Source organism: Lissotriton vulgaris, chromosome 2_2 (genome assembly GCF_964263255.1).
Source record: "Lissotriton vulgaris chromosome 2_2, aLisVul1.2, whole genome shotgun sequence".
NCBI classification, from domain to species: Eukaryota; Metazoa; Chordata; class Amphibia; order Caudata; family Salamandridae; genus Lissotriton; species Lissotriton vulgaris.
The window spans coordinates 236,156,870-236,228,958 of record NC_141688.1 but is presented as its reverse complement, the minus strand read 5'-3'; positions in this window follow the sequence as shown (position 1 = coordinate 236,228,958).

Sequence of the window (72,089 nt, the reverse complement as noted above, 5' to 3'; positions counted from 1 at the left end):
CACAGCCAAAGGGTTTAGTAGGGTTGACCCTGGGTACTGAGGTGGAATCTGGCCTAGTCAGAATCCCCACACAGGCAGTTCTCCTATATGATGTGGACTTATCTTTGCCCACTGCAGTAAGCCCCAGTAACCTGGGCAAATATAGGCAGACTCCCTTAATCAATGAGAAACTGGCTCAGGCCTACAGGGACACTTGTGCCAGTGTCACAATGGTGGCACCTGGCTTTGTGGACCCTGGACAGATTGTACTAGGTGAAAGTTACCTAGTGACCAATGCAAGCAACTCCACTACTTCCCATAGTGTGGCTGTTGTGAACTTCTCCTGGGGAGGGGTAGATGGCCTAAAGAAAGTTGTTGTGAGTTCAGACCTCCCAGTAGACTGTCTGTTAGGCAATGATCTTGAAAGCTCAGTTTGGTCAGAAGTGGAGTACAGGACTCATGCAGAAATGCTAGGGATTTCAGCTCATGTCCTTGCAGTGACAAGGTCTCAGGCTAAGAAGTGCCTTCCTGAACCAGTGGTGGATCTTGAAACAATAGACCAACCACAACCCAAGAGAAGGAGCAAGAGGGTTAAGGCTGTGCCTTCCCACTTGCCCCAGGTTGAGGATCAAGTTTCACAGGAAACTGATTCTGCAGTCCAAGAGGAGACTGTCTCAGAGGAGCTTGAACCTGATCAGGTTGAGTTTCTGGGGACAGGGGGACCCTCAAGGGCAGACCTGGGGCAGGCCCAATTAGATTGCCCTTCACTTGAACCCCTCAGACAGCAAGCTGCTGCTGAGGCTGCAGGGAATGCTCAAGGTACCCATAAAGTGTATTGGGATGAAGGACTCCTTTATTCAGAGGCTAGAGACCCCAAGCCTGGCACAACCAGGAGGTTGGTTATACCTTTGAAGTTTAGGGGCTTTCTTCTTACCTTGGCCCATGATATTCCCCTTGCAGGACACCTAGGCCAGAATAAGACTTGGGACAGGCTTGTTCCACACTTTCACTGGCCTCACATGTCAGAAAATGTCAAGGAGTTTTGTCGCTCCTGTGTCACTTGCCAAGCCAGTGGTAAGTCAGGTGGCACAACAAAGGCCCCCCTGATACCACTACCTGTGGTGGGGGTACCCTTTGAAAGAGTTGGAATAGACATTGTGGGTCCCATGGATCCTCCAACAGCATCTGGGCACAGATTTATACTGGTGGTAGTGGATCATGCCACCAGGTATCCAGAGGCAATTCCCCTGAGGACCACCACAGCTCCTGTGGTGGCAAAAGCCCTCATTGCAGTTTTCTCAAGAGTGGGCTTTCCAAAGGAGGTTCTTTCAGACAGAGGTACTAACTTTATGTCTGGATACTTAAAAGCAATGTGGAAAGAGTGTGGAGTAAACTATAAGTTTACCACACCCTACCATCCACAATGCAATGGGCTTGTGGAAAGATTCAACAAGACCCTAAAGGGAATGATAAAAGGTTTACCAGAGAAGCTTAGGCGGAAATGGGACATCCTTTTACCCTGCTTGCTCTTTGCTTACAGAGAGGTCCCACAGAAGGGGGTTGGCTACAGCCCTTTTGAACTTTTGTTTGGCCACCCTGTAAGAGGTCCATTGAGTTTGGTGAAGGAAGGATGGGAGTTACCTCTCAAAAAGCCTAAACTAGACATTGTGGACTATGTACTTGGTCTCCGCTCCAGGATGGCTGAATACATGGAGAGAGCATCCAAAAACCTTGAGGCAAGTCAGGAATTACAGAAAGCCTGGCATGACCAAAAGGCTGTTCTGGTTGAGTACCAGCCAGGGCAGAAGGTGTGGGTGTTGGACCCAGTGGGGCCAGCAGCTCTCCAGGACCAATGAACTGGACCCTACCCTATCATTGAAAAGAAGGGAGAAGTCACCTACTTGGTTGACTTTGGCACCCCTAGGAGCCCCCACAGGGTGCTCCATGTAAATCGTTTGAAAGCATTTGTTGACAGGGAGGACATGAGTCTCCTCATGGCCACAGATGGGGAACAGGAGGAAGAGAGTGACCCTCTCCCAGACCTGCTTTCCCAGAACCCTGATGATGGTTCAGTTGATGGAGTAGCCTTGGCAGGCAGCCTCACTGAGCAGCAACAGGTGGACTGCAGACAGGTGTTGCAGGCCCACAGACAATTGTTTTCACTCACACCCAGTCAGACTAACTGGTGCACCCATGAGGTGGACACTGGTGACAATCTGCCTGTGAAGAATAAGATCTACAGGCAACCTGACCATGTCAGGGATTGTATAAAGGCTGAGGTGCAAAAGATGTTGGAGCTTGGAGTGATTGAGCCATCAGAGAGCCCATGGGCTAGCCCAGTGGTCCTTGTGCCAAAACCTCATACCAAAGATGGGAAGAGAGAAATGAGGTTTTGTGTGTGTGAGAAGTTGGCCCGATATGCAACGTTCGCTATTCTAGCGACCGCTATGTATCGTTCCAACGACCCTTATGGTGTTTGGTTGTAAGTCAACCTATAGACCAGCTATCCTAGTAGCGTGGATACGAGCAGTCTAAGGCTAAAGACTCGAGAGGGCGCGTTAAGCCAGCTGTTTACCACACATGTACCCCTTGAACACCCAGTGAAAGGACACCACACAAGTGTTATGAAAATAAACAGTATATTTATTAAGAATCACAACAGCCCTGTACTCTTTATGAGGACAGGGTACTAAGCACAAACCAAATCTCTTTAGCAAATACTTCAAGTGCACAGTTTAAAGACAAGTGTCCGAGGACACGGAAAGGTTAAGGCAAGTCGGAAGCGAGGGACTCGGGACCCTAGAGTAAGGAGGCTATGCAGGCACTGAAATGCCGAGTTACCTAGCCACGAGGGCTGCGGCTGCAAGTCTTACAGGCGTCGGGGTCTTCGCTGACGAGCCAGGAGCCGGAAGAAAAGGAGTTGCTGGCCGGCGACCAGTGGTGTATAGTTCGTAGAGATTGATGAAACCTGAAAGCAGAGGGGACCAAGTTCGTACTACTAGCCAGTAGTCAGAGGGTACCAGGAAGGCACCAGTTGGCCGTCACCTCGACCAGGTGAGTGGGCGACGCTAGGCTCTGCAGTCTCACGGACCAGGAGGCGTTGTCGGCGACCACGGTGGAGGTGCGAGCTGTCCCACGACGGATGTCGCTGTCGGCGTCTTGGGTGGACCAGGAGGGTCCGGGGTGCTTCTCAAAAGATGGAAGCAAGGGCCAGTCTGGCGCAACCAGACCGGCAGTGTTGATTTTCGGGTGTCGTCACAGAAGGACACAAGCCAGCGGCTAGTGACCAGACAACGTGCTGAGCAGCGAGCAGAAGGGCCCCACGCAGATCGTGGAGATGCTGGGAGACTGCACTTCGGTGCTGGAGCGGCTCAGGGTCAGGGCTTCTCGGACCCCAGAGCACTCACCAGAGAGTTACCTCGATGGTCGTGCTGGTTTTTAAGAGCCTGCAGGTTCTGATGATGGCCGGTCCCTCGAGGTCTCGTCGCACCCACAGATCACAGCTGAGCTGATGACGTGGGTAGAGGTCAGAGGTGCCAGGGAAGCCGGTTTCTCGTCGAGCTGGGCCGTCGGATTCCTTGAGGAAGGACTTTACAGCAAACCGCAGAGTTCTTAGATGGTGCCCGCTGATGCAGGGTGACTACTCCTTAGTCACAAGGGAGAAATCTTAAGAAGAGTCTTGAAGTCCTTTCGTAGAAAGTATTCTTGATTCAAAGATGATCTAATTTGGAAGGGTCCCCGCTCCGGCCTTTATCCTAAAGAAAGGGGTGGGTACATGACTAGGTCCTGCCCTAAGGGTGGGACCAGGAAGGGGGGTAGTTACACCCCTCTCCCCTGCCGGACTTTCCCCAGGCCAGGGCTGTCGCCCCTGGAACTGGTTCTAACCGGCAGATGCGTAGTGAGCACCGGGGTGCCACTCCGCAGTCACCTTCTCGCAAAAGCCCTACCTACCCAGAATACACAAACCCTGTCTGGGACGGTGCGAACACCGCCCTCGACAGGAAACCCTTTGTCCAAGTGCTCCTCGCTGGAAGGACTCCCAGCAGCAGGAGGTCAGACTTGTGTCTGTGGTGGCAGCATCCATTTTGTGGAGCTGAGGCTTTCGTTAACTTTAACCGGGGTTCACAGTTACGGACATGTCGTGTCCCTCTAGAAGGGCGGGATGCTAACCTCGTCGCCAGGGTTGGTGAGAGGGCAGCACCCCGATTCGTATGACACCTTACTCGACATGTCTTGATAACGCGGCACCGAAGTTACCGATGTGGTACGCGTTATCATGGAACAGCCATTGGGTCTTTTCCCCGCAAGCTGCAACCGGCTCGGCTCGGGCCAGAACACAGTTCACGCGAGCCCATGCACTCTGCCTTCAGGATTGTCAAGGCCTGCCATAGGAGTGACTGATAGGGACTCGGGTGTCCATTGGAGGGTTAGATATAGAGCTACTATATCTAAAGCAAAGGGTGATTACACGACTTCGCCCCAGCTGTCATGCAGCCAGTTGTGTCAAATTTAGGAGGCCAGCCAGGGGTGGCATAATACATGCTGCAGCCCCTGGCGGCCCTGGGTACACCTATGCCCTGGGTTACAGGGTCTGATAAGGTGGCCCAGTACCAATTGGTAAATGCACCTAGGGTACATCTCGTAATTTAGAAAGAGAACAGCCAGGCTGTGGGTCTGATTGGCAGGCCCACAGCCAGAGAAAGTCGTAAACCAGTGAAACAAAAGCAAAAAATCTGGGTGATCATAGGATTGCAGACCCTACTCTCCTACATGACCCCCCCCCCAAACGTCGGAACAACTAACTAACCTTGACCAGGTAAGTCTTCTTGTTCTAAGTGGAAATATCTGGAGAGCCCATCGGCATTGCCATGATCAGTACCAGGTCTATGTTCCACTGTGAAGTCCATCCCCTGTAGGGAAATGGACCACCTAAGCAGTTTGGGGTTTTCACCCTTCATCTGATTTAGCCACAAGAGGGGCTTATGGTCGGTCTGAATCTTGAAGTGAGTGCCAAACAAGTATGGCCTCAGCTTCTTCAGGGCCCAAACCACAGCAAAGGCCTCCCTCTCAATAGCTGACCAATTCTTCTCTCTAGGGGTCAGCCGTCTGCCTATAAAAGCAATGGGCTGGTCTTGACCATCAAAATTCAGTTGAGAAAGAACAGCTCCCACACCCAACTCAGAAGCATCTGTTTGGACAATGAATGGTTTGGAGTAGTCCGGACTCTTGAGGATAGGTGCCGTGCACATGGCCTGCTTTAGGTCATCGAATGCTTTTTGACAGCTCGCTGTCCACTGAACCTTTTTTGGCATTTTCTTACTTGTCAGTTCGTTTAATGGTGTCACGATGGAACCATAGTTCCTGACAAACTTCCTGTAGTAACCAGTCAGGCCCAAGAAAGCTCGAACCTGAGTCTGGGTGGTTGGAGGAGCCCAGTCCCTGATTGACTGTATCTTGCTCTCCAGTGGCTGAACCTGACCTCCACCGACAAGGTGGCCCAGGTATACAACCTGTGTCTGCCCTATCTGGCACTTGGTGGCCTTGATAGTGAGACCTGCTGCTTGCAGCGCCTCTAACGTCTTCCGCAGGTGGACCAGGTGATCCTCCCAGGTGGAACTAAAGACAGCAATATCGTCAAGATACGCCGCACAGAAGTCATCCAGCCCAGTAAGGACATGATTCACCAACCGTTGGAAGGTGGCAGGTGCATTTTTCAGACCAAAGGGCATCACCACGAACTGATAATGCCCACCAGGGGTTGAAAATGCTGTTTTAGGCTTGGCGTCCTCAGCTAACCTGATTTGCCAATACCCAGCTGTCAGGTCAAACGTACTTAAGTAGTTGGCCGAAGCCAATCTATCGATAAGCTCGTCTGCCCTTGGTATTGGGTGGGCGTCAGTCTTAGTGACTGCATTGAGACCCCTGTAGTATACGCAAAACCTCATCTCTCTCTTACTACCCTGGGTGTGAGGTTTCGGCACTAGAACTACGGGACTAGCCCAAGGGCTATCCGAGGGTTCAATGACTCCCAGCTCCAACATTTTCTGCACTTCATTTTTGATGCAGTCTCTGACGTGATCAGGCTGCCGGTAGATTTTACTCTTTACGGGCAAGCTGTCACCAGTGTCGACCTCATGGGTGCACCAATCGGTCTGACTGGGTGTCAGAGAAAACAGATGTCGGAACGACTGAAGAACCTGTTTACAGTCGCTCTGTTGATGTTCGGAGAGGCTGCCACAAAAGACAACACCATCTACCGAGCCATCGTCAGGATTCTGAGAGAGCAGGTCGGGGAGAGGGTCACTCTCCTCCTCCTGTCCCTCATCTAGGGCCATGAGCAAACTCATGTCCTTCCTGTCGACATATGCTTTTAGCCTGTTGACATGAAGCACCCTGTGGGGGCTCCGGGGAGTTCCCAGGTCGACCAGGTAGGTGACCTCTCCCTTTTTCTCCAGGATGGTGTGGGGCCCGGACCATTTGTCCTTGAGTGCTGCTGGGGCCACTGGCTCCAACACCCACACCTTCTGTCCGGGCTGGTAACCAGTCAAGACAGCCTTTTGGTCATGCCAAGCTTTTTGGAGTTCTTGGCTGGCCTTAAGGTTTTCGGATGCCTTTTCCATGTATTCAGCCATCCGCGAGCGGAGACCGAGCACATAGTCCACTATGTTGGTTGCAGGCTTTTTGAGAGGTCTCTCCCATCCTTCCTTCACCAAACACAGGGGTCCTCTTACAGGATGCCCGTACAAAAGTTCAAAAGGGCTGTAGCCAACCCCCTTTTGTGGGACTTCTCTGTAGGCGAACAAGAGGCAGGGGATCAGGACGTCCCATCTACGCCGAAGCTTTTCCGGTAGTCCATGAATCATCCCTTTTAGGGTCCTGTTGAATCTCTCAACAAGCCCATTGCATTGTGGATGATAGGGTGTAGTGAATTTGTAGTTGACACCACATTCCTTCCACATAGCAGTTAAGTAGCTCGACATAAAGTTTGCACCTCTGTCGGAGACGACCTCCTTAGGAAAGCCCACTCTGGAGAATACTCCAACTAGGGCTCTTGCCACAACAGGTGCTGTAGTGGTCCTAAGGGGAATAGCTTCAGGATACCTGGTGGCATGATCCACTACCACCAGTATAAACTTGTGCCCTGAGGCTGTCGGTGGTTCCATGGGTCCGACGATGTCGATCCCCACCCGTTCAAAGGGCACCCCCACCACAGGCATTGGTATAAGGGGGGCCTTTGTCGTGCCACCTGACTTACCACTGGCTTGGCAAGTGACACAGGAGCGGCAAAACTCCTTGGTATCTTCGTTCATGCGAGGCCAGTGAAAGTGCGAGACAAGCCTGTCCCACGTTTTCGTCTGGCCTAAGTGACCTGCTAAGGGAATCTCGTGGGCCAAGGTAAGTAGGAAACCACGCTGAGACAAGGGGACGACCAGCCTCCTGGTCATGCCAGGCTTGGGGTCTCTTGACTCAGTGTACAGGAGTCCATCTTCCCAGTATACCTTGTGGGTACCTGTGGCGTTCCCAGCAGCCTCAGCAGCAGCCTGCTGTCTGAGGGGTTCAAGAGAAGGGCAGTCTAACTGGTCCTTCCCCAGGTCTTCCCTTGAGGGTCCCCCTGAGCCCAAGAATTCAACTTGATCAAGTTCGAACTCTCTCGGCTCAGTTTCCCTCAATTCCTGTAGGTCAGCCTCCTCTGAGACTTGATCCTCGACCTGGGGCAAGGGGGAAGGCGCAGCCTTAACCCTACTGCTCTTTTTCTTGGGAGGTGTCTGGTCCGTTGTTCCAGGATCCAGCACCTGTTCAGTGGGGCATTTCCTGACCTGTGACCTAGTCACAGCGAACACATGTGCTGGCAAACCTAACATTTCCATGTGAGTCCGGTGCTCCACTTCTGACCATTGTGACGACTCCAAATCATTGCCCAACAAACAATCCACTGGGAGGTCTGGACTAACTACAACCTTCTTTTGGCCAGTTACCCCTCCCCAGGAGAAAGCTACAATTGCCATACTGTGATTGGTAGTGACATTGCTTGCATTGGTCACCAGGAATTCTGTACCTGGCATGATCTGTCCAGGGTCCACAAAGTTAGGCGTCACCATGGTGACGCTGGCACAAGTGTCCCTATAGGCCTGAGCCATCTTTCCATTTATGAAAGGCGTCTGTCGGTATTTGCCCAAAGTATTGGGGCTTACGTCAGGGGACACGTCCACGTCCCCTGTACTGACAAGGACAGCCTGAGTGAGTGTGCCAACTAAGTTGTCACGCCCCTCAGAACCCAGGGTTAACCCTACTAAACCCTTGGGAGGCGCACTACCACTGCTGACTGTACTAGGGGGCACAGGTGCCTTAGGGGCTGCAGTGGCAGGAGTCTGCCCTCCTCCTTTCTTGGTGCACTCACTAAACCAGTGAGATTTACTCTTACAGTACTGGCACCATCGTTTGGATTGGCCTTCTTTCTTCTTTTGGGGAGCCTGACCCCCACCCTCTTTGGGTTGTTGGGGACCTGTCGAAGACTTCTGGTCATTTTGTTCCCCCTTAGAATCTTTACCCTTCTGGTCTGCTTTCTTCTGACCACCTTGATTCTGGCCCTGGTTCTGTTTAACTCTCGTACGAACCCATTTGTCTGCCTTCTGCCCCAATTCTTGGGGAGAGGTCAGATCCGAGTCGACAAGATGCTGATGCAACAACTGGTTCTGACAATTGTTTAAAATTTGTTCTCTCATCATCAAATTGTACAATCCTTTGTAATCAGTAACCTTACTGCCCAGCAACCAGCCCTCAAAAGCCTTAGTGGCACAATCGACAAAATCAGACCAGTCTTGAGACTGCGTTTTCTGGGTATCCCTGAACAGCACCCTGTACTGCTCAGTGGTTAGGCCGAACCCTTCAACGAGTGTATTCTTCAAGACTTGGTAATTGTTAGCGTCCTCTACCCTTGTGGTGAGGAGCTTGTCTCTTCCTTTACCTTCAAAGGAGAGCCACAAGATAGCTGCCCACTGACTCTGGGGAACACCTTGCACAGTGCAGGCCCTCTCCAAAGCAGTAATCCATTTGTGGATGTCGTCCCCTTGTTTAAAGGGGGGCACTATCTTCCCAAGGTGTTTCGTATCGAAACTCTTTTCCCTATTACTAGGTACATTGCTGCCACCAGTGGGGACTGCCCCACTTAACTGTTGCTCTCTCGCAAAAGCAAGCTTTTCCTTGGCCAGGGCAAGTTCTTCCCTTTCGATCCTCAGATTAGCTGCTTTTTCCTTAGCTTCGTACACTCTCCTCTGAGGGGACGTCATCCCTCTTTGAGAAGAGTTGTGAGAGCCATTGGTTCGAAGGGATCTGTTAGAGCCTCTTGATAGAGACCTAACTCGTCCATTCCCAATGTTAAGCGCACCTGACAGTAGCGCCGGGGGTCCCCCAGTACCACTATCATGTCTGCTTAAGTTGGACCGTGTCAGTCTGCCGACTTCTACCTGTCCCTTATCTGCCTCGTCCCCTGAGAGATCCTCATCCTCATCCTCCTCCACATCCTCGTTCTCGGTTGCGAGGTGAATGAGGTCAGGATCGCCCCGGGTTCCCTCGAGGGGAGGCATGCCTCCTTCTGGATTAGAAGGGCTAAGAAGCTTCTCAGCCTTTCTGGCATCATAAGTCTCTAGGAGACCAATCAGAAAGGAGGTGGTGGGGTTAGCCCCTTGCTTAATTTTCCTAGAGGTACATACTTGTCGTAACTCATGGAAGTTAAGCGCAGTATATCTTGACGGGATGACCTGTGGAGGGTCAACTGACACCAGGGGAGACTCAATGTTTCCTCCTGTGACCGACATACTGCTTCTAGTGTGGTGTAAGTGATGCACCTACCTACACTATGTGTTTACCTACTTTTCCCTTGCTAAGAGCTGTAGCCAAGGTGTGCTAAGCCTTGAGGAGCTACAACAGCTGGTTCAGTAGAACTCAGAGTATTCTAAGCTTTAGTTATATGTACTAACAGTACTTGTGCGATCTTTCAACAAGATATTCTTAGGATACGTGTGGTAAAACAACAGCAAGCTCAAATCCCAACCGCTGCTCACCAATGTGAGAAGTTGGCCCGATATGCAACGTTCGCTATTCTAGCGACCGCTATGTATCGTTCCAACGACCCTTATGGTGTTTGGTTGTAAGTCAACCTATAGACCAGCTATCCTAGTAGCGTGGATACGAGCAGTCTAAGGCTAAAGACTCGAGAGGGCGCGTTAAGCCAGCTGTTTACCACACATGTACCCCTTGAACACCCAGTGAAAGGACACCACACAAGTGTTATGAAAATAAACAGTATATTTATTAAGAATCACAACAGCCCTGTACTCTTTATGAGGACAGGGTACTAAGCACAAACCAAATCTCTTTAGCAAATACTTCAAGTGCACAGTTTAAAGACAAGTGTCCGAGGACACGGAAAGGTTAAGGCAAGTCGGAAGCGAGGGACTCGGGACCCTAGAGTAAGGAGGCTATGCAGGCACTGAAATGCCGAGTTACCTAGCCACGAGGGCTGCGGCTGCAAGTCTTACAGGCGTCGGGGTCTTCGCTGACGAGCCAGGAGCCGGAAGAAAAGGAGTTGCTGGCCGGCGACCAGTGGTGTATAGTTCGTAGAGATTGATGAAACCTGAAAGCAGAGGGGACCAAGTTCGTACTACTAGCCAGTAGTCAGAGGGTACCAGGAAGGCACCAGTTGGCCGTCACCTCGACCAGGTGAGTGGGCGACGCTAGGCTCTGCAGTCTCACGGACCAGGAGGCGTTGTCGGCGACCACGGTGGAGGTGCGAGCTGTCCCACGACGGATGTCGCTGTCGGCGTCTTGGGTGGACCAGGAGGGTCCGGGGTGCTTCTCAAAAGATGGAAGCAAGGGCCAGTCTGGCGCAACCAGACCGGCAGTGTTGATTTTCGGGTGTCGTCACAGAAGGACACAAGCCAGCGGCTAGTGACCAGACAACGTGCTGAGCAGCGAGCAGAAGGGCCCCACGCAGATCGTGGAGATGCTGGGAGACTGCACTTCGGTGCTGGAGCGGCTCAGGGTCGGGGCTTCTCGGACCCCAGAGCACTCACCAGAGAGTTACCTCGATGGTCGTGCTGGTTTTTAAGAGCGTGCAGGTTCTGATGATGGCCGGTCCCTCGAGGTCTCGTCGCACCCACAGATCACAGCTGAGCTGATGACGTGGGTAGAGGTCAGAGGTGCCAGGGAAGCCGGTTTCTCGTCAAGCTGGGCCGTCGGATTCCTTGAGGAAGGACTTTACAGCAAACCGCAGAGTTCTTAGATGGTGCCCGCTGATGCAGGGTGACTACTCCTTAGTCACAAGGGAGAAATCTTAAGAAGAGTCTTGAAGTCCTTTCGTAGAAAGTATTCTTGATTCAAAGATGATCTAATTTGGAAGGGTCCCCGCTCCGGCCTTTATCCTAAAGAAAGGGGTGGGTACATGACTAGGTCCTGCCCTAAGGGTGGGACCAGGAAGGGGGGTAGTTACACCCCTCTCCCCTGCCGGACTTTCCCCAGGCCAGGGCTGTCGCCCCTGGAACTGGTTCTAACCGGCAGATGCGTAGTGAGCACCGGGGTGCCACTCCGCAGTCACCTTCTCGCAAAAGCCCTACCTACCCAGAATACACAAACCCTGTCTGGGACGGTGCGAACACCGCCCTCGACAGGAAACCCTTTGTCCAAGTGCTCCTCGCTGGAAGGACTCCCAGCAGCAGGAGGTCAGACTTGTGTCTGTGGTGGCAGCATCCATTTTGTGGAGCTGAGGCTTTCGTTAACTTTAACCGGGGTTCACAGTTACGGACATGTCGTGTCCCTCTAGAAGGGCGGGATGCTAACCTCGTCGCCAGGGTTGGTGAGAGGGCAGCACCCCGATTCGTATGACACCTTACTCGACATGTCTTGATAACGCGGCACCGAAGTTACCGATGTGGTACGCGTTATCATGGAACAGCCATTGGGTCTTTTCCCCGCAAGCTGCAACCGGCTCGGCTCGGGCCAGAACACAGTTCACGCGAGCCCATGCACTCTGCCTTCAGGATTGTCAAGGCCTGCCATAGGAGTGACTGATAGGGACTCGGGTGTCCATTGGAGGGTTAGATATAGAGCTACTATATCTAAAGCAAAGGGTGATTACACGACTTCGCCCCAGCTGTCATGCAGCCAGTTGTGTCAAATTTAGGAGGCCAGCCAGGGGTGGCATAATACATGCTGCAGCCCCTGGCGGCCCTGGGTACACCTATGCCCTGGGTTACAGGGTCTGATAAGGTGGCCCAGTACCAATTGGTAAATGCACCTAGGGTACATCTCGTAATTTAGAAAGAGAACAGCCAGGCTGTGGGTCTGATTGGCAGGCCCACAGCCAGAGAAAGTCGTAAACCAGTGAAACAAAAGCAAAAAATCTGGGTGATCATAGGATTGCAGACCCTACTCTCCTACAGTGTGGACTACAGAGGTCTCAATGCTGTCACTAGGACAGATGCTCATCCCATTCCAAGAGCAGATGAGCTCATTGATAAGTTGGCTTCTGCCAAGTTTCTGAGCACATTTGATTTGACAGCTGGCTACTGGCAAATCAGACTAGCTGAGGAGTCAAAAGCCAAAACAGCATTCTCTACCCCTAGTGGACATTATCAGTTTGTGGTAATGCCCTTTGGCTTGAAGAATGCACCTGCCACTTTCCAAAGGTTGGTGAACCAAGTCCTTGCTGGGTTGGATGACTTTTGCGCAGCATATCTAGATGATATTGCTGTCTTTAGCTCCACCTGGGAGGATCACCTGATCCACCTGAAGAAGGTTCTGGAGGCCCTGCAAAAGGCAGGCCTGACTATCAAGGCTACTAAGTGCCAGATAGGGCAGAGCAAGGTTGTGTACTTGGGCCACCTAGTAGGTGGGGGTCAAGTTCAACCACTGGAGAGCAAGATCCAGACCATACAGGACTGGGCTCCTCCAACTACCCAGACACAAGTCAGAGCCTTCTTGGGCCTGACTGGGTATTACAGAAAATTTGTAAAGAACTATGGGTCCATTGTGACACCATTGAATGACTTGACATCCAAGAAGATGCCCAAAAAGGTTCAGTGGACAGTTAGCTGTCAAAAGGCATTTGATGACCTGAAGAAGGCCATGTGCTCTGCACCTATCCTGAAGAGTCCTGACTACTCCAAACAGTTCATTGTACAGACAGATGCTTCTGAGTTGGGGGTGGGAGCTGTGCTTTCACAACTTAATCAAGATGGTCAAGACCAGCCCATTACTTTTATTAGCAGAAGGCTGACCCCCAGGGAGAAACGTTGGTCAGCTATTGAGAGGGAGGCCTTTGCTGTGGTTTGGGCCCTGAAGAAGTTGAGGCCATACTTGTTTGGTACTCACTTCCTAATTCAGACAGACCATAAGCCCCTCTTGTGGCTAAATCAGATGAAGGGTGAAAATCCCAAACTGCTCAGGTGGTCCATTTCCCTACAGGGGATGGACTTTACAGTGGAGCACCGCCCAGGGACTGACCATGGTAATGCAGATGGTCTCTCCAGGTACTTCCACTTAGAACATGAAGACTTATCTGGTCAAGGTTAAGTTTAATGTCCCTGCGTTTGGGGGGGGGGGGGTTATGTAGGAGAGTAGGGTCTGCTATCCTATGGTCACCCCAATTTTTGCTTTTTGCTTCACTGGTTTTCGACTTACTGAGGCTGTGGGCCTGCTAATCAGACCCCCAGCCTGCTGTTCTCTCTCTAAATTTATGATACATGTGCTATAGGTACATACCACAATTGGAAATGGACTCCTTGTCAGCCCCTGTACCATGCACTATAGGTGCTCAGGGCATAGGTGCCACCAAGGCCTACCAGGGGCTGAAGCATAGCTTTTGCCACCCCTGGCTGGTTCTTAAATTGACACAACTGGCTGATCACTCAGCTGGGGCAAGTGGGTGTAATCACCCCTTGCTTAGATATAGTATACCTATATCTAAACCTATATCTGGACACATATATAGCCTGTAAGCCACTCCTATGGAAGGCCTCATCAATCCTGGAGGCAGAGTGCGTGGTTTTATGTGAGATGGTGCTCTGGCATGAGCTGAGCCTGTCTGCAGCTGTCGGGAACAACTCCCTAAGCTGATCCGGGATAATGCCATACCATATACTCTTAAGCGCCTTATAATCCTCGCGGTTATATAGCAACTTTGGTTTGGCTTTATCAAAACATGTCGTGTAAGGTGTCATACGAATTGGAATACTACCCCCTCGCCAGTTCTGGCGACGGGGGTAGCATTCCACCCTTCTAGAGGGAGAAGACATGTTACTTTACTGAAACGCGGTTGATTTAAAATGAGCCTCAGATCCACAAAATGGATGCCCCTGCCACAGACACGGGTCTGGCCTCCTGCTGCTGACCGAAACCCGGCAGAGGAGGCCTGGACAAAGAGTTTCCTGTCACAGGGCGGTGTCAAACCACCCCAGACAGGAGATAGTGGATTGGAGTAGGGAGGTTTCAAAGAAACCAGACACTGCCTGGGGAGCACAAGGCTGCCCCTTGCAGGATCCGGCCAAACCGGTTCTGGGGCCTCCCAGCCCCTGTCCCAGCGCGGCCAGGATCAAAGGAGAGGGGTGTAACCACCCCCTTCCTGGGTCCCACCCATAGGAGGGGACCTAGCAGGATGTCCAACCCCCCAGATTCGAATAAGAGGGGGAGCAGTCCCAACGGACCTCAGATCATCCTGAAGAAACATAAGAAACGAAATCTGGACCCTTCGACTTTCTACACGACGTGAGAAGACTGAAGAATCTCCCTTGTGGTCAAGGAGTGACCACCCTGTGCAAACAGGTACCATCCAGCCCTCGACCCTTGCTTTGTTGCAGTTCCCGCCGGAACTCGAGCGACAGAGATCGACGAGATCAAGCTTGCCTGCCTTCTACCTGCCCGATCCACAGTCCCTGCAGAGCTGAGACCCGTGGAGGCGACCGGAAGCGTGGGGCACGCCATCTTGAAAAGGCCACGAGACGCTAACCGTGCAGCCCACGAGTGACCCTCGAAGCTGTGCACCGGGGTTTGAGAAGCCCCAGCCCCGAGCTCCACTTGCACCAAAGCTCACCCCTCCACACTCGACGAGTGCTGCGTGGGGCCCTTCTGCCTGTGTGTGCTCGACGCGTTGGCCCGGTCACTTGCCAGCTGGCTTGTGGCCCCTGTGCCGACGAAACTTGAAATACGACTCGCTTTTCTGGTTGCTCCAGATCTGCACCAGCTCTTGTGAAAAGGAGCCCCCACTCTGACCCTCCTGGTTCGAGTGATAAGCAATCTCCCGGTTCCGCGTGGATTGCTTTTGCCAAGTGCTGTTTGCTGCAATCTTGAAGCCGACGGTGCTGACGGCGAGAGCCTACGTGGGACAGATCGTGACCTGCTCCTGGACATCGCAGATGCCCCAGAGCCCACGTGACAGCGGAGAGAAGCCTATCGACAACCGCCTGATTGCGCCCGACATTGCCTGGTTCCGTCCTGGTTCCACCCTGGTCACTGCTGAGTGACCCAGACTCTGTCCCCTCTGCTTTCAGGTACTTTTCTACTTCGATCCACCCTTGGATCGCACCGGACACTTCTGCTTCACAGCGCCTGCAGCTGCAACAGCTTCAAGCACCAAGAACCTGCGTGCCAGAACCCGACGTCACTTCGACCCTGTGCACCCACGGCCTGTGGGTGAGGTAACTTTGCAACGCCGGTGTCCTTACACTGGTACACACCTCTAGGGTCTGTGTCTAAAGTTTTGTGTTCCTAGGTTCAGCGGAAGTATCTTTTAATTCACTTTAACTGACTTTTACGCACCATTGACAGTGCATTGGTGCGCGCCGCACTTTCCGTGCTGCACCCGTCTCCTGTGGGCTACTCCCGACTTCATCATTGCTAGTCCTGACTGCTCCCAGCGAATCTCTAGGCCCTAGGCCTAACCATTGTTCGATAAGTGTTACTTATACCACTTTTTTAGTATATGGTTTGAGTGGCCACCCGCCCTCATCCATAATTGTGCAACTTTATATGTTTTACTGTGCTTTTGATTTAACGCTTGTGCCCCTTTCCTCATAAAGAGTACTGGGGAGTAATTTAGAAATAAATACATATATTTTTATAATATATACTTGTGTGGTGTCCTTTCATTTGATTACAGGATTGTATGTGGTAAAACAGCTCGCTTAACACGACCTCTTAAGTTAAGCCTTTAAGGCTGCTTAGTCCATGCTACCACTAGGATAGCTTGTCTAACAAGGTTGACTTACAACCTGACATCTTTGGGGTTTGTTTGGACTGATACCCAGTGGTTCCAGAATTGGAAACACTACATATCAGGCCAACTTCTCACACGCTGGCCTTGTAGAAAGGCATAACCAGACACTAAAGACCCGTCTTGCCAAAGTTTGTAAAGAGAAAGGGGTCGACTGGATAGTCGCCCTCCCAGTTGCATTATTCTACATGAGAATGGTTGCCCATTCGAGATCAGGACTATCCCTGTACGAAGTGGTCTTTGGCAGACCACCGAATATGTGGGGGACGCCCATGCCTAAGAAAATTACTGATGTCGATTGTAATATGCTGACAGATTACCTTGCCTCCTTGATGTCTGCACTCCAATCATGTCATTCACAGGTTGCTGCAGCCTTCCCTGACAACACTGATGTAAAGCCGCACGATGTCCGACCAGGAGACACCGTCCTAATTAGGAACTTTGACAGGAAAAGTCCGCTGGAGCCCCGCTGGAAAGAGCCGAAGACCGTCCTTCTTACTACGAGGACCGCGATCAAGGTGGAAGGCAGAAAGGGGTGGATCCATACGAGTCATATTAAAAAGTGCAACGAACTGAAACCAGACACAGACTCGTCCACCCCCTCCAAAAACTGTATTGAACCTATTGACTTTAAAGTTCCCGAACGACAGAAAACTCCCCAAGAGGAGTACAGACTGAAGCTTCGATCTAGCAAGTCAGACAGTTTAATTGTTTAAGTCCTCTCCTAGGTGAATCGGTTAAATAGTTTCTGACATGTATCCCCTAGATCGAGATAGAGAGAGAGAGAGACAATTTAAGAAACGTGCATATTGCAAATCACTCCGCAGCCACTGTATAGTGACATTATTGATTATGTTTTTTCTAAGTCTTCTGATTATTGTGGTGAGTATATTGCTTCCCATATATTACCCTATCTTCAAGCGTGAACAGTCTGCTTACAATGTTTCTGCTGAACATTCTTTTAGTACACTACCGCCTCATGAACTGTCTTATAGACTTGCGCTGCGCAACAACACATTCATTAGCATGTTACATCACTCCCATCAGACCAGCAACGCTACAAACTGTTGGATATGTGGCCGACTCCCTCCCCATCAGAAATACAAGGGAGTTCTGCCCCTCTTTCCGTACCCGTTCACTCACAATGGCTCCTGTAGTGCATGGAGTAGATTGATTAATTCTTTAGATTCTGATATTGCTGTTACCAGCGAGGGGGGCTGGATTTGGGGAAACCTGAATTCAGTTCTGTTCGATGTCTGTTACCCTGATGGAAGTGGACAATCCGTTAGAATAGGAACTGACCTAGAAAACGAAGTATATGGATTAGGTAATTACACAGTTAACCTTATGATTCTTACTATTGAGTCTGAAACTGCACCCATTCTCCCCGCTATGTCAGTATTACCAGTCACTGGTCATCTTTGTGTTAGAAAAAAGGGTTCAGTACACTTAGGTCATAGTAAATGTACTACTGTGGTCGAATTCACTGATGAGGGTAGGTCCTCATTTCGAGCTACACGTCATTCCTACTTTGTTTGTGGCCATACCGCATACATACGTTTACCTCCAGATTGGGATGGTACCTGTTACATTGCCTTCCTTCTGCCCCCTGTTTTCCTGGCTCCTCCTGATTATCATAGAAATACAAATCTAGTAAACAGTAGATTCCGAAGAGATCTCCCGATTGTCGACTATACTGAAACGGCATGGGAGCAATACACAGATTTCAATAAAGGATTCTTTTTCTTCACCGGTCCCGTCCAAAACAGTAAATTAATACGTAGATTAACTAGACCACTTGAAGCAGTAGTACATGAAACTGCCTCCGCCCTAGGTAACTTAACAGAGGAGCAGTCTGCTATGCGGATTGTTGTCCTTCAAAATCGTCTTGTTATTGACGTCATCTTGGCAGATAGAGGTGGAGCTTGTAAGGTCATCGGGTCAAGTTGCTGTGTTTTCATTCCAGAAAACGCGCCATCTGTATACAAAGCTATTACACGTCTTCATAAGATTGCAAGTTTGATACATCAGAATCCAGGCACCTGGACTTGGTCCGGTTGGTTCTGGACAACGTTGACCGCTTGGGGATGGAAGATCCTATCCTTCCTAGGCATTGCCCTTGTCATAGTATTCAGTTGCTGCCTGTGCCTACAGTGTGGGCCAGCGATTTGTGGACTGTGTGCCACATCATGCATTGAACATTCCAGTTTTCTCTCAAACAATCAAAGGAAGAAAGACGAGCAAATGATGTTACAAGAACAGACTGATCGATTCATGAGGATCGATATATCATGAAGGGTCCGTAGGGAACAAGGAGGGAATGAGGAAAATTAAATTTTATGGTCAAGTTATGTTCCCTAACGTGTACCCCACCGTCTCCATATACCAGCTTAAAGTGCATGTAACTTCCCTCCTGTGCCAGCTATGAAGACGCAAATACATTTGCGTCCAACGTTAACATGTCCTCTTTCAGACCCGCCATGAACGGGTTGAATATTCAGTTTCTAAGTATGCCATGCCAACGTCTTTTTGTGGTGTACTTTACACGTTTTTCAGCTCTGGCGAAGTAGGCCCTGAATTCTGCCATCGAGCCTTTTTTCCTGCCTTCTGACTCTGAAAGCCTCAGCCCAGGCTGCCTCTGTACCCGTGACCTCTGCCTTACTTCCAGCGCGGCCCACCGCGCTCAGCTCAGCCTGCTGCCTGCCGAGACTGAATTCAACCTTCGAATTATCTGTTCCGCTCCTCGAAAATGCATTCCTGCCTACTAGTTTAAGTAAACATTCCCCCAGCTGCAGAGCAAAGGGCCCGGCCTCACTGTCTCCGTGCAAGTAATTCATAGCCTCTGTTACCATGCCCCCATGGAAGGCCCATGCCCCACGCTTCTCATGCAGACACTTAGGCGCTTATACACGCACTCACAGTCAGTATAGAATAGCTTCTGGCCCAGAGACCTTTTCCGCCCAGATAGCTCAGTTCCTAAACATCAGATATCAGATATGATAGAAGCACAAGTTGATCTGACATGTCAGACTTCTGTCTCTTTCCGTTTAGCGTAAATGTCAAGTCCCCTGCACCCTCCAGCTTCACGTCAATCACACGTCATGCAGCTGCGCGCGCATCCAGGCCTCAGATTTCTGCTGACATTGCAAGATTCTGCTTTTTGTTGCCACCCACTTATGACACCTACCTGTGATGTTTCTAGCACACACCTCTATGTTCACGCCTAGTTCACGCCTTCTAATTACGTATCAGTACCACGTGTGTGTTTTATCTTGTTTCTCTCAGCTGTTACGCCTACTGTATTGGTTTCTATAATCCGTTTTAAGTATATAAGCTATGTATTGTCAATAAAATATTGCTCTATCCCTTCCTACACCCTAGTGGTGGTAGGAACCCGATAACCGGTCTTGACCATTCCTTTTTAAGGAATAAAACCCCTAAGAACTCTAACACCACGGACTCTGCGTCTTTCTTTCCGATTGAGTTATTATTGATTAAGTACTTACCTGCATAGAAATTAAGACGGTAAATCAAATATTTACCACAACATGATACTTGATATCACATGACACATGACACATGACACACAAAGATACCACATGACACATGACACCACATGACACTTGACACCACATGACACATGACACAGATGACACATGACACCACATGACACCACATGATACATGACACCATATGACACCACATGACACCACATGACACATGATGACACATGACACCACATGACACATGATGACACATGACAACACATGACACCACATAACTCCACATGATACATGACAACTGTGAGAAGTTGGCCTGATATGTAGTGTTTCCAATTCTGGAACCACTGGGTATCAGTCCAAACAAACCCCAAAGATGTCAGGTTGTAAGTCAACCTTGTTAGACAAGCTATCCTAGTGGTAGCATGGACTAAGCAGCCTTAAAGGCTTAACTTAAGAGGTCGTGTTAAGCGAGCTGTTTTACCACATACAATCCTGTAATCAAATGAAAGGACACCACACAAGTATATATTATAAAAATATATGTATTTATTTCTAAATTACTCCCCAGTACTCTTTATGAGGAAAGGGGCACAAGCGTTAAATCAAAAGCACTGTTAAACATATAAAGTTGCACAATTATGGATGAGGGCGGGTGGCCACTCAGACCATATACTAAAAAAGTGGTATAAGTAACACTTATCGAACAATGGTTAGGCCTAGGGCCTAGAGATTCGCTGGGAGCAGTCAGGACTAGCAATGATGAAGTCGGGAGTAGCCCACAGGAGACGGGTGCAGCACGGAAAGTGCGGCGCGCACCAATGCACTGTCAATGGTGCGTAAAAGTCAGTTAAAGTGAATTAAAAGATACTTCCGCTGAACCTAGGAACACAAAACTTTAGACACAAACCCTAGAGGTGTGTACCAGTGTGGGAACACCGGCGTTGCAAAGTTACCTCACCCACAGGCCGTGGGTGCACAGGGTCGAAGTGGCGTCGGGTTCTGTCACGCAGGTTCTTGGTGCTTGAAGCTGTTGCAGCTGCAGGCGCTGTGAAGCAGAAGTGTCCGGTGGATCCAAGGGTGGATCTGAAGTGGTGAAGACCTGAAAGCAGAGGGGACAATGTTCAAAGTCACTGACCAGTGACCACCGTGGAACCAGATTGGAACCAGGCAAAGTCGGGTGCAAACAGGTGATCACGGGTTGCTTCTCTCTGCAGCTGCGTGGACATAAAGAGGTCAAGGACGTCCAGGAGTCGATCACGAGCTGTCATTTGAAGGCTCTAGCGGATGGCGGTGTTGGCAACTCGATTGAAACAAACAAGCCTTGGCTAATGCAAGCCACGGGGAAAGTGAAAAAGGCTTATTACTCGGACCAGCAAGGTCAGAGCGCGTACTCCTTTCTACAGGAGCGAGGGCAGGTCTGGCGCAACCAGACCCACAGTGTAAATTGTAGGATTCGTCGCCAAGATGGCCGCTGACCACGTGACAAGCGGCCGGGATGGCGAGTCGAGTGGCACAAAACAAAAGGGCCCCACGCAGATCGTGGAGATGCTGGAGGGTTGATCTTTGTTGCAAAGGCTGCTCGGTTGTGGGGCTTCTCAAACCCCAAAGCACAGAGTCGAGGGTGCCTCGGGTGCTGCGCAGTCAGTGTCTTGGGGGTCTTTCAAGATGGCCGCTCCCACGTCTCTCGGTGCCTCCACGGGTCCCTTCTTTGCAGGGACTGTGGATCGGGCTGAGAGAAGTCTGGGAAGCTGGGTCTTGTCAGGCTCTGAACTCGGGCTCCGGCGGGAGGCGGCGGCAAAGCAGACGTCGAGGTGCTGGGTGATGCCTGTGTTCACAGGGTGGCCCCTCCTAGGCCACAAGGGAGATGCTCTTCAGTCTTCTGTCATCAGAATGTCGAAGTCCAGTCGTCTTCTTAGTTTAAAGTTGATTTCAGGATGATCTGAGTTGCATTGGCACTGCTCCCCCTCTTATTCCAATCTGAGGGGTGGATCTCCTGCTAGGTCCCTCCCCTATGGGTGGGACCAGGAAGGGGGGTGGTTACACCCCCTTTCCTTTGTCCAGGTCTCACTGGAGCTGGGGCTGGGCTGCCCCAGAACCGGTTTGACCGGATTATGCAAGGGGAAGCCTTGTGCTCCCCAGGCACTGTCTGGTTTCTTTCAAACCTCCCTGCTACAATCCACTATCTCCTGTCTGGGGTGGTGTCACACCTCCCTGTGACAGGAAATCCTTTGTCCAGGCCTCCTCTGCTGAGTTTCGGTCAGCAGCAGGAGGTCAGACATGTGTCTGTGGCAGAAGCATCCATTTTGTGGATCTGAGGCTCTTTTAAAAATCAACCGCATTTTAGCAAAAGTAACATGTCGTCCCCTCTAGAGGGGTGGAATGCTACCCCCGTCGCCAGGACTGGCGAGGGGGTAGTATTCCAATTCGTATGACACCTTACACGACATGTTTTGATAAAGCCAAACCAAAGTTAACATATAACCGCGAGGATTATAATGCACTTAACAGTATATGGTTTGGCATTATCCCGGAACAGCTAAGGGAATTGGTCCCGACCGCTGCAGACAGGCTCAGCTCATGCTAGAGCACCATCTCACATTAAACCACGCACTCTGCCTCCAGGATTGATGAGGCCTTCCATAGGAGTGGTTTACAGGCTATATATGTGTCCAGATATAGGTTTAGATATAGGTATACTATATCTAAGCAAGGGGTGATTACACCCACTTGCCCCAGCTGAGTGATCAGCCAGTTGTGTCAATTTAGATAGCCAGCCAGGGGTGGCAAAAGATATGCTGCAGCCCCTGGTAGGCCTTGGATGCACCTATGCCCTGGGCACCTATAGTGCTCTGTACAGGGGCTGATAAGGTGACCCAAGCCAATCTAGTTATGCGCCTAGGGTACATGGAATCCATTTTACAGAGAGAGCAGATAGCCTGGGGCCCTGATTAGCAGGGAACCAGGCCAACTAAGTCGAAAACCAGCTAAACACAAGGCAAAAAATCTGGGGTAACCATTGTCAGGTAGCCACCTTCCTACATAACCCCCCCCCCCCAAACGAAAGGAGATAAGGCTATCCTTGGCCAGGTAAGCCTATATTGCCTGAGTGGCCATATAAGGAAGTACCTGCACTAGCATGGGTACCCCCTGTCTCATGGTCCACTAAGCAGTCCCTCACCCTAGGGGTATCAGAGGGTCTCCACCATAGGGAATCACTACCTTGGGTGTGTCTTTGCAAGTTAGAAGGCTGGTTTGGATATGGAGTTTTGAAGTGAGGCTCCACTAATTTAGGACTCAGCTTCCTCCAATTATCTTCCACCATGTGTGCCCTTCTTTCTTCAACTGAGTTGCACTGAGCTCTCAGGGTCAACCTCTGGCTACCTAAAGCTGGAGGCTGGGTCCCTCGGTTTGGCTTGCTGGAGGGACAGTTCAGGTTTGGGCCCTTTGGGTCCCAGGTTTGGCTGTGCCCAACAGAATCCATCTGTGGGAGGTCCCTAACTGTTTTTAAGGGGGCTCCCTCAGGAGTTTTTAAAGTTTTCACCTTACTAGGCCTACTAGTTTTGGTGCCCCTAATCTGTTGATGGGGGTGCTTTTTTTGACAGGGGGCCCTCTGGGTCTCACTGTCCTTCTTGTCCTCTGCAGCCCTGGGCTGACTAAGGCAAGGTAGAGAGGGGCAGGTTACCTGCTCCAGACTGGATCCCACCTGAGAAGGGTCCACTGCCATCAGAGGCTCTGTCAGGCCAGGCCTAACAACCTCTGGGGCAGTTCCTTCATCAGGGGTAAGATCAGTTCCCTGAGGAGGCTGATCCTGTCCTAATGTCTGGTGAGGGGGAGATTTATCTTCCTCCTCCATGCTCTCAGTTTGGGTGGAGTGATCCATCATTTCAGGCTTCACAACAACCGTATCTGTTTGAGTTTGGGCTGTGGCCATCACAGCCCCACCAACCTTTTCAGGAGGAGACTCAGTTTGGGTTTCTGCTGTTATCATAACAGCTTTGCTATTCTGGTTTGGAAGAGCTTCTGGTAAAGATGGGGCAGAGAGTTGCTCAGCCCTACCAACCTTTTCAGGAAGGACATCTTGAATTGGGGCTATAGCCAGTACAGCCCCACTAACCTTTCCATTGGAATTTACCATTCTAGAATGGATTTCCTGTTCAACCTCAGCCCAGGCTGAGATTTCCAAATCATTACCCAGTAGACAGTCTACAGCAGGGGTCTCCAACAGGTCGATCGCGTGCAACCAGTAGCTTGCCGACCCTCTGGGAGTAGCTCGCGCTGCTCTGTAATTATAAAGACGTATTTTAAGCATTTTATTTTTTAGCCCTTCATTGTCTTTTTCGAGTTATAAGCCATTGCCCGCCCTCACACTAACCAGCTGCTCTGATTAGCTGAAATGAGTTTAGCTGGGGCGGGGCGGGTCAATAAACGTGACATTCTTCCTGCTTTCACACGCCGCCTGCAATTTCCAGGCAGGCTCCGCACTTCATATTTGCAGTCTCATTCTCCTGGGAAGCTGCGCATGACTGGTAAGTGTGCCCCTGGCCTGGATTTATAGCAGAGTTGTTAAATCCGGCTAAGTGCATTGTAAGTCCTTTGATTTTAACATCGGTTGCCACTGGGCTTTATATCGGACTTCCGTAACAAAGCGCAGTGGCAGCCGATGTTAAAATCAAAGCTCCTTGCAGGCACAGAGCTGCTACCGCGGTCGCAGCAGATGTAAAAATTCAAAGTCCTTGCCAGCACGAACTGCTTTCACTGACTACAGCACGCTTTAAATTTGCTTTGCGTGGTAGTCAGTGAAAGCTGCTCAGTGAATGTAAGGAACTTTGATTTTAACGTCTGCTGCCTCCGTGCTTTTCTTCTGCCTTCGATAATAAAGTGTGGTGACTGGCAGCCGACCTTAAAATCCAAGTTCTGCGCAGGCACTGAGCTGCTACCACGGTGGAGGCCAATGTTAAAATCAAAAGACCTTGCTGCCCTGAAGTGCTTTCACCGACTTCAACACGCTTTATATTTGCCTTCGTGTTGAAGTCAGTGAAAGTGGCTTAGTGCATGCAAGGCCCTTTGATTTTAACATCGAGTGCCGCCGTGCTTTATATCTGCCTTTGGTAATAAAGTACAGTGGCAGACTCGTCTAGGGCATTAAAAGTACTCTAAGTAAAAGTATTTTCTAAAAACAAATGGAAAGACGGAGAAGTGTATTATGAACAGGTAGTACGCTATGTTGTGGGATAATGTCTGTAAAAAGATTATTGTTGTAGCAGTGCTGCTATATTGAACATGGCTGCTTGTGCAGTAATAAGTGGCATGGGTGTGGCCCGCTCAAAGAATGTAGGGGGAATTTACTCTGCAATGTAAAAAATGAAAGTACAAAAAACTATTCAAATATGGTAGTACGCTACAATATTTGGCAATACTGCGGAAAAAGGGGATTATAGCAGGACTGCAGCTTGGGGTATGGTGGCTGCTTGTGCAGTAACAGAACATGTAGTATGTTTATTCATTGTATTGTTTGGCAAGGTTAAAGCATGTACAGCGATTGTGTATAGCCACGCTGTACTTTGGACAGCACCTGCACAGAATATCGGCTTGCTTGAACCGGTTATTGATCTGACTATGAAGCTTTCCGTTTATTGTGGTATGGCTGAAGGACATTTCCATATGTTTCATGCTACTATAATTACTGGAAGTAGAAGAGGACTGTGCAGTGAGTGCAAGGCTTAGCAGACAGCCTGTTGTTGAGCATTGCAGAGCTATGCATTTTCTGAAAATGTACTTTGCAGAGTTAAAGCATGTGTTACTGACCTGAGTGAAGTGCTTTATAATGAAAGTAAAGTTGCAGCCTTTCCAAATATCGGCCTTTTATTGTTCCAATAGTCTGCAAGCTTAACATATTAATATAACGTGTATTTGTAAAGCGCACGTTCATCCAGAGGTCTCAGATGTTCATTGTTACCCAACTCAATGGTACTCATGCAAAGGCCCGGACATGAATGAAAATCATATGTATTCATTTGTAACATAACTTTTCTCTCTTTGTTTTAGTTTTTTTCATAATGAAGAAAGGGGAAGCCTTCTGTTGCAGCATGTTTATAGTGCTTACTTATGTGTGGCACTGGAGCACTCATTTACAGGGTTAGCAAGCTATGGCATGTGTCGTGTGGGTGGTTCAAAGTGTTTTCTTTGGTTTTTGACCCTATGTGGTAAGTGTTTCCTTGTCTTGCCTGATGAACACCAAGGTGCAGTTATCGTTATCATGTTATGGGAAGCAGTGTGTAGCATTGTGGTGAATGAGGTGTGAGACAGATATACAGTTTTGTTATGAATTTCAGTTTGCTGACAGCTTTTAACGGCTCTATAGGTCTATTTTGTTCAAACCACAGTATGGGCCACAAATAAATTAGCCTTAAATACAATGAAACAGGGCGTGGGAGGTGTCTCCGAAAAATGCGCGAGTTGCTTGGCCTTAAGTAGCTCACGGCTATTTTCACTGATCAGAAGTAGCTCTCACTACAGAAAAGGTTGGAGACCCCTGGTCTACAGGCAAGTTTGGTGACACTGCCACTCTCTTTGGGCCAATGACACCTCCCCAGCTGAGACTTACTACTGCCATGGGATGATTTGTTTGGATGCCATCAATGTTTGTTACCTGGTATGTGGCACCTGGTAAAAGTTGCTTAGAGGGGACTATACAGTCAGCCACCATGGTGATGCTAGCCCCTGTGTCTCTAAAAGCTTCAACTTTCAAACCATTGATGATAGGTTCTTGTCTATATTTGCTCAAGGTATTTGGGCAAACAGAGAAGTTGGCAAACCCCATGCCAGTCTCATAGACAAGATCATTTGGGGATGGGGACCTGGATAGGCCAGGGTCCCCTTGGGCTCCAAAAGTAAACCCACCCAGATTCCTGGGTGTGCTCCCACTTCCTGGGGGATTACTGCTGACAGTAACAGGAGGTGTTGGAGCTGGCTTTGGAGGTATGTTTTCTTTATTGCCATTCTTGGGACAACAGCTGTCTGTTTTGTAATGCTCAACCTGTTTACAGGCATGACAATAGGGCTTTTTCTCAGTTGATGAAGTGTCTTGGGACCCACCCCCCTTCTTGGAGTTTTGGGGCCCTGGGGAAGTGTTTTCTTTACTTTTATCCCCACCCTTATCTTGAGGCTTGGTAGACTCCTTCTTCTGGTTATTGTCCTGATTCTTAGGCCTAATCCTGGTTCTGACCCACTTATCTGCCCTCTTTCCCAATTCTTGGGGAGAGGTCAAATCTGAGTCCACCAGGTGCTGGTGTAAGAGCTGGTTCTGACAATTACTTAGGATCTGCTCCCTCATAATCAAATTATACAATCCTGTGAAGTCATGTACTTTGCTGCCATTTAGCCAACCCTCCAGAGCCTTAGTTGCACAATCAACAAAATCAGTCCAGTCCTGAGTCTGTGTCTTCTGGGTGTCTCTGAACTTTAACCTGTACTGTTCAGTGGTTAAGCCAAACCCATCTATTAGGACACTCTTCAGGACTTTGTAATTGCTGGCATCCTCATGTCTGACAGTGAGGAGCCTATCTCTCCCTTTCTCTGAAAAGGAGTACCATAAGATTGCTGCCCACTGTTCCTCAGGAACCTGCTGTACCATGCAGGCTCTCTCCAGAGCAGTCATCCATTTGTGGATGTCATCCCCTTCCTGATAGGGGGGCACAATCTTTGTCAGGTTTCTACTATCATAGGACCTGTCTTTAGGAACTTTGCTGCCACCAGTGGCATCTAAGCCACTTAATTTCTGTTCCCTAGCCAAGGTAAGTTTAGCTTGAGCCAAGGTAAGTTTAGCTTGAGCCAGAGCTACCTCCTCCCTCTCTATCTGGAGTTGGACAGCCCTCATTCTGGCCCTATGCTCTTTCCTCTGGGAGGGAGTCATCCCTCTCTGAGATTCTCTTGAGGCACTAGAAAGATGAGAGTCCCTTGATTGAGATCTCACCCTCCTGTTACCTGGGAGAATTTGGTTATGAGATCTGGAGTGGTGCTGGCCCTCTCCATTCTCATGTAGGTCCAAGTTGGCCTGGTTAAGCCTGGCAACCTGTACCTGGTTTCCCCTCTGATCCTGATCTTCAGGCTCTTCTAAATCAGAGCCTTCCTCTTCCTCTTCTTCATCTTCAGGAAGATCCTCATTCTCAGGGGAGTGTATCCCTTCACCTGATTCTAAGGGAGCCTGACTCACCTTATCTAGGTCATCCTTTTCTAGGAGAGCTACTAGGGAAGGAATGGTAGGGCCTCTGCCCTTTTTTAGCCCCCTGGCTGTGCACAAGGCACTCAGGTCTTTGTGGCTAAGGTTGTCATATCTGGATGTTGTCCCTATAAGATCAACTATTACAGGAGCAGAGCCTGAGGCTCTACCTGTATCAGACATGACTGCTAGTGAGGTGTAAGTGATGCACTTACCTACACTAAGTGTTTTCCTACTGTACCTTGCTAGTGAGTTGTAGTCAGGGTGTGCTAATCCCTTTAATCTACAACTACTAAGTTCAGTAGAACTTAATATGCTAAGCTTTTGATTTATATGTACCTAGAGGTACTTGATGTGATCTTTCAATTTGATAAAGATTGCAATGGTAAAACAAACAGCAAGCTCAAATCCGCACCGCTGCACACCAATGTGAGAAGTTGGCCTGATATGTAGTGTTTCCAATTCTGGAACCACTGGGTATCAGTCCAAACAAACCCCAAAGATGTCAGGTTGTAAGTCAACCTTGTTAGACAAGCTATCCTAGTGGTAGCATGGACTAAGCAGCCTTAAAGGCTTAACTTAAGAGGTCGTGTTAAGCGAGCTGTTTTACCACATACAATCCTGTAATCAAATGAAAGGACACCACACAAGTATATATTATAAAAATATATGTATTTATTTCTAAATTACTCCCCAGTACTCTTTATGAGGAAAGGGGCACAAGCGTTAAATCAAAAGCACTGTTAAACATATAAAGTTGCACAATTATGGATGAGGGCGGGTGGCCACTCAGACCATATACTAAAAAAGTGGTATAAGTAACACTTATCGAACAATGGTTAGGCCTAGGGCCTAGAGATTCGCTGGGAGCAGTCAGGACTAGCAATGATGAAGTCGGGAGTAGCCCACAGGAGACGGGTGCAGCACGGAAAGTGCGGCGCGCACCAATGCACTGTCAATGGTGCGTAAAAGTCAGTTAAAGTGAATTAAAAGATACTTCCGCTGAACCTAGGAACACAAAACTTTAGACACAAACCCTAGAGGTGTGTACCAGTGTGGGAACACCGGCGTTGCAAAGTTACCTCACCCACAGGCCGTGGGTGCACAGGGTCGAAGTGGCGTCGGGTTCTGTCACGCAGGTTCTTGGTGCTTGAAGCTGTTGCAGCTGCAGGCGCTGTGAAGCAGAAGTGTCCGGTGGATCCAAGGGTGGATCTGAAGTGGTGAAGACCTGAAAGCAGAGGGGACAATGTTCAAAGTCACTGACCAGTGACCACCGTGGAACCAGATTGGAACCAGGCAAAGTCGGGTGCAAACAGGTGATCAGGGGTTGCTTCTCTCTGCAGCTGCGTGGACATAAAGAGGTCAAGGACGTCCAGGAGTCGATCACGAGCTGTCCCTTGAAGGTTCTAGCGGATGGCGGTGTCGGCAACTCGATTGAAACAAACAAGCCTTGGCTAATGCAAGCCACGGGGAAAGTGAAAAAGGCTTATTACTCGGACCAGCGAGGTCAGAGCGGGTACTCCTTTCTACAGGAGCGAGGGCAGGTCTGGAGCAACCAGACCCACAGTGTAAATTGTAGGATTCGTCGCCAAGATGGCCGCTGACCACGTGACTAGCGGCCGGGATGGCGAGTCGAGTGGCACAAAACAAAAGGGCCCCACGCAGATCGTGGAGATGCTGGAGGGCTGATCCTTGGTGCAACGGCTGCTCGGTTGTGAGGCTTCTCAAACCCCAAAGCACAGAGTCGAGGGTGCCTCGGGTGCTGCGCAGTCAGCGTCTCGGGGGTCTTTCAAGATGGCCGCTCCCACGTCTCTCGGTGCCTCCACGGGTCCCTTCTTTGCAGGGACTGTGGATCGGGCTGAGCGAAGTCTGGGAAGCTGGGTCTTGTCAGGCTCTGAACTTGGGCTCCGGCGGGAGGCGGTGGCAAAGCAGACGTCGAGGTGCTGGGTGATGCCTGTGTTCACAGGGTGGCCCCTCCTAGGCCACAAGGGAGATGCTCTTCAGTCTTCTGTCATCAGAATGTCGAAGTCCAGTCGTCTTCTTAGTTTAAAGTTGATTTCAGGATGATCTGAGTTGCATTGGCACTGCTCCCCCTCTTATTCCAATCTGAGGGGTGGATCTCCTGCTAGGTCCCTCCCCTATGGGTGGGACCAGGAAGGGGGGTGGTTACACCCCCTTTCCTTTGTCCAGGTCTCACTGGAGCTGGGGCTGGGCTGCCCCAGAACCGGTTTGACCGGATTATGCAAGGGGAAGCCTTGTGCTCCCCAGGCACTGTCTGGTTTCTTTCAAACCTCCCTGCTACAATCCACTATCTCCTGTCTGGGGTGGTGTCACACCTCCCTGTGACAGGAAATCCTTTGTCCAGGCCTCCTCTGCTGAGTTTCGGTCAGCAGCAGGAGGTCAGACATGTGTCTGTGGCAGAAGCATCCATTTTGTGGATCTGAGGCTCTTTTAAAAATCAACCGCATTTTAGCAAAAGTAACATGTCGTCCCCTCTAGAGGGGTGGAATGCTACCCCCGTCGCCAGGACTGGCGAGGGGGTAGTATTCCAATTCGTATGACACCTTACATGACATGTTTTGATAAAGCCAAACCAAAGTTAACATATAACCGCGAGGATTATAATGCACTTAATAGTATATGGTTTGGCATTATCCCGGAACAGCTAAGGGAATTGGTCCCGACCGCTGCAGACAGGCTCAGCTCATGCTAGAGCACCATCTCACATTAAACCACGCACTCTGCCTCCAGGATTGATGAGGCCTTCCATAGGAGTGGTTTACAGGCTATATATGTGTCCAGATATAGGTTTAGATATAGGTATACTATATCTAAGCAAGGGGTGATTACACCCACTTGCCCCAGCTGAGTGATCAGCCAGTTGTGTCAATTTAGATAGCCAGCCAGGGGTGGCAAAAGATATGCTGCAGCCCCTGGTAGGCCTTGGATGCACCTATGCCCTGGGCACCTATAGTGCTCTGTACAGGGGCTGATAAGGTGACCCAAGCCAATCTAGTTATGCACCTAGGGTACATGGAATCCATTTTACAGAGAGAGCAGATAGCCTGGGGCCCTGATTAGCAGGGAACCAGGCCAACTAAGTCGAAAACCAGCTAAACACAAGGCAAAAAATCTGGGGTAACCATAGTCAGGTAGCCACCTTCCTACAACAACACATGACACCACTTGACACGTGATGACACATGACACCACATGACACCACATGACACATGACAACACATGATGACACATGACACCACATGACACATGGTGACACATGATGACACATGACACCGCATGACAACACATGACGACACATGATGATACATGACACCACATGACACCACATGACACATGACACCACATGACACATGACACCACATGACACATGACATATGACACCACATGACACCATATGATACATGACACCACATGACACTTGATACCACATGACACATGACACATAACACCACATGACACCACAAGATACCACATGACACATGACACCACATGACACTTGACACCACATGACACATGACACCAGATGACACCACATGACACCACACGACACCACATGACACCACATGACACCACATGACACATGATGACAAATGACACCACATGACACATGATGACACATGATGACACATGACAACACATGCCATCACATGACTCCACATGATACATGACAACACATGACACCACTTGACACATGATGACACATGACACCACATGACACATGACACATGACGACACATGATGACACACGACACCACGTGACACATGGTGACACATGACGACACATGACACCACATGATAACACATGACAACACATGACGACAAATGACACCACATGGCACATGACTACACATCACATGACACATTATGATACATGACACCACATGACAACACATGATACATGACACATGATACCACATGACTAAAAATGACACCACATGTCACAACACCAAATGACACATCATACCACATGACAACATATGACACCACATGACAACTCATGACACCACATGACACATGACACCACATATAGAAAAATGGAAATCCGCTGCACTCCTAGGTTGACCAAAGATATTCCAAAGTATATGAGAAAGTAAAGTCTTTGAGGGTGCTCAGGGTAATGCTCTTACTGTCCAGAAAGAGCAGGAACATTGAAATATAAAGAAACCCTGTAGGCACAGGGTGGTGGACCTGAGCACACCTGTTTGCTATAATGAGCCAATGTAATCTAAAGTTGCTGAATCAAAGAAAAGTTTTATTCACTTTTTTCTTTATGAGGTAAATATATTCAAAATTTCAGCTCAAATCATCGTCCCATAATGAGCGAGTTATCAATCATGAAGTGAAACTTATCCAAATTCTTTTCATTCCAAACGGTAACATATAGATTCGTTCTGTATCCTCTGAGGAAAATTCAAAAGTGTCAGCTTTGTTTGATGTCAAGTTTGCTATGTCTGCGTACGACATAATTTTTAACAAGTGGGTGCAAAAGCGGATGGGACAGAAGGAGAAGACTATAGAAAAATGGAAATCCGCTGCACTCCTAGGTTGACCAAAGATATTCCAAAGTATATGAGAAAGTAAAGTCTTTGAGGGTGCTCAGGGTAATGCTCTTACTGTCCAGAAAGAGCAGGAACATTGAAATATAAAGAAACCCTGTAGGCACAGGGTGGTGGACCTGAGCACACCTGTTTGCTATAATGAGCCAATGTAATCCAAAGTTGCTGAATCAAAGAAAAGTTTTATTCACTTTTTTCTTTATGAGGTAAATATATTCAAAATTTCAGCTCAAATCATCGTCCCATAATGAGCGAGTTATCAATCATGAAGTGAAACTTATCCAAATTCTTTTCATTCCAAACGGTAACATATAGATTCGTTCTGTATCCTCTGAGGAAAATTCAAAAGTGTCAGCTTTGTTTGATGTCAAGTTTGCTATGTCTGCGTACGACATAATTTTTAACAAGTGGGTGCAAAAGCGGATGGGACAGAAGGAGAAGACTATAGAAAAATGGAAATCCGCTGCACTCCTAGGTTGACCAAAGATATTCCAAAGTATATGAGAAAGTAAAGTCTTTGAGGGTGCTCAGGGTAATGCTCTTACTGTCCAGAAAGAGCAGGAACATTGAAATATAAAGAAACCCTGTAGGCACAGGGTGGTGGACCTGAGCACACCTGTTTGCTATAATGAGCCAATGTAATCCAAAGTTGCTGAATCAAAGAAAAGTTTTATTCACTTTTTTCTTTATGAGGTAAATATATTCAAAATTTCAGCTCAAATCATCGTCCCATAATGAGCGAGTTATCAATCATGAAGTGAAACTTATCCAAATTCTTTTCATTCCAAACGGTAACATATAGATTCTTTCTGTATCCTCTGAGGAAAATTCAAAAGTGTCAGCTTTGTTTGATGTCAAGAAAAATGGAAATCCGCTGCACTCCTAGGTTGACCAAAGATATTCCAAAGTATATGAGAAAGTAAAGTCTTACCGTTTGGAATGAAAAGAATTTGGATAAGTTTCACTTCATGATTGATAACTCGCTCATTATGGGACTACAGGGTTTCTTTATATTTCAATGTTCCTGCTCTTTCTGGACAGTAAGAGCATTACCCTGAGCACCCTCAAAGACTTTACTTTCTCATATACTTTGGAATATCTTTGGTCAACCTAGGAGTGCAGCGGATTTCCATTTTTCTATAGTCTTCTCCTTCTGTCCCATCCGCTTTTGCACCCACTTGTTAAAAATTATGTCGTACGCAGACATAGCAAACTTGACATCAAACAAAGCTGACACTTTTGAATTTTCCTCAGAGGATACAGAACGAATCTATATGTTACCGTTTGGAATGAAAAGAATTTGGATAAGTTTCACTTCATGATTGATAACTCGCTCATTATGGGACGATGATTTGAGCTGAAATTTTGAATATATTTACCTCATAAAGAAAAAAGTGAATAAAACTTTTCTTTGATTCAGCAACTTTGGATTACATTGGCTCATTATAGCAAACAGGTGTGCTCAGGTCCACCACCCTGTGCCTACAGGGTTTCTTTACATGACACCACATGACACATGGCAATATATGATGACACATGATGACCCATGACAACACATGACACCACATGACCCACATGACCCACATGACAAATGATACATGATGACACATGACACCACATGACACATGATGACCCACATTACACCACATGACGACACATGACACATGACACCACATGGCACATGACACATGACTACACATGACATCACATGACACATGATGATACATGATACCACATGACAACACATGACACATGACACCACATGACACATGACACCACATGACTCCACATGAAACCACATGACACCACATGACACATAACTGATGATACATGATGACACATAACAAATGACACCACATGACACCACATGGTGACACATGGTGACACATGACAACACATGATGACACATGATACATGACAACACATGATGACACATGATGATGCATGGCACATGACACCACATGACACCACTTGACACATGATGACACATTATGACACATAACACATGACACATTATGACACACACCACATGACACCACGTGACACCACATGGCGACACATGGCGAGACATGACGACACATGATGATACATGACAACACATGGCAATATATGATGACACATGATGATGCATGGGACATGACACCACATGACACCACATGACACCACATGACACATGACACCACATGACACATGACACCACATGACAGATGACACATGACACCACATGACACCATATGATACATGACACCACATGACACTTGATACCACATGACACATGACACATGACACCACAAGATACCACATGACACATGACACCACATGACACTTGACACCACATGAAACATGACACCAGATGACACATGACACCACATGACACCACATGATACATGACACTGCATGACACCACATGACACCACATGACACATGACACCACATGACACATGATGACACATGCCTACTTACTTTTCGCGACACCCGCTCCGCGGGTGCCGCTCACACACGCTGTTTCTGGAGTCTCCCTGCCAAGGATCATTTGTTTTTCAACGGAAATAATTGCCCTGTTCTCAGCAGATAACTGTGAGGTCGCGCCGCTGGTGGGAGCTTGTCCGTGGTCGACGGATTGCTAAACTGCTCCCAGCGAGCGCTTGACCCCAACTTGCTGCCTGCCTGCACCGGGGGACTGCGAGGACCAGAAGCCTTAGCTTCTATCAGCTGGTGCCTCTTCCCCCGGCAGCAACGCCCCCTACCTGCCGCCTACTTACTTTTCGCCACACCCGCTCCGCGGGTGGCGCTCACACACGCTGTTTCTGGAGTCTCCCTGCCAAGGATCATTTGTTTTTCAACGGAGATAATTGCCCTGTTCTCAGCAGATAACTGTGAGGTCGCGCCGCTGGTGGGAGCTTGTCCGTGGTTGACGGATTGCTAAACTGCTCCCAGCGAGCGCTTGACCCCAACTTGCTGCCTGCCTGCACCGGGGGACTGCGAGGACCAGAAGCCTTAGCTTCTACCAGCTGGTGCCTCTTCCCCCGGCGGCAACGCCCCCTACCTGCCGCCTACTTACTTTTCGCGACACCCGCTCCGCGGGTGCCGCTCACACACACTGTTTCTGGAGTCTCCCTGCCAAGGATCATTTGTTTTTCAACGGAGATAATTGCCCTGTTCTCAGCAGATAACAGTGAGGTCGCGCCGCTGGTGGGAGCTTGTCCGTGGTCGACGGATTGCTAAACTGCTCCCAGCGAGCGCTTGACCCCAACTTGCTGCCTGCCTGCACCGGGGGACTGCGAGGACCAGAAGCCTTAGCTTCTACCAGCTGGTGCCTCTTCCCCCGGCGGCAACGCCCCCTACCTGCCGCCTACTTACTTTTCGCGACACCCGCTCCGCGGGTGCCGCTCACATACGCTGTTTCTGGAGTCTCCCTGCCAAGGATCATTTGTTTTTCAACGGAGATAATTGCCCTGTTCTCAGCAGATAACTGTGAGGTCGCGCCGCTGGTGGGAGCTTGTCCGTGGTCGACGGATTGCTAAACTGCTCCCAGCGAGCGCTTGACCCCAACTTGCTGCCTGCCTGCACCGGGGGACTGCGAGGACCAGAAGCCTTAGCTTCTACCAGCTGGTGCCTCTTCCCCCGGCGGCAACGCCCCCTACCTGCCGCCTACTTACTTTTCGCGACACCCGCTCCGCGGGTGCCGCTCACACACGCTGTTTCTGGAGTCTCCCTGCCAAGGATCATTTGTTTTTCAACGGAGATAATTGCCCTGTTCTCAGCAGATAACTGTGAGGTCGCGCCGCTGGTGGGAGCTTGTCCGTGGTCGACGGATTGCTAAACTGCTCCCAGCGAGCGCTTGACCCCAACTTGCTGCCTGCCTGCACCGGGGGACTGCGAGGACCAGAAGCCTTAGCTTCTACCAGCTGGTGCCTCTTCCCCCGGCGGCAACGCCCCCGTGCGTGAACTTCCCTATAAACTGAACACCCTCACACGCAACGCGGGACGCGCGCGGGGAGAAGCGCGAGGCGAAGCCCGGGCCAAGGGCGGGCCCGTTTCAGCCCGTTCCAGACTGTGCAGGACTGGACTGGGCCACGGTATTGACATTTTCATTCTCATACCGCTACCTCTAAATGTGACATTTGCTGGTTTGCTACCAACTATCTGTCTTGTTCCTATTAACAACTTTGACACACGTGGTGCAAAAATGAATAAGCGCACGAGAAGTAAAAAAACCTCTAGCTTAACTGAAATTACTGGTCCCCTAGACTTATTTATCACCAAGACACATGAAGTAATAGACAAAAGCATTCACATTTTAGAACGGAGGGTTTCCCATGAACTGGAGGTTGCTAGAAGATCTTCTATGGGGCTCCTGGCTTCTGCACAAACCCCTACACAACAGGGTCCTATTATTCCACTGCTTAAGGAACTGGTCACTACAAACGTATTAATACATACGGTTTCAAACACTGTAGACCTATCCGCCACCCAACTCTCACTGGGGTCTAACTCCAGTGAGGACCTGGAAAAAACACCAGATCTACTTTTTCCCTATGATCATGTGGATAACGTAGATCCCAACCCCATGGGCGAGCGGGAGGGTGCTATAGCAAAGAGGAAAAACACTGACCTGACCCCACACGAGACAACACTAGCTTCGCAAAACACGATAACCTCACTCAAGCCAACTACCGACTTAGTCCAGGCAGACCAATCGAACATTACCAATACTAACACCGACTGTATAGCAATCTCGCAGGACGCTGCTCACCGAGAGCTGAGAGAGAATAAAGCCCTCGGGGGTGGCATACAGAAACCATGTACTGCATGTGTAACACTACATGATTTCATCACAAAAAGCATGGGTATGTTGCTAAAACGCCATCTGCAACCCTTGGAAAAAAGCATCATGACCATTGAGAAGCAACTAGCCAAATTAAATACCCCAGCCTTTAAGCAAAAATCATTAGGAACACCGGCCAAGGCCGTGGGGAATGGGAAAGACACAAACAACTTGGCTCAACCCCCGTCCTTACCAGCCACCCGACCCAAGCCCCCGTCGATCGAAAGAGTTATAAACACCGAAGCCCCAAAAAACAAACAAATTACTTCAAAATCTGCCCCAATAGAAGGGAGTGGAAAACAAAAAGGCCCCACTGATAACCCCCAAAAAACCCCGGCTCCTGTTGAGTCAATTACCCAAGTAGTGAAGCAGAAGGATACCCCACAGACCTCACAAAAAGCACAACCACCCCAGCCACAGGCCAACGGGAGGAAAGGCCATAGGTATAGGCGTCCGATACATCTCCCACCTGAGGCGACCCCATACACTGTTATACTTATCGGGGTCACCGAGCTGGCAGATGGTACAGACGAACCCCCCTGGTCCTTGCGCAACAAGGTATTGCAGTGGTTGAGCCAAAACAGACCTCTTCATCCATCTAATCATAGCAGAATCATCTCAATGAGAAGAGTGTTCTGGATTGGCGACACCAAAAAAAGCCTGCAGGGCGATTGTATTGTACTTAACTGCGAGGACCCTGCCACAGCTGATTACATATCCGCATGGCCAGCCCTGGAGAAAAGGGGGGGGTTGATGTTCAGCGCCTCTCCTTCTTTTACCCACCTTTAAATACTTTTAATTACGGTGACTCGAACAGTTGGGACGAAGTTCAGGATTGGCCCTGGACACAGGTGGGGCACTACAACAGAAACAGAAATGGGAATACTAGCAATCACTGGAACAGAGGGTGGGATAATCGTCCCTGGCCACCAAGAAGAGAAAACATAAATCTTGATTACTGGAGAGGGGCTCCCACAAGGAACAGGTTCGATTGCCTAGACATCGTCGATTGACCAATAAGGGCAATAAATCAGACAGGAAATAACGTAGGCATCTCAGACGAGCCCAGTATAAAGGACCACCAGACTTTCATCACTAGTACTGGACCATCAAGGAACATATCAAATTCCCCAATAGGAGAAATACCGCTAACATCCCAGTATCCACCACACCAATTAAATGAGACCCTAATAAGGGAAGGCCCCGCAGTTCAACTGAAATTCAATGGTGGGGTCACACGCACAAGCCCGCGGGATACCCCACAAAACACAAGGGAGGTAGATCATAGTGCAGAGGGTACGGAGAGGCTAACTAAACAGTCACGGGCATTAGAAGCCACTCAACAAAAACTTAGCCTAAAAATAACTTCCTGGAATATCGCAGGGCTAAACAATAAATCAAGGGACCAATCATTTTTATCCTTTATGGACAAACAGGATATAATATGCCTACAAGAATGCTGGGACCAGGAGGAGACACACATTGAGGGCTTTAGCACCTTCTACGTCCCATCAACACAGGGTAGCTGTGGTAGAGGGTCGGGGGGTCTGTGTATCTTTGCCTCTAATTTGTGCAACACAAAACTGACCCCATACATGGCAAGTGGACCTACAGTAGGGGTGACTAGATCAATGCAAGGACTTATGGTTAAAGCAAAGGGGTGGTCCATTTTTGTGATTAACTTGTACATCAATGTCCCAAAAGTAGATCCTAAAGCTTTAATAGCTGAGCTTGTTACAATGCTCACAAGAGGTGGGCAAGATGCAGACTGTACTTTAATAGTTGGCGACTACAATTGTCACCTGTGTCCCTACAGTGCCACAAAAAACTGTGGCATTTACAACTTAAGAGGGGACCCTACTACACACTTTGAACACTCGACGATGGGTAACATGCTAAACCAACTACTGCATGATTGGGACTTGGGGTTTGCCAATGAACTATGTGAGCCCTCTGTAGCTTTCCAGACAACCTTCTTTGGTCGAGGGTTGGGCACTGTAATTGACTATATCCTAGTGTCCAATAGGAACCAGGGCTGTCTGGAGGAGTTTAATACGGAAGACCTGGCAATAAGTGATCATTTCCCGATTAGCACCACTATTGCTGTCAAGAAGCCCGAGAGTCCTGCAACAAGCATACCTAGTATTCTTCATGGTCACTCAGTATCACTGGCAAGAAAAAATGGATATGCCATAAAATGGGCAAAAATTGATTCCACAAAATTCGTGAAGGACTTAGTCCAGAAAGAACTGGAACAATTCTCGACCTGCCTAGAACTCAACTCTAACCCCCAGCTAATTGTAGAGGCTTATGGAAGAATAACTACCACAATAAATGATAAGCTAACCAAAAAACTAAAAATAGGGGTAGCAAAGAAACTACACGGCTGGTTCAACTCCGCCTGTTCTAAAGCCCATAAAGACCTATTACAGGCATTAAAGTCTGTCCCTAGAGACACCAGCTTGATTAAAGACGCTAGGCGAGCCTACAAACAGACCTTACGCGAGAGACAGGATGAATTGAAAAGTCAGGCCTGGGAAGCCCTACTAAAGGCAAGCGCCCTGAGGGATAACATTTCTTTTTGGAAAGAAATCAACGCCCCCTTTTTCTCCAAGGACAGCAAGGCTGATTCAATGGAGATAGCCATAACGGAAGACGTCTGGGTTGATTATTTCACCTCCCTATACAAAAAAGATCAAACAATTACGTCCTCACAAGATGACTTTACTAACAGCCAGCTGGAACAGGCAGTAATGCAAGAGACCTTTCCTTTAAATATAGCTTTTACCCCTGCAGAGCTCGAGCTAGCAATTTCACAGAGTGCTAATTTAAAGGCCCCTGGCCCAGATGGAGTTCCCATCGATATATTTAAAAAAAATGTAGATCTCTGGGCTCCTCTATTAGCTAATGTATTAAACGCGTATAGTAAGAGGGGCTTTCCTGATACATGGCATGAAGCCATAGTAATTCCAATATTTAAAAAAGGGGATGGACAGGACCCAAAATGCTACCGCCCTATTTCCTTGCTAGACACCCTGATGAAAGTAGCAGGCAGAGTATTGTTAACCAAACTGCAAACCTGGTCCAAGAGCAAAGGGATATTATCAAAATTTCAGTATGGTTTCAAAACTGGTCTAGGTACCGTAGAGCAGGGTTTAAACCTGGCCTTAATAACTAGTAAATACATTGGAAGGGAAAAGGGGAATTTGTTTTTAACATTCGTCGACCTAACCTCGGCTTTTGACTGTCTGGACCATAGCACGTTATGGAAAACCCTGGTCAAACTGGGGATAGATAAAAACATTCTACTCTTTATACAGGAACTCTATAGAGACGCTGGCGCCACAGTTAGGTATGGAAAAAATGGTGAGCGAACCAGGAAATTCCCTATAGCAAAGGGGGTCCGACAGGGTTGCATCCTTGCACCATTTCTTTTTAATTGATACATCAATGAGATAGCAGATTTTTTAAAAGACTTTGAAGTGGATTACCCCAAAATAAACGGCATCTCAGTACCACTACTACTATATGCTGACGATGCCGTGATCATGGCTCGCACACAGATGGGCCTTCAGAAAGCCCTAACAGGATTCTCAACCTTCATGACCACGAGAGGATTAAAAATAAACGAGGGAAAAACATTCACAATGTCATGCACAAATAGGAAAATCATTCCAGAGTGTAAAACCTTCGTTAATAATACTAAGATTGCTATGACCAAAACCTTTTCCTATTTAGGTATCATATTTAACAATAGGGGCACATGGTCAACAGCAATAACCTCTCGAAATATGGCCTTCTCTCGCACGATAGGTGCCCTCAAACAATTTGCAAAAAGATTGGGTAGGAAACCTGTAGACATACTACTTAAGATTTATGCTGCAAAATGTGTCTCCACGGCTGTTTATGGGGCGGGTATCTGGGGCCTGGCAGACTGTGCACAAATCCAAACAGTGGAAAATGCTTTCCTGAGATATTTATTATCAGTTCCCCGTTCCACGTCCACCACAATTTGCCACAACAAACTGAATAGAGTCCATATCACCGACCTGATAAAAATAGCGCCAGTGATGCTGTGGTTCAAGATCTGGACATGTGATGATACTAGTTTCAACAGGGAAGTAATCCAAGACTGTTTGAATCATCTCGCCTCTAGTAAGCAGCCATGGTTGGCCTATGTGAAAAAGTTTTTGTTTTCCATTGGCAAACCAGATCTCTACCTGAATCCCATATCATGCACACAAATAGGAAAAAAAGCCCTAAAAGTGGCATGTCTTGACCTACTGGAGGAACGGAGATGGTACCTAGATGGGCATAAGTCTACAATAGTTGCCCATCGCAACATCTTAGATGGTACAGGCCTGCATGCTTACCTAGCCCCAATCTATTCGTGCTATCATAGAATGCTCCTGACTCGAATGAGGACGGAGTCATTTTTTAGGTTAATATCATTTCCTGCCCCGAACGATTGGTCTGCTAACTTGGCAAAATGTCCATGTGACGACCAGTCTAAGCAGTCAAACATACACTGCATTTTCTTCTGCAAATTTTATCAATGGGGGAGAAAAAGATACCTGTTACCACTGTTAAAAACATGGGGATTGAGAACCTGTAAACCCGCACTGGTCAGATTGTACATGATGCAAGATGAAATCACCATAGTGACAGCAATAAAATTCTTGACCTTCATTGTAAAGTGCAGAGGGACCATGGGTATTGACTAGGACTGTATGGATAAAACTGTATGCATTGTATTACTTTGTTCTTTATTACATCAAATAATACGCAATACATGACACTGTATGAACTCCATGAGTCCTAAATGAATTTTAGAATTTTGTACGTATTTTTAATGATTCTCACTTGTTTAGTATTCATGACATGTATCTTATAAGAACTTTTCCAACGAGGAAAGTTATTTAGTCTGCTAATGTTTTTACTTTTGTATCCTGTATGCTTTTATGGTTTTTTGTCAAATACCGAATAAAGCTAATTTTGAATTTGAATTTGACACATGACAACACATGACACCACATGACTCCACATGATCCATGACAACACATGACACCACTTGACACATGGTGACACATGACACCACATGACACCACATGACACATGACAACACATGATGACACATGACACCACATGACACATGGTGACACATGATGACACATGACACCACAGGACAACACATGACGACACATGACACCACATGACACATGACTACACATCACATGACACATGATGATACATGACACCACATGACAACACATGATACATGACACATGACACCACATGACACAACATGACACCACATGTCACAACACCAAATGACACATGATACCACATGACAACACATGACAGCACATGAAATGTGATGACACATTACACCACATGACAACACATGACACCAAATGACACATGACACCACATGAAACATGACAATACATGATGGTACATGATGACCCATGACAACACATGACACCACATGAATCATATGACCCACATGACACATGATGACACATGACACCACATGACACATGATGACACATGACCCAGATGATCCACATGACCGACATGACCCACATGACCCACATGACACCACATGACCCACATGACCCACAAGACACCACATGACACATGACACATGATGACACAACAAATGACACCACATGACACCACATGACACATGATGACACATGACGACTGTAGGAGAGTAGGGTCTGCTATCCTATGGTCACCCCAATTTTTGCTTTTTGCTTCACTGGTTTTCGACTTACTGAGGCTGTGGGCCTGCTAATCAGACCCCCAGCCTGCTGTTCTCTCTCTAAATTTATGATACATGTGCTATAGGTACATACCACAATTGGAAATGGACTCCTTGTCAGCCCCTGTACCATGCACTATAGGTGCTCAGGGCATAGGTGCCACCAAGGCCTACCAGGGGCTGAAGCATAGCTTTTGCCACCCCTGGCTGGTTCTTAAATTGACACAACTGGCTGATCACTCAGCTGGGGCAAGTGGGTGTAATCACCCCTTGCTTAGATATAGTATACCTATATCTAAACCTATATCTGGACACATATATAGCCTGTAAGCCACTCCTATGGAAGGCCTCATCAATCCTGGAGGCAGAGTGCGTGGTTTTATGTGAGATGGTGCTCTGGCATGAGCTGAGCCTGTCTGCAGCTGTCGGGAACAACTCCCTAAGCTGATCCGGGATAATGCCATACCATATACTCTTAAGCGCCTTATAATCCTCGCGGTTATATAGCAACTTTGGTTTGGCTTTATCAAAACATGTCGTGTAAGGTGTCATACGAATTGGAATACTACCCCCTCGCCAGTTCTGGCGACGGGGGTAGCATTCCACCCTTCTAGAGGGAGAAGACATGTTACTTTACTGAAACGCGGTTGATTTAAAATGAGCCTCAGATCCACAAAATGGATGCCCCTGCCACAGACACGGGTCTGGCCTCCTGCTGCTGACCGAAACCCGGCAGAGGAGGCCTGGACAAAGAGTTTCCTGTCACAGGGCGGTGTCAAACCACCCCAGACAGGAGATAGTGGATTGGAGTAGGGAGGTTTCAAAGAAACCAGACACTGCCTGGGGAGCACAAGGCTGCCCCTTGCAGGATCCGGCCAAACCGGTTCTGGGGCCTCCCAGCCCCTGTCCCAGCGCGGCCAGGATCAAAGGAGAGGGGTGTAACCACCACCTTCCTGGGTCCCACCCATAGGAGGGGACCTAGCAGGATGTCCAACCCCCCAGATTCGAATAAGAGGGGGAGCAGTCCCAACGGACCTCAGATCATCCTGAAGAAACATAAGAAACGAAATCTGGACCCTTCGACTTTCTACACGACGTGAGAAGACTGAAGAATCTCCCTTGTGGTCAAGGAGTGACCACCCTGTGCAAACAGGTACCATCCAGCCCTCGACCCTTGCTTTGTTGCAGTTCCCGCCGGAACTCGAGCGACAGAGATCGACGAGATCAAGCTTGCCTGCCTTTTACCTGCCCGATCCACAGTCCCTGCAGAGCTGAGACCCGTGGAGGCGACCGGAAGCGTGGGGCACGCCATCTTGAAAAGGCCACGAGACGCTGACCGTGCAGCCCACGAGTGATCCTCGAAGCTGTGCACCGGGGTTTGAGAAGCCCTAGCCCCGAGCTCCACTTGCACCAAAGCTCACCCCTCCACACTCGACGAGTGCTGCGTGGGGCCCTTCTGCTTGTGTGCGCTCGACGCGTTGGCCCGGTCACTTGCCAGCTGGCTTGTGGCCCCTGTGCCGACGAAACTTGAAATACGACTCGCTTTTCTGGTTGCTCCAGATCTGCACCAGCTCCTGTGAAAAGGAGCCCCCACTCTGACCCTCCTGGTTCGAGTGATAAGCAATCTCCCGGTTCCGCGTGGATTGTTTTTGCCAAGTGCTGTTTGCTGCAATCTTGAAGCCGACGGTGCTGACGGCGAGAGCCTACGTGGGACAGATCGTGACCTGCTCCTGGACGTCGCAGATGCCCCAGAGCCCACGTGACAGCGGAGAGAAGCCTATCGACAACCGCCTGATTGCGCCCGACATTGCCTGGTTCCGTCCTGGTTCCACCCTGGTCACTGCTGAGTGACCCAGACTCTGTCCCCTCTGCTTTCAGGTACTTTTCTACTTCGATCCACCCTTGGATCGCACCGGACACTTCTGCTTCACAGCGCCTGCAGCTGCAACAGCTCCAAGCACCAAGAACCTGCGTGCCAGAACCCGACGTCACTTCGACCCTGTGCACCCACGGCCTGTGGGTGAGGTAACTTTGCAACGCCGGTGTCCTTACACTGGTACACACCTCTAGGGTCTGTGTCTAAAGTTTTGTGTTCCTAGGTTCAGCTGAAGTATCTTTTAATTCACTTTAACTGACTTTTACGCACCATTGACAGTGCATTGGTGCGCGCCGCACTTTCCGTGCTGCACCCGTCTCCTGTGGGCTACTCCCGACTTCATCATTGCTAGTCCTGACTGCTCCCAGCGAATCTCTAGGCCCTAGGCCTAACCATTGTTCGATAAGTGTTACTTATACCACTTTTTTAGTATATGGTCTGAGTGGCCACCCGCCCTCATCCATAATTGTGCAACTTTATATGTGTAACAGTGCTTTTGATTTAAACGCTTGTGCCCCTTTCCTCATAAAGAGTACTGGGGAGTAATTTAGAAATAAATACATATATTTTTATAATATATACTTGTGTGGTGTTGTGAGAAGTTGGCCTGATATGTAGTGTTTCCAATTCTGGAACCACTGGGTATCAGTCCAAACAAACCCCAAAGATGTCTGGTTGTAAGTCAACCTTGTTAGACAAGCTATCCTAGTGGTAGCATGGACTAAGCAGCCTAAAGGCTAAACTTAAGAGGTCGTGTTAAGCGAGCTGTTTTACCACATACAATCCTGTAATCAAATGAAAGGACACCACACAAGTATATATTATAAAAATATATGTATTTATTTCTAAATTACTCCCCAGTACTCTTTATGAGGAAAGGGGCACAAGCGTTAAATCAAAAGCACTGTAAAACATATAAAGTTGCACAATTATGGATGAGGGCGGGTGGCCACTCAAACCATATACTAAAAAAATGGTATAAGTAACACTTATCGAACAATGGTTAGGCCTAGGGCCTAGAGATTCGCTGGGAGCAGTCAGGACTAGCAATGATGAAGTCGGGAGTAGCCCACAGGAGACGGGTGCAGCACGGAAAGTGCGGCGCGCACCAATGAACTGTCAATGGTGCGTAAAAGTCAGTTAAAGTGAATTAAAAGATACTTCCGCTGAACCTAGGAACACAAAACTTTAGACACAGACCCTAGAGGTGTGTACCAGTGTGGGAACACCGGCGTTGCAATGTTACCTCACCCACAGGCCGTGGGTGCACAGGGTCGAAGTGGCGTCGGGTTCTGGCACGCAGGTTCTTGGTGCTTGAAGCTGTTGCAGCTGCAGGCGATGTGAAGCAGAAGTGTCCGGTGGATCCAAGGGTGGATCTGAAGTGGTGAAGACCTGAAAGCAGAGGGGACAATGTTCAAAGTCACTGACCAGTGACCACCGTGGAACCAGATTGGAACCAGGCAAAGTCGGGTGCAAACAGGTGATCTGGGAGTGCTTCTCTCTGCAGCCACGTGGACACGAAGAGGTCAAGGACGTCCAGGAGTCGATCACGAGCTGTCCCTTGAAGGCTCTAGCTGATGGCGGTGTCGGCAACTCGATTGATGCAAACAAGCCTTGGCTAACGCAAGCCACGGGGAAAGTAAAAAAGGCTTATTACTCGGACCAGCAAGGTCAGAGCGGGTACTCCTTTCTACAGGAGCGAGGGCAGGTCTGGAGCAACCAGACCCACAGTGTAAATCGTAGGTTTCGTCGCCAAGATGGCCGCTGACCACGTGACAAGCGGCCGGGATGGCGAGTCGAGTGGCAAAAAGCAAAAGGGCCCCACGCAGATCGTGGAGATGCTGGAGGGCTGATCTTTTGTGCAAATGCTGCTCGGTTATTGGGCTTCTCAAGCCCCAAAGCACAGAGTCGAGGGTGCCTCGGGTGCTGCGCAGTCAGCGTCTCGGGGGTCTTTCAAGATGGCCGCTCCCACGTCTCTCGGTGCCTCCACGGGTCCCTTCTTTGCAGGGACTATGGATCGGGCTGGGAGAAGTCTGGGAAGCTGGGTCTTGTCAGGCTCTGCACTCGGACTCCGGCGGGAGGCGGCGGCAAAGTAGACGTCGAGGTGCTGGGTGATGCCTGTGTTCACAGGGTGGCCCCTCCTAGGCCACAAGGGAGATGCTCTTCAGTCTTCTGTCATCAGAATGTCGAAGTCCAGTCGTCTTCTTAGTTTAAAGTTGATTTCAGGATGATCTGAGTTGCATTGGCACTGCTACCCCTCTTATTCCAATCTGAGGGGTGGATCTCCTGCTAGGTCCCTCCCCTATGGGTGGGACCAGGAAGGGGGGTGGTTACACCCCCTTTCCTTTGTCCAGGTCTCACTGCAGCTGGGGCTGGGCTGCCCCAGAACCGGTTTGACAGGATTATGCAAGGGGAAGCCTTGTGCTCCCCAGGCACTGTCTGGTTTCATTCAAACCTCCCTGCTACAATCCACTATCTCCTGTCTGGGGTGGTGTCACACCTCCCTGTGACAGGAAATCCTTTGTCCAGGCCTCCTCTGCTGAGTTTCGGTCAGCAGCAGGAGGTCAGACATGTGTCTGTGGCAGAAGCATCCATTTTGTGGATCTGAGGCTCTTTTAAAAATCAACCGCATTTTAGCAAAAGTAACATGCCGTCCCCTCTAGAGGGGTGGAATGCTACCCCCGTCGCCAGGACTGGCGAGGGGGTAGTATTCCAATTCGTATGACACCTTACACGACATGTTTTGATAAAGCCAAACCAAAGTTAACATATAACCGCGAGGATTATAATGCACTTAATAGTATATGGTTTGGCATTATCCCGGATCAGCTTAGGGAGTTGTTCCCGACAGCTGCAGACAGGCTCAGCTCATGCCAGAGCACCATCTCACATAAAACAACGCACTCTGCCTCCAGGATTGATGAGGCCTTCCATAGGAGTGGCTTACAGGCTATATATGTGTCCAGATATAGGTTTAGATATAGGTATACTATATCTAAGCAAGGGGTGATTACACCCACTTGCCCCAGCTGAGTGATCAGCCAGTTGTGTCAATTTAGATAGCCAGCCAGGGGTGGCAAAAGATATGCTGCAGCCCCTGGTAGGCCTTGGATGCACCTATGCCCTGGGCACCTATAGTGCTCTGTACAGGGGCTGATAAGGTGACCCAAGCCAATCTAGTTATGCACCTAGGGTACATGGAATCCATTTTACAGAGAGAGCAGATAGCCTGGGGCCCTGATTAGCAGGGAACCAGGCCAACTAAGTCGAAAACCAGCTAAACACAGGGCAAAAAATCTGGGGTAACCATAGTCAGGTAGCCACCTTCCTACAGGTGTCCTTTCATTTGATTACAGGATTGTATGTGGTAAAACAGCTCGCTTAACACGACCTCTTAAGTTAAGCCTTTAAGGCTGCTTAGTCCATGCTACCACTAGGATAGCTTGTCTACAAGGTTGACTTACAACCTGACATCTTTGGGGTTTGTTTGGACTGATACCAAGTGGTTCCAGAATTGGAAACACTACATATCAGGCCAACTTCTCACATTGGTGTGCAGCGGTGCGGATTTGAGCTTGCTGTTTGTTTTACCATTGCAATCTTTATCAAATTGAAAGATCACATCAAGTACCTCCAGGTACATATAAATCAAAAGCTTAGCATATTAAGTTCTACTGGACTTAGTAAATGTAGATTAAAGGGATTAGCACACCCTGACTACAACTCACTAGCAAGGTACAGTAGGAAAACACTTAGTGTAGGTAAGTGCACCACTTACACCTCACTAGCAGTCATGTCTGATACAGGTAGAGCCTCAGGCTCTGCTCCTGTAGAAGTTGATCCTATAGGGACAACATCCAGATATGACAACCTTAGCCACAAAGACCTGAGTGCCTTGTGCACAGCCAGGGGGCTAAAAAAGGGCAGAGGCCCTACCATTCCTTCCCTAATAGCTCTCCTAGAAAAGGATGACCTAGATAAGGTGAGTCAGGCTCCCTTAGAATCAGGTGAAGGGATACACTCCCCTGAGAATGAGAATCTTCCAGAAGAAGAAGAGGAGGAGGAAGAGGAAGAGGAAGGCTCTGATGTAGAAGAGCCTGAAGATCAGGATCAGAGGGGAAACCAGGTACAGGTTGCCAGGCTTAACCAGGCCAACTTGGACCTACATGGGAATGGAGAGGGCCAGCACCACTCCAGATCTCATAACCAAATTCTCCCAGGCAACAGAAGGGAGAGATCTCTATCAAGGGACTCTCACCTTTCTAGTGCCTCAAGAGAATCTCAAAGAGGGATGACTCCCTCCCAGAGAAAAGAGCATAGGGCCAGGATGAGGGCTGTCCAACTCCAAATAGAAAGGGAAGAGGTAGCCTTGGCTCAAGCTAAACTTGCTTTAGCAAGAGAACGAAAATTGTGTGGCTTAGATGCCACTGGTGGCAGCAAAGTTCCTAAAGAAAAAGACAGGGCCTATGACAATAGAAACCTGACAAAAATTGTGCCCCCCTACAAGGAAGGGGATGATATCCACAAATGGATGACTGCTCTTGAGAGGGCCTGCATGGTACAGCAGGTCCCTGAGGATCAGTGGGCAGCAATTTTATGGTACTCCTTTTCTGAGAAAGGGAGGGACAGGCTCCTCACTGTTAGACCTGAGGATGCCAAAAACTACTCTGTTCTGAAGAGTGCTCTTATTGAAGGGTTTGGCCTAACCACTGAGCAATACAGGTTGTTGTTCAGAGACACCCAAAAAGCACAGACTCAGGACTGGACTGATTTTGTAGATTGTGCCACTAAGGCTCTGGAGGGTTGGCTGCAGGGAAGTAAAGTTTCAGACTATACAGGATTGTACAATCTTATGATGAGAGAACAGATCCTTAATAACTGTCAGAACCAGCTGTTGCATCAATACCTTGTTGACTCTGATTTGACCTCTCCCCAAGAATTGGGAAAGAAGGCAGACAAATGGGTCAGAACAAGGATTAAGCAGAAAAACCAGAACCAAGGTGACCAGAAGAAAACAGACCAGAAGGGTGGGAATCAGAAAGATAAAGAAAAGGACCAGAAGTCTTCAGGCCCCCAAACTAGTAATAAGGAGGGGGGTTCCCAAACTGGAAACAAGAAAAAGAAGAATGATGGCCCAAAGAAACCTTGGTGTAATACCTGCAAATCAGTTTCACACTGGGGCAGTGAATGCACTAAGAAAAATCCAGTCCCCACCACTGCAGCTCCTAAAGCACCTGCACCCCCTAGTACAGTTAACAGTGGTGGTACACAGCCAAAGGGTTTAGTAGGGTTGACCCTGGGTACTGAGGTGGAATCTGGCCTAGTCAGAATCCCCACACAGGCAGTTCTCCTATATGATGTGGACTTATCTTTGCCCACTGCAGTAAGCCCCAGTAACCTGGGCAAATATAGGCAGACTCCCTTAATCAATGAGAAACTGGCTCAGGCCTACAGGGACACTTGTGCCAGTGTCACAATGGTGGCACCTGGCTTTGTGGACCCTGGACAGATTGTACTAGGTGAAAGTTACCTAGTGACCAATGCAAGCAACTCCACTACTTCCCATAGTGTGGCTGTTGTGAACTTCTCCTGGGGAGGGGTAGATGGCCTAAAGAAAGTTGTTGTGAGTGCAGACCTCCCAGTAGACTGTCTGTTAGGCAATGATCTTGAAAGCTCAGTTTGGTCAGAAGTGGAGTACAGGACTCATGCAGAAATGCTAGGGATTTCAGCTCATGTCCTTGCAGTGACAAGGTCTCAGGCTAAGAAGTGCCTTCCTGAACCAGTGACCAACCACAACCCAAGAGGAGGAGCAAGAGGGTTAAGGCTGTGCCTTCCCACTTGCCCCAGGTTGAGGATCAAGTTTCACAGGAAACTGATTCTGCAGTCCAAGAGGAGACTGTCTCTGAGGAGCTTGAACCTGATCAGGTTGAGTTTCTGGGGACAGGGGGACCCTCAAGGGCAGACCTGGGGCAGGCCCAATTAGATTGCCCTTCACTTGAACCCCTCAGACAGCAAGCTGCTGCTGAGGCTGCAGGGAATGCTCAAGGTGCCCATAAAGTGTATTGGGATGAAGGACTCCTTTATTCAGAGGCTAGAGACCCCAAGCCTGGCACAACCAGGAGGTTGGTTATACCTTTGAGGTTTAGGGGCTTTCTTCTTACCTTGGCCCATGATATTCCCCTTGCAGGACACCTAGGCCAGAATAAGACTTGGGACAGGCTTGTTCCACATTTTCACTGGCCTCACATGTCAGAAAATGTCAAGGAGTTTTGTCGCTCCTGTGTCACTTGCCAAGCCAGTGGTAAGTCAGGTGGCACAACAAAGGCCCCCCTGATACCACTACCTGTGGTGGGGGTACCCTTTGAAAGAGTTGGAATAGACATTGTGGGTCCCATGGATCCTCCAACAGCATCTGGGCACAGATTTATACTGGTGGTAGTGGATCATGCCACCAGGTATCCAGAGGCAATTCCCCTGAGGACCACCACAGCTCCTGTGGTGGCAAAAGCCCTCATTGCAGTTTTCTCAAGAGTGGGCTTTCCAAAGGAGGTTCTTTCAGACAGAGGTACTAACTTTATGTCTGGATACTTAAAAGCAATGTGGAAAGAGTGTGGAGTAAACTATAAGTTTACCACACCCTACCATCCACAGTGCAATGGGCTTGTGGAAAGATTCAACAAGACCCTAAAGGGAATGATAAAAGGTTTACCAGAGAAGCTTAGGCGGAAATGGGACATCCTTTTACCCTGCTTGCTCTTTGCTTACAGAGAGGTCCCACAGAAGGGGGTTGGCTACAGCCCTTTTGAACTTTTGTTTGGCCACCCTGTAAGAGGTCCATTGAGTTTGGTGAAGGAAGGATGGGAGTTACCTCTCAAAAAGCCTAAACTAGACATTGTGGACTATGTACTTGGTCTCCGCTCCAGGATGGCTGAATACATGGAGAGAGCATCCAAAAACCTTGAGGCAAGTCAGGAATTACAGAAAGCCTGGCATGACCAAAAGGCTGTTCTGGTTGAGTACCAGCCAGGGCAGAAGGTGTGGGTGTTGGACCCAGTGGGGCCAGCAGCTCTCCAGGACCAATGGACTGGACCCTACCCTATCATTGAAAAGAAGGGAGAAGTCACCTACTTGGTTGACTTTGGCACCCCTAGGAGCCCCCACAGGGTGCTCCATGTAAATCGTTTGAAAGCATTTGTTGACAGGGAGGACATGAGTCTCCTCATGGCCACAGATGGGGAACAGGAGGAAGAGAGTGACCCTCTCCCAGACCTGCTTTCCCAGAACCCTGATGATGGTTCAGTTGATGGAGTAGCCTTGGCAGGCAGCCTCACTGAGCAGCAACAGGTGGACTGCAGACAGGTGTTGCAGGCCCACAGACAATTGTTTTCACTCACACCCAGTCAGACTAACTGGTGCACCCATGAGGTGGACACTGGTGACAATCTGCCTGTGAAGAATAAGATCTACAGGCAACCTGACCATGTCAGGGATTGTATAAAGGCTGAGGTGCAAAAGATGTTGGAGCTTGGAGTGATTGAGCCATCAGAGAGCCCATGGGCTAGCCCAGTGGTCCTTGTGCCAAAACCTCATACCAAAGATGGGAAGGAGAAATGAGGTTTTGTGTGGACTACAGAGGTCTCAATGCTGTCACTAGGACAGATGCTCATCCCATTCCAAGAGCAGATGAGCTCATTGATAAGTTGGCTTCTGCCAAGTTTCTGAGCACATTTGATTTGACAGCTGGCTACTGGCAAATCAGACTAGCTGAGGAGTCAAAAGCCAAAACAGCATTCTCTACCCCTAGTGGACATTATCAGTTTGTGGTGATGCCCTTTGGCTTGAAGAATGCACCTGCCACTTTCCAAAGGTTGGTGAACCAAGTCCTTGCTGGGTTGGATGACTTTTGTGCAGCATATCTAGATGATATTGCTGTCTTTAGCTCCACCTGGGAGGATCACCTGATCCACCTGAAGAAGGTTCTGGAGGCCCTGCAAAAGGCAGGCCTGACTATCAAGGCTACTAAGTGCCAGATAGGGCAGAGCAAGGTTGTGTACTTGGGCCACCTAGTAGGTGGGGGTCAAGTTCAACCACTGGAGAGCAAGATCCAGACCATACAGGACTGGGCTCCTCCAACTACCCAGACACAAGTCAGAGCCTTCTTGGGCCTGACTGGGTATTACAGAAAATTCGTAAAGAACTATGGGTCCATTGTGACACCATTGAATGACTTGACATCCAAGAAGATGCCCAAAAAGGTTCAGTGGACAGTTAGCTGTCAAAAGGCATTTGATGACCTGAAAAAGGCCATGTGCTCTGCACCTATCCTGAAGAGTCCTGACTACTCCAAACAGTTCATTGTACAGACAGATGCTTCTGAGTTGGGGGTGGGAGCTGTGCTTTCACAACTTAATCAAGATGGTCAAGACCAGCCCATTGCTTTTATTAGCAGAAGGCTGACCCCCAGGGAGAAACGTTTGTGAGAAGTTGGCCTGATATGTAGTGTTTCCAATTCTGGAACCACTGGGTATCAGTCCAAACAAACCCCAAAGATGTCTGGTTGTAAGTCAACCTTGTTAGACAAGCTATCCTAGTGGTAGCATGGACTAAGCAGCCTAAAGGCTAAACTTAAGAGGTCGTGTTAAGCGAGCTGTTTTACCACATACAATCCTGTAATCAAATGAAAGGACACCACACAAGTATATATTATAAAAATATATGTATTTATTTCTAAATTACTCCCCAGTACTCTTTATGAGGAAAGGGGCACAAGCGTTAAATCAAAAGCACTGTTAAACATATAAAGTTGGCACAATTATGGCTGAGGGCGGGGGGCCACTCAGACCATATACTAAAAAAATGGTATAAGTAACACTTATCGAACAATGGTTAGGCCTAGGGCCTAGAGATTCGCTGGGAGCAGTCAGGACAAGCAATGAAGAAGTCGGGAGTAGCCCACAGGAGACGGGTGCAGCACGGAAAGTGCGGCGCGCACCAATGCACTGTCAATGGTGCGTAAAAGTCAGTTAAAGTGAATTTAAAGATACTTCCGCTGAACCTAGGAACACAAAACTTTAGGCACAGACCCTAGAGGTGTGTACCAGTGTATAGACACTGGCGTTGCAAAGTTACCTCACCCACAGGCCGTGGGTGCACAGGGTCGAAGTGGCGTCGGGTTCTGTCACGCAGGTTCTTGGTGCTTGGAGCTGTTGCAGCTGCAGGCGCTGTGAAGCAGAAGTGTCCGGTGCGATCCAAGGGTGGATCGAAGTAGAAAAGTACCTGAAAGCAGAGGGGACAGAGTCTGGGTCACTCAGCAGTGACCAGGGTGGAACCAGGACGGAACCAGGCAATGTCGGGCGCAATCAGGCGGTTGTCGATAGGCTTCTCTCCGCTGTCACGTGGGCTCTGGGGCATCTGCGACGTCCAGGAGCAGGTCACGATCTGTCCCACGTAGGCTCTCGCCGTCAGCACCGTCGGCTTCAAGATTGCAGCAAACAGCACTTGGCAAAAGCAATCCACGCGGAACCGGGAGATTGCTTATCACTCGAACCAGGAGGGTCAGAGTGGGGGCTCCTTTTCACAGGAGCTGGTGCAGATCTGGAGCAACCAGAAAAGCAAGTCGGATTTCAAGGTTCGTCGGCACAGGGGCCACAAGCCAGCTGGCAAGTGACCGGGCCAACGCGTCGAGACCACACAAGCAGAAGGGCCCCACGCAGCACTCGTCGAGTGTGGAGGGGTGAGCTTTGGTGCAAGTGGAGCTCGGGGCTGGGGCTTCTCAAACCCCGATGCACAGCTTCGAGGGTCACTCGTGGGCTGCACGGTCAGCGTCTCGTGGCCTTTTCAAGATGGCGTGCCCCACGCTTCCGGTCGCCTCCACGGGTCTCAGCTCTGCAGGGACTGTGGATCGGGCAGGTAGAAGGCAGGCAAGCTTGATCTCGTCGATCTCTGTCGCTCGAGTTCCGGCGGGAACTGCAACAAAGCAAGGGTCGAGGGCTGGATGGTGCCTGTTTGCACAGGGTGGTCACTCCTTGGCCACAAGGGAGATTCTTCAGTCTTCTCACGTCGTGTAGAAAGTCGAAGGGTCCAGATTTCGTTTCTTATGTTTCTTCAGGATGATCTGAGGTCCGTTGGGACTGCTCCCCCTCTTATTCCAATCTGAGGGGTGGATCTCCTGCTAGGCCCCTCCCCTATGGGTGGGACCAGGAAGGGGGGTGGTTACACCCCCTTTCCTTTGTCCAGGTCTCACTGGAGCTGGGGCTGGGCTGCCCCAGAACCGGTTTGACAGGATTATGCAAGGGGAAGCCTTGTGCTCCCCAGGCACTGTCTGGTTTCATTCAAACCTCCCTGCTACAATCCACTATCTCCTGTCTGGGGTGGTGTCACACCTCCCTGTGACAGGAAATCCTTTGTCCAGGCCTCCTCTGCTGAGTTTCGGTCAGCAGCAGGAGGTCAGACATGTGTCTGTGGCAGAAGCATCCATTTTGTGGATCTGAGGCTCTTTTAAAAATCAACCGCATTTTAGCAAAAGTAACATGTCGTCCCCTCTAGAGGGGTGGAATGCTACCCCCGTCGCCAGGACTGGCGAGGGGGTAGTATTCCAAATCGTATGACACCTTACACGACATGTTTTGATAAAGCCAAACCAAAGTTGACATATAACCGCGAGGATTATAATGCACTTAATAGTATATGGTTTGGCATTATCCCGGAACAGCTAAGGGAATTGGTCCCGACAGCTGCAGACAGGCTCAGCTCATGCTAGAGCACCATCTCACATTAAACCACGCACTCTGCCTTCAGGATTGTTAAGGCCTGCCATAGGAGTGGCTCACAGGTTTATATGTGTCCAGATAGGTTTAGATATAGGCATACTATATCTAAGCAAGGGGTGATTACACCACCTTGCCCCAGCTGAGTGATCAGCCAGTTGTGTCAATTTTAGATAGCCAGCCAGGGGTGGCAAAAGATATGCTGCAGCCCCTGGTAGGCCTTGGATGCACCTATGCCCTGGGCACCTATAGTGCTCTGTACAGGGGCTGATAAGGTGACTCAAGCCAATCTAGTTATGCACCTAGGGTACATGGAATCCATTTTACAGAGAGAGCAGATAGCCTGGGGCCCTGATTAGCAGGGAACCAGGCCAACTAAGTCGAAAACCAGCTAAACACAAGGCAAAAAATCTGGGGTAACCATAGTCAGGTAGCCACCTTCCTACATAACCCCCCCCCAAACGAAAGGAGATAAGGCTATCCTTGGCCAGGTAAGCCTTTATTGCCTGAGTGGCCATATAAGGAAGTACCTGCACTAGCATGGGTACCCCCTGTCTCATGGTCCACTAAGCAGTCCCTCACCCTAGGGGTATTAGAGGGTCTCCACCATAGGGAATCACTACCTTGGGTGTGTTTATGCAAAGTTAAAGGCTGGTTTGGATATGGAGTATTGAAGTGAGGCTCCACTAATTTTGGGCTCAACTTCCTCCAATTATCTTCCACCATGTGTGCCTTTCTTTCTTCAACTGAGTTGCACTGAGCTCTCAGGGTCAACCTCTGGCTACCTAAAGCTGGAGGCTGGGTCCCTCTGTTTGGCTTGCTGGAGGGACAGTTCAGGTTTGGGCCCTTTGGGTCCCAGGTTTGGCTGTGCCCAACAGAATCCATCTGTGGGAGGTCCCTAACTGTTTTTAAGGGGGCTCCCTCAGGAGTTTTTAAAGTTTTCACCTTACTAGGCCTACTAGTTTTGGTGCCCCTAATCTGTTGATGAGGGTGCTTTATTTGACAGGGGGCCCTCTGGGTCTCACTGTCCTTCTTGTCCTCTGCAGCCCTGGGCTGACTGAGGCAAGGTAGAGAGGGGCAGGTTACCTGCTCCAGACTGGATCCCACCTGAGAAGGGTCCACTGCCATCAGAGGCTCTGTCAGGCCAGGCCTAACAACCTCTGGGGCAGTTCCTTCATCAGGGGTAAGATCAGTTCCCTGAGGAGGCTGATCCTGTCCTACTGTCTGGTGAGGGGGAGATTCCTCCTCCATGCTCTCAGTTTGGGTGGAGTGATCCATCATTTCAGGCTTCACAACACACATATCTGCTTGAGTTTGGGCTGTGGCCATCACAGCCCCACCAACCTTTTCAGGAGGAGACTCAGTTTGGGTTTCTGCTGTTATCATAACAGCTTTGCTATTCTGTTTTGGAAGAGCTTCTGGTAAAGATGGGGCAGAGAGTTGCTCAGCCCTACCAACCTTTTCAGGAAGGACATCTTGAATTGGGGCTATAGCCAGTACAGCCCCACTAACCTTTCCATTGGAATTTACCATTCTAGAATGGATTTCCTGTTCAACCTCAGCCCAGGCTGAGATTTCCAAATCATTACCCAGTAGACAGTCTACAGGCAAGTTTGGTGACACTGCCACTCTCTTTGGGCCAATGACACCTCCCCAGCTGAGACTTACTACTGCCATGGGATGATTTGTTTGGATGCCATCAATGTTTGTTACCTGGTATGTGGCACCTGGTAAAAGTTGCTTAGAGGGGACTATACAGTCAGCCACCATGGTGATGCTAGCCCCTGTGTCTCTAAAAGCTTCAACTTTCAAACCATTGATGATAGGTTCTTGTCTATATTTGCTCAAGGTATTTGGGCAAACAGAGAAGTTGGCAAACCCCATGCCAGTCTCATAGACAGGATCATTTGGGGATGGAGACCTGGATAGGCCAGGGTCCCCTTGGGCTCCAAAAGTAAACCCACCCAGATTCCTGGGTGTGCTCCCACTTCCTGGGGGATTACTGCTGACAGTAATAGGAGGTGTTGGAGCTGGCTTTGGAGGTATGTTTTCTTTATTGCCATTCTTGGGACAACAGCTGTCTGTTTTGTAATGCCCAACCTGTTTACAGGCATGACAATAAGGCTTTTTGTCAGTTGATGAAGTGTCTTGGGACCCACCCCCCTTCTTGGAGTTTTGGGGCCCTGGGGAAGTGTTTTCTTTACTTTTATCCCCACCCTTATCTTGAGGCTTGGTAGACTCCTTCTTCTGGTTATTGTCCTGATTCTTAGGCCTAATCCTGGTTCTGACCCACTTATCTGCCCTCTTTCCCAATTCTTGGGGAGAGGTCAAATCTGAGTCCACCAGGTGCTGGTGTAAGAGCTGGTTCTGACAATTACTTAGGATCTGCTCCCTCATAATCAAATTATACAATCCTGTGAAGTCATGTACTTTGCTGCCATTTAGCCAACCCTCCAGAGCCTTAGTTGCACAATCAACAAAATCAGTCCAGTCCTGAGTCTGTGTCTTCTGGGTATCTCTGAACTTTAACCTGTACTGTTCAGTGGTTAAGCCAAACCCATCTATGAGAACACTCTTCAGGACTTTGTAATTGCTGGCATCCTCATGTCTGACAGTGAGGAGCCTATCTCTCCCTTTCTCTGAAAAGGAGTACCATAAGATTGCTGCCCACTGTTCCTCAGGAACCTGCTGTACCATGCAGGCTCTCTCCAGAGCAGTCATCCATTTGTGGATGTCATCCCCTTCCTGATAGGGGGGCACAATCTTTGTCAGGTTTCTACTATCATAGGACCTGTCTTTAGGAATTTTGCTGCCACCAGTGGCATCTAAGCCACTTAATTTCTGTTCCCTAGCCAAGGTAAGTTTAGCTTGAGCCAAGGTAAGTTTAGCTTGAGCCAGAGCTACCTCCCCCCTCTCTATCTGGAGTTGGACAGCCCTCATTCTGGCCCTATGCTCTTTTCTCTGGGAGGAAGTCATCCCTCTTTGAGATTCTCTTGAGGCACTAGAAAGATGAGAGTCCCCTGATGGAGATCTCACCCTCCTGTTGCCTGGGAGAATTTGGTTATGAGATCTGGAGTGGTGCTGGCCCTCTCCATTCTCATGTAGGTCCAAGTTGGCCTGGTTAAGCCTGGCAACCTGTACCTGGTTTCCCCTCTGATCCTGATCTTCAGGCTCTTCTAAATCTGAGCCTTCCTCTTCCTCCTCTACTTCCTCTTCAGGAAGATCCTCATTCTCAGGGGAGAGTATTCCTTCACTGGATTCTAAGGGAGCCTGACTCACCTTATCTAGGTCATCCTTTTCTAGGAGAGCTATTAGGGAAGGAATGGTAGGGCCTCTGCCCTTTTTTAGCCCCCTGGCTGTGCACAAGGCACTCAGGTCTTTGCGGCTAAGGTTGTCATATCTGGATGTTGTCCCTATAGGATCAACTTCTACAGGAGCAGAGCCTGAGGCTCTATCTGTATCAGACATGACTGCTAGTGAGGTGTAAGTGATGCACTTACCTACACTAAGTGTTTTCCTACTGTACCTTGCTAGTGAGTTGTAGTCAGGGTGTGCTAATCCCTTTAATCTACAACTACTAAGTTCAGTAGAACTTAATATGCTAAGCTTTTTGATTTATATGTACCTAGAGGTACTTGATGTGATCTTTCAATTTGATAAAGATTGCAATGGTAAAACAAACAGCAAGCTCAAATCCGCACCGCTGCACACCAATGTGAGAAGTTGGCCTGATATGTAGTGTTTCCAATTCTGGAACCACTGGGTATCAGTCCAAACAAACCCCAAAGATGTCTGGTTGTAAGTCAACCTTGTTAGACAAGCTATCCTAGTGGTAGCATGGACTAAGCAGCCTAAAGGCTAAACTTAAGAGGTCGTGTTAAGCGAGCTGTTTTACCACATACAATCCTGTAATCAAATGAAAGGACACCACACAAGTATATATTTTAAAAATATATGTATTTATTTCTAAATTACTCCCCAGTACTCTTTATGAGGAAAGGGGCACAAGCGTTAAATCAAAAGCACTGTTAAACATATAAAGTTGGCACAATTATGGCTGAGGGCGGGGGGCCACTCAGACCATATACTAAAAAAATGGTATAAGTAACACTTATCGAACAATGGTTAGGCCTAGGGCCTAGAGATTCGCTGGGAGCAGTCAGGACAAGCAATGAAGAAGTCGGGAGTAGCCCACAGGAGACGGGTGCAGCACGGAAAGTGCGGCGCGCACCAATGCACTGTCAATGGTGCGTAAAAGTCAGTTAAAGTGAATTTAAAGATACTTCCGCTGAACCTAGGAACACAAAACTTTAGGCACAGACCCTAGAGGTGTGTACCAGTGTATAGACACTGGCGTTGCAAAGTTACCTCACCCACAGGCCGTGGGTGCACAGGGTCGAAGTGGCGTCGGGTTCTGTCACGCAGGTTCTTGGTGCTTGGAGCTGTTGCAGCTGCAGGCGCTGTGAAGCAGAAGTGTCCGGTGCGATCCAAGGGTGGATCGAAGTAGAAAAGTACCTGAAAGCAGAGGGGACAGAGTCTGGGTCACTCAGCAGTGACCAGGGTGGAACCAGGACGGAACCAGGCAATGTCGGGCGCAATCAGGCGGTTGTCGATAGGCTTCTCTCCGCTGTCACGTGGGCTCTGGGGCATCTGCGACGTCCAGGAGCAGGTCACGATCTGTCCCACGTAGGCTCTCGCCGTCAGCACCGTCGGCTTCAAGATTGCAGCAAACAGCACTTGGCAAAAGCAATCCACGCGGAACCGGGAGATTGCTTATCACTCGAACCAGGAGGGTCAGAGTGGGGGCTCCTTTTCACAGGAGCTGGTGCAGATCTGGAGCAACCAGAAAAACAAGTCGGATTTCAAGGTTCGTCGGCACAGGGGCCACAAGCCAGCTGGCAAGTGACCGGGCCAACGCGTCGAGACCACACAAGCAGAAGGGCCCCAAGCAGCACTCGTCAAGTGTGGAGGGGTGAGCTTTGGTGCAAGTGGAGCTCGGGGCTGGGGCTTCTCAAACCCCGGTGCACAGCTTCGAGGGTCACTCGTGGGCTGCACGGTCAGCGTCTCGTGGCCTTTTCAAGATGGCGTGCCCCACGCTTCCGGTCGCCTCCACGGGTCTCAGCTCTGCAGGGACTGTGGATCGGGCAGGTAGAAGGCAGGCAAGCTTGATCTCGTCGATCTCTGTCGCTCGAGTTCCGGCGGGAACTGCAACAAAGCAAGGGTCGAGGGCTGGATGGTGCCTGTTTGCACAGGGTGGTCACTCCTTGGCCACAAGGGAGATTCTTCAGTCTTCTCACGTCGTGTAGAAAGTCGAAGGGTCCAGATTTCGTTTCTTATGTTTCTTCAGGATGATCTGAGGTCCGTTGGGACTGCTCCCCCTCTTATTCCAATCTGAGGGGTGGATCTCCTGCTAGGTCCCTCCCCTATGGGTGGGACCAGGAAGGGGGGTGGTTACACCCCCTTTCCTTTGTCCAGGTCTCACTGGAGCTGGGGCTGGGCTGCCCCAGAACCGGTTTGACAGGATTATGCAAGGGGAAGCCTTGTGCTCCCCAGGCACTGTCTGGTTTCATTCAAACCTCCCTGCTACAATCCACTATCTCCTGTCTGGGGTGGTGTCACACCTCCCTGTGACAGGAAATCCTTTGTCCAGGCCTCCTCTGCTGAGTTTCGGTCAGCAGCAGGAGGTCAGACATGTGTCTGTGGCAGAAGCATCCATTTTGTGGATCTGAGGCTCTTTTAAAAATCAACCGCATTTTAGCAAAAGTAACATGTCGTCCCCTCTAGAGGGGTGAAATGCTACCCCCGTCGCCAGGACTGGCGAGGGGGTAGTATTCCAAATCGTATGACACCTTACACGACATGTTTTGATAAAGCCAAACCAAAGTTGACATATAACCGCGAGGATTATAATGCACTTAATAGTATATGGTTTGGCATTATCCCGGAACAGCTAAGGGAATTGGTCCCGACAGCTGCAGACAGGCTCAGCTCATGCTAGAGCACCATCTCACATTAAACCACGCACTCTGCCTTCAGGATTGTTAAGGCCTGCCATAGGAGTGGCTCACAGGTTTATATGTGTCCAGATAGGTTTAGATATAGGCATACTATATCTAAGCAAGGGGTGATTACACCACCTTGCCCCAGCTGAGTGATCAGCCAGTTGTGTCAATTTTAGATAGCCAGCCAGGGGTGGCAAAAGATATGCTGCAGCCCCTGGTAGGCCTTGGATGCACCTATGCCCTGGGCACCTATAGTGCTCTGTACAGGGGCTGATAAGGTGACTCAAGCCAATCTAGTTATGCACCTAGGGTACATGGAATCCATTTTACAGAGAGAGCAGATAGCCTGGGGCCCTGATTAGCAGGGAACCAGGCCAACTAAGTCGAAAACCAGCTAAACACAAGGCAAAAAATCTGGGGTAACCATAGTCAGGTAGCCACCTTCCTACAACGTTGGTCAGCTATTGAGAGGGAGGCCTTTGCTGTGGTTTGGGCCCTGAAGAAGTTGAGGCCATACTTGTTTGGTACTCACTTCCTAATTCAGACAGACCATAAGCCCCTCTTGTGGCTAAATCAGATGAAGGGTGAAAATCCCAAACTGCTCAGGTGGTCCATTTCCCTACAGGGGATGGACTTTACAGTGGAGCACCGCCCAGGGACTGACCATGGTAATGCAGATGGTCTCTCCAGGTACTTCCACTTAGAACATGAAGACTTATCTGGTCAAGGTTAAGTTTAATGTCCCTGCGTTTGGGGGGGGGGGTTATGTAGGAGAGTAGGGTCTGCTATCCTATGGTCACCCCAATTTTTGCTTTTTGCTTCACTGGTTTTCGACTTACTGAGGCTGTGGGCCTGATAATCAGACCCCCAGCCTGCTGTTCTCTCTCTAAATTTATGATACATGTGCTATAGGTACATACCACAATTGGAAATGGACTCCTTGTCAGCCCCTGTACCATGCACTATAGGTGCTCAGGGCATAGGTGCCACCAAGGCCTACCAGGGGCTGAAGCATAGCTTTTGCCACCCCTGGCTGGTTCTTAAATTGACACAACTGGCTGATCACTCAGCTGGGGCAAGTGGGTGTAATCACCCCTTGCTTAGATATAGTATACCTATATCTAAACCTATATCTGGATACATATATAGCCTGTAAGCCACTCCTATGGAAGGCCTCATCAATCCTGGAGGCAGAGTGCGTGGTTTTATGTGAGATGGTGCTCTGGCATGAGCTGAGCCTGTCTGCAGCTGTCGGGAACAACTCCCTAAGCTGATCCGGGATAATGCCATACCATATACTCTTAAGCGCCTTATAATCCTCGCGGTTATATAGCAACTTTGGTTTGGCTTTATCAAAACATGTCGTGTAAGGTGTCATACGAATTGGAATACTACCCCCTCGCCAGTTCTGGCGACAGGGGTAGCATTCCACCCTTCTAGAGGGAGAAGACATGTTACTTTACTGAAACGCGGTTGATTTAAAATGAGCCTCAGATCCACAAAATGGATGCCCCTGCCACAGACACGGGTCTGGCCTCCTGCTGCTGACCGAAACCCGGCAGAGGAGGCCTGGACAAAGAGTTTCCTGTCACAGGGCGGTGTCAAACCACCCCAGACAGGAGATAGTGGATTGGAGTAGGGAGGTTTCAAAGAAACCAGACACTGCCTGGGGAGCACAAGGCTGCCCCTTGCAGGATCCGGCCAAACCGGTTCTGGGGCCTCCCAGCCCCTGTCCCAGCGTGGCCAGGATCAAAGGAGAGGGGTGTAACCACCCCCTTCCTGGGTCCCACCCATAGGAGGGGACCTAGCAGGATGTCCAACCCCCCAGATTCGAATAAGAGGGGGAGCAGTCCCAACGGACCTCAGATCATCCTGAAGAAACATAAGAAACGAAATCTGGACCCTTCGACTTTCTACACGACGTGAGAAGACTGAAGAATCTCCCTTGTGGTCAAGGAGTGACCACCCTGTGCAAACAGGTACCATCCAGCCCTCGACCCTTGCTTTGTTGCAGTTCTCGCCGGAACTCGAGCGACAGAGATCGACGAGATCAAGCTTGCCTGCCTTCTACCTGCCCGATCCACAGTCCCTGCAGAGCTGAGACCCGTGGAGGCGACCGGAAGCGTGGGGCACGCCATCTTGAAAAGGCCACAAGACGCTGACCGTGCAGCCCACGAGTGATCCTCGAAGCTGTGCACCGGGGTTTAAGAAGCCCCAGCCCCGAGCTCCACTTGCACCAAAGCTCACCCCTCCACACTCGACGAGTGCTGCGTGGGGCCCTTCTGCTTGTGTGCGCTCGACGCGTTGGCCCGGTCACTTGCCAGCTGGCTTGTGGCCCCTGTGCCGACGAAACTTGAAATACGACTCGCTTTTCTGGTTGCTCAAGATCTGCACCAGCTCCTGTGAAAAGGAGCCCCCACTCTGACCCTCCTGGTTCGAGTGATAAGCAATCTCCCGGTTCCGCGTGGATTGTTTTTGCCAAGTGCTGTTTGCTGCAATCTTGAAGCCGACGGTGCTGACGGCGAGAGCCTACGTGGGACAGATCGTGACCTGCTCCTGGACGTCGCAGATGCCCCAGAGCCCACGTGACAGCGGAGAGAAGCCTATCGACAACTGCCTGATTGCGCCCGACATTGCCTGGTTCCGTCCTGGTTCCACCCTGGTCACTGCTGAGTGACCCAGACTCTGTCCCCTCTGCTTTCAGGTACTTTTCTACTTCGATCCACCCTTGGATCGCACCGGACACTTCTGCTTCACAGCGCCTGCAGCTGCAACAGCTCCAAGCACCAAGAACCTGCGTGCCAGAACCCGACGTCACTTTGACCCTGTGCACCCACGGCCTGTGGGTGAGGTAACTTTGCAACGCCGGTGTCCTTACACTGGTACACACCTCTAGGGTCTGTGTCTAAAGTTTTGTGTTCCTAGGTTCAGCGGAAGTATCTTTTAATTCACTTTAACTGACTTTTACGCACCATTGACAGTGCATTGGTGCGCGCCGCACTTTCCGTGCTGCACCCGTCTCCTGTGGGCTACTCCCGACTTCATCATTGCTAGTCCTGACTGCTCCCAGCGAATCTCTAGGCCCTAGGCCTAACCATTGTTCGATAAGTGTTACTTATACCACTTTTTTAGTATATGGTCTGAGTGGCCACCCGCCCTCATCCATAATTGTGCAACTTTATATGTGTAACAGTGCTTTTGATTTAAACGCTTGTGCCCCTTTCCTCATAAAGAGTACTGGGGAGTAATTCAGAAATAAATACATATATTTTTATAATATATACTTGTGTGGTGTCCTTTCATTTGATTACAGGATTGTATGTGGTAAAACAGCTCGCTTAACACGACCTCTTAAGTTAAGCCTTTAAGGCTGCTTAGTCCATGCTACCACTAGGATAGCTTGTCTACAAGGTTGACTTACAACCTGACATCTTTGGGGTTTGTTTGGACTGATACCAAGTGGTTCCAGAATTGGAAACACTACATATCAGGCCAACTTCTCACAACGACACACAATGACACATGATGACACATTTTGACACATGACATCACATGATACATGACACCACATGACACCAAATGGCACATGATGACACATGACACATGATGGCACATGATGACACATGACCCACATGACCCACATGACAAATGATGACACATGAAAACACATGACCCACATGACACATGACAACACATGATGACACATGACACCACATGACATCACATGACACCCCATGACACCACATGACACCACATGACACATGACACCACATGACACATGATGACACATGACACCACATGACACATGACACATGATGACACATGACACCACATGATACATGACAACACAGGGCAACATATGATGACACATTATAATGCATGGCACATGATGACACATGACGAATGGCACATTACACCACATGACACCTCATGACACCACATGACTCCACATGACACCACATGATGACACATGACACTACATGACACCACATGACACCACATGATGACACATAACACATGACACATGATGACACACACCACATGACACCACATTACACCACATGGCGACACATGGCGACACATGATGACACATGACGACACATACATGACAACACATGGCAACATATGATGATGCATGACAATTGACACCACATGACACCACATGACACCACATGACACATGACGCCACATGACTCCACATGACACCACATGAAACCACATGACACCACATGACACCACATGACACATAACTGATGATACATGATGACACATAATACATGACTCTACATGACAACACATGAAAACACATGATGACACATGACGACACAAGACGACACATGATGACACATGATGACACATGACCCACATGACACATGATGACACATGACAACACATGACACCACATGACCCACATGACACATGACGACACATGACGACACATGACACCACATGACACCACATGGCACATGACACCACATGACACATGACACCACAAGACACAACATGACAACACATGTCACAACACCAAATGATACCACATAACAACACATGACAGCACATGGAATGTGATGACATATTACACCACATGACACCACATGAAAACACATGACATCACATGACACCACGACACATGACACCACATGACACATGACAATACATGATGACACATGATGACACATGATGACACATGACACCAAATGACCCACATGACCTACATGACCCACATGACACCACATGACCCACATGACCCACATGACACCACATGACACATGACACATGATGACACATAACACATGACACCACATGACACCATATGATGACATATGACAACACATGATGACACATGACGACACATGATGATACATAACCACACATTTTGACACATGACACCAGCTGACTCCACATGATACATGACAACACATGACACCACTTGACACATGATGGCACATGATGGCACATGACTACACATGACACCACATGACTCCACATGACACCACATGACTCCACATGACACCACATGACGACACATGACACCACATGACTCCACATGACACCACCTGACACCAAATTAAACCACATGACACAAGACACATAACACATGATGATAAATAACACATGACACCACATGACGACACATGACGACACATGACGACACATGATGACACATGATGACACACGATGACACATGATGACACATGATAACACATAACACATGATGACACATGACACCACATGACGACAAATAACACCACATGACACCACATAATGACACATAACACATGACACATGATGACACACACCACATGACACCATATGACACCACATGGCGACACATGGCGACAATTGACGACACATGACGACACATGATACATGACAACACATGGCAACATATGATGATGCATGGCACATGACACCACATGACACCACATGACACATGACACCACATGACTCCACATGACACCACATGATGACAAATGACACCACATGACACCACATGACACATAACTGATGATACATGATGACACATAACACATGACAACACATGACACCACATGACGACACATGACGACACATGACAACACATGATGACACATGATGACACATGACACCACTTGACACATGATGACACATGATGACACATAACACATGGCACATTGTGACACACACCACATGACACCACATGACACCACATGGCGACACATGGCGACACATGATGACACATGATACATGACAACACATGGCAACATATGATGACACATGATGATATATATTACAAAAAACTATTTGATGGACAGAATGTAGATCAATGTCTTACATTCACCCCAGTACAATGATCTGGGCCTAAATCCATCGTTTTTTGCACTCCACACCACCCTGGGTTAGATAATGGCTTTATGCACATGACCCACATGATCCACATGACCGACATGACCCACATGACCCATATGACACCACATGACCCACATGACCCACATGACACCACATGGCACATGACACATGATGACACATAACACATGACACCACATGACACCACATGACACATGATGACACATGACGACACACAATGACACATTTTGACACATGACATCACATGATACATGACACCACATGACACCACATGGCACATGATGACACATGATGACACATGACCCACATGACCCACATGACAAATGATGACACATGAAAACACATGACCCATATGACACATGACAACACATGACGACACATGACACCACAAGACACCACATGACACCCCATGACACCACATGACACATGACACCACATGACACATGACACCACATGACACCACATGACACATGATACATGACAACACAGGGCAACATGATGACACATTATGATGCATGGCACATGATGACACATGACGACGCATGGCACATGACACATGACACCACATGATACCACATGATACCACATGACACATGACACCACATGACTCATGACACCACATGACACTACATGACATATGACACCACATGACACCACATGACACTACATGACACCACATGACACCACATGATGACACATTACACATGACACATGATGACACACACCACATGACACCACATGACACCACATGGCGACACATGGCGACACGTGACAACACATGATGACACATACATGACAACACATGGCAACATATGATGATGCATGGCACATGACACCACATGACACCACATGACACATGACACCACATGACTCCACATGACACCACATGACACCACATGACACCACATGACACATAACTGATGATACATGATGACACATAATACATGACACTACATGACAACACATGACAACACATGATGACACATGACGACACAAGACGACACATGATGACACATGATGACACATGACCCACATGACACATGATGACACATGACAACACATGATAACACATGACCCACATGGCACATGATGACACATGACAACACATGACACCACATGACACATGATGACACATGACACCACATGACACATGATGACACATGACACCTCATGACACATGACAACACATGATGACACATGACGACACATGACACCACATGACACATGACACCACAAGACACAACATGACAACACATGTCACAACACCAAATGATACCACATAACAACACATGACAGCACATGGAATGTGATGACACATTACACCACATGACACCACATGACAACACATGACACCACATGACACCACGACACATGACACCACATGACACATGACAATACATGATGACACATGAGAACACATGATTGTGAGAAGTTGGCCTGATAGGTAGTGTTTCCAATTCTGGAACCACTGGTTATCAGTCCAAACAAACCCCAAAGATGTCAGGTTGTAAGTCAACCTTGTAGACAAGCTATCCTAGTGGTAGCATGGACTAAGCAGCCTTAAAGGCTTAACTTAAGAGGTCGTGTTAAGCGAGCTTGTTTTACCACATACAATCCTGTAATCAAATGAAAGGACACCACACAAGTATATATTATAAAAATATATGTATTTATTACTAAATTACTCCCCAGTACTCTTTATGAGGAAAGGGGCACAAGCGTTAAATCAAAAGCACTGTTACACATAGAAAGTTGGCACAATTATGGCTGAGGGCGGGGGGCCACTCAGACCATATATCAAAAAAGTGGTATAAGTAACACTTTACGAACAATGGTTAGGCCTAGGGCCTAGAGATTCGCTGGGAGCAGTCAGGACAAGCAATGAAGAAGTCGGGAGTAGCCCACAGGAGACGGATGCAGCACGGAAAGTGCAGCGCGCACCAATGCACTGTCAATGGTGCGTAAAAGTCAGTTAAAGTGAATAAAAAGATACTTCCGCTGAACCTAGGAACACAAAACTTTAGACACAGACCCTAGAGGTGTGTACCAGTGTATAGACACTGGCGTTGCAAAGTTACCTCACCCACAGGCCGTGGGTGCACAGGGTCGAAGTGGCGTCGGGTTCTGTCACGCAGGTTCTTGGTGCTTGGAGCTGTTGCAGCTGCAGGCGTTGTGAAGCAGAAGTGTCCGGTGCGATCCAAGGGTGGATCGATGTAGAAAAGTACCTGAAAGCAGAGGGGACAGAGTCTGGGTCACTCAGCAGTGACCAGGGTGGAACCAGGACGGAACCAGGCAATGTCGGGCGCAATCAGGCGGTTGTCGATAGGCTTCTCTCCGCTGTCACGTGGGCTCTGGGGCATCTGCGACGTCCAGGAGCAGGTCACGATCTGTCCCACGTAGGCTCTCGCCGTCAGCACCGTCGGCTTGAAGATTGTAGCAAACAGCACTTGGCAAAAGCAATCCACGCGGAACCGGGAGATTGCTTATCACTCGAACCAGGAGGGTCAGAGTGGGTGCTCCTTTTCACAGGAGCTGGTGCAGATCTGGAGCAACCAGAAAAGCAAGTCGTATTTCGAAGTTCGTCGGCACAGGGGCCACAAGCCAGCTGGCAAGTGACCGGGCCAACGCGTCGAGCGCACACAAGCAGAAGGGCCCCACGCAGCACTCAGCGAGTGTGGAGGGGTGAGCTTTGGTGCAAGTGGAGCTCGGGGCTGGGGCTTCTCAAACCCCGGTGTACAGCTTCGAGGGTCACTCGTGGGCCGCACGGTCAGCGTCTCGTGGCCTTTTCAAGATGGCGTGCCCCACGCTTCCGGTCGCCTCCACGGGTCTCAGCTCTGCAGGGACTGTGGATCGGGCAGGTAGAAGGCAGGCAAGCTTGATCTCGTCGATCTCTGTCGCTCGAGTTCCGGCGGGAACTGCAACAAAGCAAGGGTCGAGGGCTGGATGGTGCCTGTTTGCACAGGGTGGTCACTCCTTGACCACAAGGGAGATTCTTCAGTCTTCTCACGTCGTGTAGAAAGTCGAAGGGTCCAGATTTCGTTTCTTATGTTTCTTCAGGATGATCTGAGTTGCATTGGCACTGCTCCCCCTCTTATTCCAATCTGAGGGGTGGATCTCCTGCTAGGTCCCTCCCCTATGGGTGGGACCAGGAAGGGGGGTGGTTACACCCCCTCTCCTTTGTCCAGGTCTCACTGGAGCTGGGGCTGGGCTGCCCCAGAACCGGTTTGACAGGATTATGCAAGGGGAAGCCTTGTGCTCCCCAGGCACTGTCTGGTTTCATTCAAACCTCCCTGCTACAATCCACTATCTCCTGTCTGGGGTGGTGTCACACCTCCCTGTGACAGGAAATCCTTTGTCCAGGCCTCCTCTGCTGAGTTTCGGTCAGCAGCAGGAGGTCAGACATGTGTCTGTGGCAGAAGCATCCATTTTGTGGATCTGAGGCTCTTTTAAAAATCAACCGCGTTTTAGCAAAAGTAACATGTCGTCCCCTCTAGAGGGGTGGAATGCTACCCCCGTCGCCAGGACTGGCGAGGGGGTAGTATTCCAAATCGTATGACACCTTACACGACATGTTTTGATAAAGCCAAACCAAAGTTGACATATAACCGCGAGGATTATAATGCACTTAATAGTATATGGTTTGGCATTATCCCGGATCAGCTTAGGGAGTTGTTCCCGACAGCTGCAGACAGGCTCAGCTCATGCCAGAGCACCATCTCACATAAAACCACGCACTCTGCCTCCAGGATTGATGAGGCCTTCCATAGGAGTGGCTTACAGGCTATATATGTGTCCAGATATAGGTTTAGATATAGGTATACTATATCTAAGCAAGGGGTGATTACACCCACTTGCCCCAGCTGAGTGATCAGCCAGTTGTGTCAATTTAGATAGCCAGCCAGGGGTGGCAAAAGATATGCTGCAGCCCCTGGTAGGCCTTGGATGCACCTCTGCCCTGGGCACCTATAGTGCTCTGTACAGGGGCTGATAAGGTGACCCAAGCCAATCTAGTTATGCACCTAGGGTACATGGAATCCATTTTACAGAGAGAGCAGATAGCCTGGGGCCCTGATTAGCAGGGAACCAGGCCAACTAAGTCGAAAACCAGCTAAACACAGGGCAAAAAATCTGGGGTAACCATAGTCAGGTAGCCACCTTCCTACATAACCCCCCCCCAAACGAAAGGAGATAAGGCTATCCTTGGCCAGGTAAGCCTTTATTGCCTGAGTGGCCATATAAGGAAGTACCTGCACTAGCATGGGTACCCCCTGTCTCATGGTCCACTAAGCAGTCCCTCACCCTAGGGGTATTAGAGGGTCTCCACCATAGGGAATCACTACCTTGGGTGTGTTTATGCAAAGTTAAAGGCTGGTTTGGATATGGAGTATTGAAGTGAGGCTCCACTATTTTTGGGCTCAACTTCCTCCAATTATCTTCCACCATGTGTGCCTTTCTTTCTTCA